The sequence below is a fragment of the Columba livia genome, chromosome 5 (assembly GCF_036013475.1).
Source record: "Columba livia isolate bColLiv1 breed racing homer chromosome 5, bColLiv1.pat.W.v2, whole genome shotgun sequence".
In the NCBI taxonomy this organism is placed as follows: Eukaryota; Metazoa; Chordata; class Aves; order Columbiformes; family Columbidae; genus Columba; species Columba livia.
The window spans coordinates 14,596,439-14,668,527 of NC_088606.1; the positions used below are offsets into that span (position 1 = coordinate 14,596,439).

At 37.2% G+C, this 72,089-nt stretch overlaps 1 long non-coding RNA gene across 1 annotated transcript; it reads right to left on the reverse strand.

Annotated features, from left to right (window-relative positions):
• Positions 1–7,970: 7,970 nt before the first annotated feature.
• Positions 7,971–58,830, reverse strand: LOC135579541 (uncharacterized). The gene is made up of 3 exons (XR_010472780.1): positions 57,479–58,830; positions 43,014–43,646; positions 7,971–39,966 (listed from the first exon to the last, which is right to left on the reverse strand). It is a non-coding gene; the product is annotated as an uncharacterized LOC135579541 (long non-coding RNA).
• Positions 58,831–72,089: the final 13,259 nt, after the last annotated feature.

Below are 72,089 nucleotides of genomic sequence, written 5' to 3' on the forward strand. Positions count from 1 at the left end.
GGAGGGGAAATTAAAGTACAAAATGTTAAAGAATAAGTATTTTGAACTGTGATTTAGTGATTGATATGTATGAACCCCAGCTCCAAATCCAAACAGATGTTTCAGATCTGTGTTTGAATATTGCAGCTTGGAACCATGCATAGTTCTAAGAGACTTATTATAATTTATTATTAATAGGAGTAGTGATTGATATTGTTGCATTATTTAATAATTGTGCTACTTTCACTATTTAATAATAATTATTATTTACACATGCAGATCAGGTAGTTAGGGTTCTTTTCCATAAGAAATGCAAATAGAGATTAATGAGTGTTTCATAGCAAGTAAAATAATTTGATAATTTTTCCCACTGCATTTAAGCATCATTTGCTTTAAGTGATCCTCTGTATTATCATTGTGTGCTCCATTGCTCAGTAGTGAAATCACTACCAAAATCACAATGAATTGTTTCTTTGTCCTGATTACTGAAGCATAGCTTTCACAATGCTATTTAGGTCTTTTTCTGCCTTGGCAGCTAAGACTGTAATCGCTTTAAATCAAGAGCTATGTTCTGGTCAACTTCTTGACATGATGCTCTGGGATCTTTAAAATTAGATTTCTTGTACAAGTCAGTAATAAAAACAAAAATTCGGGTGCAAATAATTCTGGAAAATAAATATCAATAAATGTGTTCTAGAAGCATTTGAGAAAGCCTCTGGAAAAATAATTTTTGTAAAAGAGCACTATGACTGTCAAACATAATACCTATTCTTTGAGTAAAACAGAGAGAAAACAGCTAAAGGATAGTAAATGTGGTCAACATTTCTTTATTTTTTTCATAAAATTATTTGTATAAAATATAAAATTTATATAAAGCTTTTAAAATTATATGTAATATCTTATTCTCTTGGTACTTAGCATAGTGATCTTTCCATCTCATGGCTGGCATTGTGACTCTAAGCTTTTTGTGCTCCAAAGGTAGATATAAATTAAAAAATAATGTAATGCATACAGATGTATGTAAGACATGAGTTGTTGTTTTCCCACCATCCTTACATGTAAGTACCTAACTAACATGACTTAAGAGAACTATGCTATCCGGGTACCAGTGTTAAGTACCTGCTAATATATTTGTATGATTGGAATCCTGCAGAAAACCTAAAAACAAGTTAGATCCATCCACTCTGATCTTCTTTCATGATGTAGGCATGAGTTTGAGGTGCAGAACCCATGTTATACATATGTATATATATATATATACTTTTTTTCCTACAAAGGAAACCTCTGCAACAAGTAGCAGCAATAGTATTTTGAGAAAGTTCTGCTTATGCAGAAGGTTTTCTGTCTGGGCAGACACTACTCAGTATTTAATTAGCAGTGCCCATTCTTTTTTTTATAAGCATCATTTCAGCAATTAGGAACTTTTTAATTAAGTCAACTGTGTTCTCAGCTTGAGGTTTTTTGGGTGCACTCTTCCTCAGAAAAGTGAGATAACATGCAACTGAGATCCACTATTTTTCTGCAGCAGTTCTTCCACTCCCTAACAAGTCAGTACTCCCCTTTTAAAGACTTTAGTGCAATTTTTAAAATTATTTTTTATAGCTTGTGTCACCACTGCTACCATCAAGATTCCTCTTTCAATAAGATGCTGATTGGATGAATATGGCTTCCAGTAACTCAGCCTTTGTTTTGTAAAAACATTATTACAACATTGTATAACACTTTAGAAATGTTTCAAATTTAGGCTGGCGTGGTGACTTAGCAGACTAGGGGGCTAACATATGGAGTCTGCTACACACTAGAGACTGTGGTTTTATTGCTGGCACCACTAGTCAAGTCAGGATTAGCAACCATGGTGTTTTCAGCAAGATCTGAGATCACAAGACCTCAGGTGTGGTTACCTAACCATTGCCAGAAGTAGGAGAAATATTGATGGGTGAAAAGAAAGATTGATTTAGTATAATGGAAGTGATACATTTTTGCTAGGTTTAAATAATTTCCTTTGTTTTCCATTAAAATAATAAAGCACTTCACAATTCAAAACACACCCCCAAATGGTAGCCTTGCTGTGTGCAGAGCCACCCGTCGGGACAGTGACCCTGAGCAGGATACCACTGGCACCTCTACTTGTCCTCAGCTACCACTGTGAATGTGCCAGACCTTGAAAAACAATTTGAGAAGCAAGCAAACAAACAAAAAGATTCCTTTTCATATGAACTCACAGTGTGGGCAGGATCCCAAGCAAGATGTCTCTCATCTCAGCCCTGTCTCTGCTGTTGAAAATCAAAGAAAAGAGTAAGAACTTCCTGGGGAACGACAAGCTGGCTGAGACTGGGAATGATACACTTCAGGTGTTGATTATAGTATAATAACTAATGGTGAGATTTCATTAGAAAGTAAAAGAATGCACCTGCAGAAGAAAAGGGATCCCATTAAAGAGTTGCACAGAGCCTTCTTTTTGTTTAATGCTAAAAGTACAAAGTGACAATATCAGAAGAAAAATAAAATGAGGGGGAATGCAGAATGCATTCTCTATCTTAAAAAAAAAAAAAAAAAAAAAAGAAAAAGTGGCAGTTAAAGCCAATAAAGTCCTTTATTTGAATGCCATTAGTGGGTTTGGCAGCCATCCGCGCCATCTACTTCAGAGGAGCACTGCACAGATTAAGAGAGGCTGGATGCTAATTTGCACATATGGAAATGCTTTTTCTCGCCGTTCTGATGGCTCTGTTGTGGACAGATGGAATTAGTGAGCACTCCAAAGCCGTGAAGGCAAACACATAAAAAAAAACCAGCCCCCTCTTCTCCTTCCTTCTTCTTTTTCTCTTTCTTTCTTTCGTGAGAAACTTTAGACTTGAAATAAATAACATTAGCAGACCGCTTTCCCTGGCATTAACAATCTATTTTATCATATTTCAATTGCAAATCATTTTTTAACTGGGAGTTATAGTCATCTTAGCTAGAACCAAGTGTGCCAAAAAGGATTGGCAAATTAAGGACAATCTTCAGATAAATTTGGCCTCATATGCTGTATATAGATCCCTCTCTACTTCAGACTGTGCTTTGCGATGCTCCCTTTCTTGACAGTGTTCAGTATCTATGAATTGTATTTTCTCTTTCCAGCCCTTACACTTGTTGTACAAGTGGCACTTTCACCTGTCTTACGACCAGAGTGTGTCCTGACACCTTGCGGGGAGGTGAGGCAGAGGGTGGCCTTAAGGGGGAAGACGATGATAAGAAGCGGGTCTTGACAGGGGTCGAAACTCAGACCCTGCTTTTCCAGCTATACAAAAGCCATTTCACCTGTCTTTGGACTATTGGATACTCCATGGACAAACTGCAGGAGGCTGACATAGGAGAGCAGCCTGAACTCTAGCCCAGGAAGGAAGGTGTAGGAATTCATCCTGGGGCTTTCCCCTGGGCAGCACAGTTCCCCACTGACTCCAAAATAGGGCTGTGCCTTTGACATGATTAAAACACTGGAAAAAGGATCAATCTGAGGAGACAAGAATCACTTTTATCTTGGTAATTTACAAGGGGAATTTTATATGCACCTTATCTATTGGCAGTAAAACAAAGCAGATGTGTCATTCTTTAAGGCAGCTGAAACTCAACGACCTTTGTTGCCAACTGCATGTCTAGCCATCTTTTGGTTTTTAATTTCTTTGAAATCAGGTGGCGCCAGCAATTAGCACCTGACCACCCCTCAAACTTTGGATGAAGTGAGTGCTGGAAACTGATTCAGGATTCAAATATGGTAAATAAGACCTCTCTCTGTGCACTGTGACTGGCTCGCTGCCACTAGCAAGAAGGTCTGTGCAATTTGGTCTCTCAGGAGCTGGTACTGTCTCCTTTAAGCTACATGAATCCATTGAATAAGGTCATACAGTCTCCTAACTAAAGGCAAGATCTGTGCTTTTTAACAGCACCTGACTGGAATCTCTCAGTTCCAATGGGACGAAAGGCTCGGAGAGGAATCCAGGTGTCCTAAAGCTGCTTCAGTCTGGCCTTTTTTAATCCATTCTCTTCATCCAACTTTTGAGAGTGCCTCAGTGATGTTAATGGATTCACAGCTGAACACAGTGATGAAACATACAATTTACTTGACTCTCAATGAAGAACCAGCTACAAAAATATATTTTGCTACCAAGCGATTTATTTATTTATTCATTAAGGCCAGTATTCTGAGCATGTTTCTTTGGTAGCATCAATTACAGCTATCAAGTGAATTGAAAACTTGTGCACTTCAGGCAGAGGAATAAAATATTGTTTGTGATCAGTTTCACTTGGTTATTATCTTTACTCTGATGAACTTCACTGTTACTATAGAAGCTAACAGCAAAGGAAAGGTGTAATGAATTGCTACCAAAAATGGTGCTTGTGATTCTTCTTGTCTTTTGCTTTCTGTCTTTTTATTTATTTTATTTTTTTCCATATTTTCTCTCTTCCCCCCGCCCCGCTTCGTTCCCAAGTGCTCTGATGCCAGAGGCTGGAAAGATTTTGCTTCCAAAGAGCAGCATGTGGCTTTGCAGTGACAGATTCCTGACTGCTGCTCCAAGGCATTGTTCGCAGTGAACAGGGAGGCTCTGACCTCTCTGATCATGCAGCTGAGAGAAGAGGAGACCATGTTACTGTTATAACTCTTACTCTTCTCTTTGTGCACAGTGCGTCTAATGGGGACACACATTTATACTGCTCTTTTCCTTTAGAGAACAAGGCCCAGTCTTGAATTCTTCATTCAGGCTAAACTCTCACTGAAGTCTATTGAAGACAATGTCCTTCAGGAGGCTTACTCCTCCTGTGCTTCTCGATGCACAAAGAAAGTATATCTTCCAGTTCTAGTCAGAGACATTTTAGATTCCTTCCTTTCACCTTCCTATATTCATATCTGCCCATTTTGCCATAGTAGAGCCCTAGTACTATTCTCTCGCCAACTAACTTCTGATGTTTTGGACCAAGTGTCATCGTCCTTCTCTGGTGTGATAGCTACCAGGAGGAGGAATAGCTTGCAAACTCTCCTTTCCCTATGTAAATCTGGTTGCAAATACAGCTTTTAAATAACCTTTTACATTATGGCAGTTTTATCAGACAAACTTAGACCTCATCTTATTCTGCATAAAATACAATGACAGTGATTAGATTTCAGTTCTGGAATCCTGGAAACTGGGTGGAAACCTGCACTCTTTACATTAATGCTGAGATTTCACTTAAGTTCCTTTCCAGCTTGACAGTAACCCCCCTCCCATTTCCTCACCAAATGTATTGGCATTTCCCAAATTATTTCAATGGCTTTGAAATTTAATCCCAACAGAAGAGATTTTAAATTGCTACTATTATTCACAGATAGCATACCCTTAAAAACTCTGAGCTTCAAGGAATTGCATAAAAAATAAAAAATGCATAATGATCATACAGAAACAGTTGAGACTTCTGATATAAGAGCCAATAAAGTGTTGGCAAAAATTAATGCTTTAGGGAAATACTGGTGAAGATTCTTAAAACTGGAAAGTTAATTTTTGCAGTGACTTTACAGGAAACTTAATAGAAGTGTTCAATTTATAAGAAAAGTGTATGTTTTCTGAAAGTTGAGCACAGGATATGTTCAGGGGAAAAGATCCAAGACCCTGTTTGGAAGGATGAGGGGAGCAATAAATTAAAACATGGAAACTCCAACCCTGAAATGTTTCTATTTAGTTTGATTATTTTTTTCTTCAGATTTCAGTTGTGTTTATTTCTTTATTTATTCATTTAATAAATGCTAAAGTGATAGCTTAAAATTCCCCCAAAAGTGAAACTTGTATAACAGAAGTGGTGAAAGGATTGAGCATCAAATAATATAATTTCTTGTTATTTTACCATAGACATAGGTATTATATTAATGATAAAGAAAGTAATAGAAATATTCCAGTAAACTCTGCATATCCAAAAATGGAAAAATGGAGAGTCATTCAGAAGAATTACCAGCAGTAATAATAAAAACATAAACCAAATATGATCATTTTTTGGTCAGATCTGTCTTTTCTCTACTCTGTTCTTTCTATATAATTCTGCCTAAGAAATCCAGTTAACGCTGTTTGTGATGATCACGTAGCTGGACTTCCCAGAAGATTAATAGAAGTAGGAGAAACACAGCAAACTACCCAAGGCCAGCGATGGGAGGCTGCATTTCAGCCAGCTAAAACTTTTATCACCTGTCACCTAAATTTCTAAATCTTACCAGCATGTTAGCTTGCTTTGTTAGCCCTGAGTGTCTGCAGCCTGCACCAGAACAGGGAACAACAGAGTTGTGGTAAGTTGTGATGGCTTCTCTCTGAAAAAGACAGCACTAGTCCAGGAAGCCTTCTTAAACAACACAAAGCCAGGCTTTTTGTGTGCATTTGCAAGGACATTGGCACTGAGTTTCAGAGGACTTAGTCCCCCAGAAATTCTGGACAGCCTGAAGGACTCCTGAGCCCTTATTGTCAAGAGTAACCAGTCCTTTGTGAAGCAGCAAATGTACCAGACAAATATGAAACCTTCTTGAGTTCTTTCAAGCACACACTCACTCAAACAAATATGAAAAATCCATGCTGGTTTTAGCTCTCCAAACCAATTTCAATTTTGTCTTTATTAAGGAAATGCATAGAGATAATGTTCTGATTAACAAAAATTTCCTCTAGTTGAAGTTAACAATGTATCTGAGATTCAGGGAAGCTCTTGAAATTTAAACAACCCCCAAGGCTCAAAGAGTGAGGTTTTTCCCTTGAGTAGGAAGTGAGGAGATGCACAGCTTCATTATCCTTTGGGCTTCTGATGCATTTCAGTATGAGATATTTTTGCCCTTCCTGAAAGGTGTTTTGAATTTTTCCTGGAAGGACACAGCAAATCAGCTCTACGTATGGCACACTCAGCATCCCACTCTCTGCTGAGCCACCACCAGTTTGGATGCAGCCTATCTGTTCATGCTTGATAGTATGGTCCAGCCTTCAGGGTCACACATGCCCCAGTCTGAACTTTAGCTGGTCTCTCAGGTTTGCTGCCTACATGAAAGGCAAATCTGATCTTTAGGATATCCTCAAGAAATAGGAAAACTGAACCTTTCATAACATTTGATGCATTACTTGAACGTGTTCAGATGCAACAGTGAAAAACATTCTATAAGAACCTGAAGAGTTCAACAAATACTATTCCACCTGAGTGATGCTTTACTAGACCTTGCATAGATACAGACTAACTCTGTACCCTGTAAATCCTCTCCCTATCTGTGTTTTCCTATCACTTAGCTTTGAGTTTCTTTGTTTCTGGACTCTTTGTGTGGTTCCCCAGCTCCAGGCAGCTGTTTCTTGCAGCCAGAAACATGGCCCCATGGTAAGGTCCAGAAAATAAGAGGTGTGCTGGCATGAGCTCTTTCTTGTACTCTTCTGCTACGGTATTGGTACCAGCCAGCCTTTATTTGTGTATGTGAGCTTCTCTTCTGTTAATAATTTAAACCCAGTCCCCAGAATGAAGCAGTGTCACTTTCAAAGATGAGAGTATTGTGAACATGTGGCATTCTGTCTGTCCACAGAAAGCAAACAATTAAAATGTTTTTTAAAAAGTCTAATTAGAAAGCTACTTTAAAGTAATAAAGGAAACACAAGTTGAAGAACTATTGCAGAAATAGTGAAGGATTCTTGGAACTGCACTGACCATAAGCTCCTGTAAGCTGCAATTTCAATATGCAGTTTTAAGTAAATTCCCTTTTCAGCTTCACTTGTCCCACATGAAAGAAAAGCTAACTTTAAAACAGCAGACAAGAGTCCTTAAAACGAAGCAAGAGGAATTTTTTCTTTAAGTGGAACATCATGGGGCTCATCAGAGTATTTAACAGTATTTTCCCTCCAGCTGTTTTTATTTATCTTTAAACTTCCAATAAAAGTTATGTTTTATTTCAAGAAGCAATCCATAATAAACTTTTCAGCTGATGGTAGTGGTTAGTGCCTGTGCCACCAACAGTGATGATTAATTATTTGGATAAGAAACAAAAACGACTCTTTGCTATGCAGCACCTATCACAATGAATAGGGGCATTTGGGCCCTACCACCAATTTTCAAATTAGAGAAAACAATAATCTCATTCCATTGCTGTATGATAATGCTGGGAACTTGAGATGGGGTCAGTTTCTTACTGGAAGGCAAACTCGGAGCAATTCCTGGCCTAGCACATAATTTGTATTATTCCACAATGAGATATCCCTCCCTGGGCTAGGTACTTTACAGGGATGACATGAGGGACAGCTCTTGTCCTAAGAACATATTGCCCTGAGTCCTTATGCTTTTAACTCCAGCCACTGTCAGTCAAACCTTTGAATTGAATGAGATGTGTTACATTTGCCAAGCTAAGCATATGTTGAAATCTATATGGGTTTTGAGCCTACATAAGCATGGACCAAGGTTGAAGAATTTAACTATTGTTAGTACACAGTAAGTATATAAATTCTTTTCACTTTGAGTAGAAATGACAAAAACAGCAAGACAACGCTTAAAATCCTTGTTTAAGACATTACTTCATTCAGGCCTGTAGCCACAAAAACAACTCCTCTTCTGACCTCAGGTCTCTGTCTCTTGCCTTCAGCACGTTGTCTGTTATAGCATCCTGGCTGGTCCCAAAGGTCTATCTCATGGCTTCACGGAAACTCCTCTTCCCAGTACTGAACTAGTACAGATGGGCTTAGGCATTAATTCTGCTTTTGTCCAGCTGCTGACAAGTAGAAGGAAGCTATTGAGACAAGCTCGATTAGAACCAGTGGTCTCTGGAGCTCACAGCACTGTCAGTTTCCATTGAGACAAAGCAGAATACTTACCCTGGTCAACACTCTTGATGCTAATTTTGTTGTGGGTCTTTTTGGCCATGCTCTGAGCCTATTGTTTGGTGGAGCAAAGCTGATTTATGTCCGCAATGCTGAACCTTTTCTGTGTGGAGTTGCATAGTAAAACCTCATTTCAATAACTGACAGAACATGTTTCATTACTGACTGCCATACATGTCCTTGGAAGAGAAAGGGCCTCCAAGAAGTCATTTTTTTTCAGGAAGGATACTGAGCTGGAAATTTTGACTTTACTGTGGTCAGAATTGAGCCTACTGTAGAAATGTTTGTTCATCAATATTTGGACTTTCCATTCATCCTGCCTTGGAGCAGGAGGACAGATCAGCTGACTGACCTCCTTCCACCTGATCTTCTATTACTCTCTTTTGTGCTGGCTCTCGTGTTTATTATATTACCAACTTGTATAGCAACTAATATATGCCACTTGTTTGCCTGTCTTCTTCTTGCCACATGAGTTGTTTCTGAAGTTGAGTGCATTGCTTTATATTTGTTCATCTGGCACCCACAAAACGACTTCTCTGTATGTGCCTGCATGCGTATGTTACAAGAGTTGAGGTTAGTGACAGGCTTCTTGTCTTTAGAGACAAAGATACACTGATGAACTGAGGTTTGTTTGGACCAGTTTGCACTAGTTTTGTATGAAGTTCCCTGTTGTATACAAATGATAACTGCACATTCTCCTCATGGAGAAACCTGGTCAGCCAGGGGCATGAAGCTGCCAAGGGCAGTCTGGGGACTGGTATTTCACTGATCTTTTAATAATATGATCTGAGGCTTTGTGAATAAAGGCCTTCAGATGAATGCAGAGTTCTGTAGGAAGCCAGTGGAGGGAGCAGAGGGATTAGAGGACTTGTTGGAAAGGTCTGCAGGAGTTTGTGTTTCTAAGTGAAATAAGCTGCAAGAGTCAAAGTTTCCAAATTACTGAAGCTTACTGCTCTTGGATTTGTTAAGGCCATTCAAAAATAATAGTGCTTCTTCTAAAATAAATAAATAAATATATAAATAAAGAAATAAAAATCTGTGCCAAAGAGCTATTTATTTCCAAAAAGCTAACATTCTCAAATAGGGTGAAGTTTTAAATCTTTTGAACTCTGTAAGAGTATTGCTACAGAATCAAATAGAGCCACAGTTCTGCCTACATTTTAGTCAACTGGACAGTGGCCACAGGGCCAGATATACCTGAGTTAGACTTCTGAACTTCTTAGTCATACACCACTCAGGTTTCACAATTTCTATAGAAAACTGTAACTTTTCTTGTTTTTTTTTTTTTTTTTTTTTTTTTTAATGGCTGTCCACATCCATTTTACCAAAATTAGGGATTACCAGAAACTTTAGTCTTTATCTATCTGTGATCAAAATCTTGTTTAACACAACGAGCTCACACAAGATAGTTGAAATAAATATTATTAATTTAGACTAGCTTCAACCTTGTGATCTGACCATATTCCCATAGACAGCCCACCATGCCTAGCTTTTACATGTATGAGATCACTCACTGTTGCTGATACTTAAAGATAACACTGCACATGCACACACACAAAAGAATTATCACATTTTTGCAGGAAATACTTTATGGATTCGCTGCCAAATTTATAGTTGCTTTTATTTGTTTCTTTTGGCAGTTGTGTCCCTTCAAAAAGTTTGCTTCTGTGTTTTAAAATGCTTGAGGGTATACTTTAAATTATTGTTTAGTGCACAGATCATACCATTCTTTGATTGCTTAACAGCCGTGTGTTGAGAGACAGGAACTTCCCTTCTGCACTGTGATTTTAATAAGAAAAACACATAGTTTAGCTCAAGTTTTTTCCCAAGGTTTGGCTGTGCCTCAGTTTTCTAATATCAAGGCTCTTACTTTATATCTTTAGATTACCTAATTCTAAAAAGACAGACTAATGCTCCATTAACTTAAAGGAAACAAAACTGAGCTGTGCTTCCCTCACTTCCTCAATATCCAAGGAAACTTAAACAAAAAATTTCTATCAGGTGTTTCAATTTCCTTACAAATAGGAACCTCCATTAAAAGGTAACAAAAATAACTCTTAGATTCTGGTGGATGAATTGAAGATTCTTGGAATTATTACTCTCTGGAAATCTCAGTTTCCTGGCCTCCCCTTTTCCCCTTCATCCAACACATGCACTCTTTTACCTTTGCCTTCTGCAAGTGTCAGTCAAAGAAATGCTGTCCTTTCTCACATCCTTTCTTGCTTTGAGGCGGAGTTTAAGAATATCCCAGTGTCAAGTGTGTTAAGTCATGCACACAAGCCGTTTTTTGTGCCATGACAGTACCAAGAATTTTGAATGTGCTTTAAGAAGACTATGTGAGTGTTAAGAACATCAAAGGTATTTTTGGTATTGATTGGTAAATCCAAACCAAGGTATTTCTGACAATCTGTATTTCAAAAGTAACTCGAAGCCATAACTTTCTTCATGCTGGGTATCTCCAACATAGTGCCTTCAGATTAAGCCTGACGATAATTTCAGACCAAAATAATTCTTTAACCAAAGTTAGAGAGTGTATTTGGAATGAAGGAAGACCAAATAAGACCTTAAAAGGGGATCTGGTTGTTATTTACCATGGACCATAATTATGGGTCTGCATCCCTATTATTGCATCAGTCCAAGGTATTGCTTCCTCCATTGTTTCCGTGGGAACATCCTGACATGTGGCATCACTGGCAAGTAAAAAACAACAACAACAACAACAACAACAACAACAACAACAACAACAACAACAACAACAACAACAAAAGTTACTTCTCTAACCCTAGCATGCATGCAGGCACAGGACAAGGGAACAGTTAAATTTTTTAGATTTTTAATTAAACTCTCCTTATGTACTCCTGTTTCCATGTGAAAGGTGTGTAGCCAAAGTGTTATTTACTTGCATAACTCATTCGTTCAAAGAAATTAGTCTCTGGGAGTGCATTTTCCTTTATTAATGCTTGAATTTAGTACTAACCTGAGTGCTTCAATGAATTTGCTGATTGCAGCTAAGACTCACATAGACCTTATTCAACATCGGTTACACATACCATTTGGCACCTGTAACAGTGCGGGCTTAAAGGAAGTCTAATTTAAAGCAATACACAGAGGTATTTTCTTTACTCTTTCCAGGAGAGTTTCATTTCTACCTTGAAGTTAGGTTTAAAGTAAATACACACTGAGCAGGAGACAGAGTACAAGCTTTGCCTTCCCACTCTCTGGCTCACAAACAGAGAATTTTAGTCTCCAAACTTTCATCTTTATGAACTCTTTACAGTAACAGTCTTGTGTTTGTTTAAACTATGTTCTTTTTCTACCATTTAAGTCAAAGGTTATCTCCTTATATAGTGAAGATGATTTATAATAATGGCCCCTTGTTCAAATAGGATATGATAGTCTAATACAATAGACTATAATCATCTATAGGACAAATCTGGCAGCACCACACATGTTGAGTACACCCGGAATAAGACACTGGTCAGCACAATTAAGTGGTCTCAAGTCCTTGATGACTAAAGAAAAAATACAGCTTAGTTAGGAAAAGAAAGAAAAAATAATCATATTCAGTTCTGAGCTGTGGTAACTAGAGACAGATAGAAGCTGCCAACTTTGGATTGGGAGAGCTGGTTGGAGGCATAATTAATGTTTTAGCATATGCCAATGTCGATTAAGAAAGAAAAGAAGGAAACTCTTTTGTTTTTTTTTCACTGAACTGAAGGTTTTTTTGTATAATACCATTATTTTGCACAATACTACCAGTCTGTAACAACAAATTGATCCAGGAATGCAGAAGCCAACCTTTTGAATCCTAGATTCCTTGAAGATGTTTTTCAAAATAAAGATATAACTGTTTTTCAAACTGTCATAGCTATCTTGGAGTTTACCTGGATATGTGAATACTTCTCCCTGCTGGAATATCAGCCATCTATTTCTAATTTAGCAGTGTACCTATAAGTGCTTAGATATGAACCTCTTCCCTTCACAAATAGGCCAACCAGTCCTGCATGTATGGTGCTCTGAATTTTCTGTGGACTTGATGGAGCTGGGATTTCCCTCAGAACTTGATAACTGAACCACTCCAGTTCCTACTCAGCCAGTATCTTGAATAACCAGCATGTAGTCACCAAGATGGCACTGCAAAATAAGTATATTCCCTTACAAAGGAGGAAAGAAAATTAGGTTAAAATATGTGCTGACATCAAGGGTGCAATTCCAATGGCATCAGAGGAGTTTTGTTTATTTACATCACCAGAGAATTTGGGATAATCTTGACTGCTTTGTCACAAGCATGCTAAACAAGTTTGGAGATTGTTTAAAGACCCCATTTTAGCTTTGCTGATTAATCAATCTTTGCAGTCATTTATTGCTCCAATACTACAAAGTAAGAGAGATTATCCCTTAATTAGGTGATTTTTATCCTTATAACATCTTAGACTACACTAGATCTTCATTAAGGTTTTCTTTTTCTCCCCTTGCAACTTTATTGAATTAGCTTTCATGTTTCTCTCTTTTCCCTGATGAGCTGTTGATCCAGGGACCAATGAATGTTAGTAATGCATCTATTTATGGCCTAATCATTATGAATATTTTTAAATGTATTTCAGAAAATTATTTGTAGGCTATGCACTCAAAAATGCTTAATCCCTATAAATGCTTGGAAAGAAAAGCTGGAAGTCCATCTATGTGTGGAGAAAGCACCCTAAAGCCTTCTCTCCCTAAATCTTGTGTACAAAAATGGAACAGTATTGCATCCAATTGTTATGATTTTATGAAATTAAGAGTTATAAACATTTTTAGCAGTTCTGTCTGAATACTGTGTGGTTCACAAAAAGGCCTTTATGATGTTTAAGAAGAAATGAAGCTAATGGTCCTATCTTTGTTTTAACTATAACTTGATATAAAGATTACCAAAAGTCTTTGAAGGTAATATAAAGATTATTCCAAGTCATTTTGACTAAGAGAGAACAAAATATTCGGCTATGTTTTGAATGAATAGATCTGTTTTTTTGTGACTCTTCCTTGTCTAGTATTTAAAGTACAGTATGCAAATTCTTATTGGAATATAAACATTAACTTTTTACCCTCATTGCCAGTAGAAACAATAATAATGTATAAGTAACAGCTGAAATAAAAAGCAAATAGTCTATTCTCCAATGCCAGATAACCAATGATTGACTTTAGGTCTTAATTAGGATTTATGTGAAGTTTAAAATCAGTACGAGACATGGTTTATACTACCACCAGGACAACAAATAAAAGATTTTAAATGTGTCATGGTTTCAGCTGCAAGAGAGTTAATTTTCTTTCTAGTAGATGGTATGGTGCTGTGGTTTGGATTTAGTATGAGAATAGTTTTGATAGGACATTGATGATTCAGTTGTTGCTAAGCAAAGTTTACATCAAGTCGAGAACTTATCAACTTCCCATACTCTACCACAAGAATCTGGGAGGGGACACAGCAAGGACAGGTGACCCAAACTGCCCAAAAGGATATTCCACACCATATGACATCATGCTCAGAATATAAATTTGGGGGAAGCTAAATAGGACCATGATTGTTGCTTGGGGATGGGCTGGGAACCAGTCAGCAGGTGGTGAGCGATTGCATTGTGCGCCACTTGTTTTGAATATTATTTTATCATTAATATTATTATTTTATCTTCCTTTACTGTCCTATTACTCTGCCTTTATCTCAGCCCACGAGTTTCACCTTTTTTCTGATTCTCTCTCCCATCCCACTGGGGAAAGGGGAGTGGCAAGCGAACAGCTGTGTTGTGTTTAGCTGCCTGCCAGGTTAAACCACAACAAAGGTTAAATCATTAATATCCAAAATTAACTGCACAATGCTTCCTTCTCCTGCAAGCAAATAAGCAGACTGGAATCATCAACATTGTAAGTCTTTCAGAAGAGGTTCGACAAGCACCTGTGAGAAAGACATCACTGCAGTTATCCTGCCTTGAGACATGAGGAAAGGCTACATGATCTCGGAATGTCCTTCCCACACTTCTTTTCCAAGTTTAGATGATTCGATTCATAGCCATTGCTCCTATGTCAAAAGGCGGGTGACTGGATTCTCCTGTCTTAGATGACAGAACCATGTCTAATTTGCAAGACAGGGTACACATTTATGTTCTAAATAAAGGGATGTTATTGTTATTATCAGCATTTCTCTTAGTTGGTGTAGATTTGTTAGCCTGGCTGACAGAACTATTATGTTTGAGGGACCATGTTAACATCTCTTGAAAGAGAAGCTGTGGAGAAGGGAAAAGTCTAGCCCACACGATAAGAGCAGGACAATTGAATAAGGCTCTCAGTTTCTTTTTTTTTCCAAGTGACTGAGAACTGGAAGGCTTTGAACCGGAATTCTTAGCTCTGACAGCTCCTGTTCTCCAAAATATTAGCAGTGTTGGGAGGGCATTTAACAACAAATGAAAGAATAGAAGATGTGCATACTCCTAAATTAATTGGGATTTTCAACAGAAAAACAAAACAAAACAAAACAAAAAACCCAAACCAAAATAAAAAACAACAACAAGAAAACCCCACCCTAAAACAAATCTTGGGGTGCTGAAGAAAAGCAATTGACGTGTGTAGCATAGACAGCCACGGAAGGCAGCAATATTTTGGTGACAGAATGATGTTTTGTGCCTGAGTAAGTAAACTTGTGCTTGGAGGCATAGAAATTCCCCAGTTTCCTCAGGGCATCAAAATCTTGGGAGCCAACACTAGATTTGTGGCAAAATCTGCAGATGGCTCTGGAGGAGGAATGCATACAGCTGTGTACAGCTGGTTTATAGTTCTTTGACTTTGTATTGGCAACTCAGTTGACTAGAGATCTTGTTGTTGGTGGAGACACAAAAACAATATCCACAGATGCTAACACCCTCTCCCTCAGTGGGTTTAGCACTTGAACTGATATCAGTAGGTTTTATCCTTATCTGGATAAAGATTTATTAATAGTTTATGTTTCCCTTCAAGTGGGGGTAGAAGGTGCTTTGAAAGAGGGCTGGTAGCTTTCCTTAGTTTTTAAACATGCTTTGAATTAGTTCTTTTATTTCTTTGTGAAAACACAGGAATAAGACACCAGGAAGAAATTGGGATAGCCTTATTCCTAACTCTCTTCTGTCTGCTTCTGATATCAATCATGAGAAAACGGAGCAAGATAAAATCTAAAGTTAATATGGAAGAATGTCTAACCCAGATAAATTGATAAAGTTCTGATCTATGGAAAAATAACAATATTTAAAATGTTATTATTTAAAAAAATCATTTCTTCTGAAGAAAAAAGCAACTTTTGAAACTTTGTTTTAGAAAGTGTAGAAATTTTTTCAAAGTTAATTTTATATTCTTGTAATCTTTTTATATTATATCAACACATGCCAAAATTAGCCATGTATAATCTGCTGACAGATTATAATATGGCATTGGTTAAAATGTTCTATTGCTTTTCATTTGTTCATTGTTTTTCTAACAAAACACAAACTCACAAACTTGTAAAGTTTGGGATCAAGCACAATGTTTCAATCATTACTAAATAGCATCTGTCCTACAGTCTAAAAATACATATATATATATATATATATATATAAACCAGGAAAATCATATCCATATAGTTTTGGGAAAAAAAAAAAAAAAAAAAAAAGGTTACTTGCCTTGACTTGAAACCATTTTTTGAATAAGATGTCCTGTACTCAATCTTCCATATAGATGTAATCAGCATAACTCTATAGCTGATGGAGTGAATGTCCTCAAACAGGCTGGCAGAAGTTTATAGTCTGGTAACATTTGTTGCTGGAGATCCTCAGCGTCTTTGGCCACTTTAATTCAGAGATTCCAGGTTACTGACAAAAGACTTAACAACGTACAATCTTCAAACAGAGTTCTTAAAGAAAAAATATTTCAGTCCCTGGGAACCTTTCCAGTTATAGTTACAGACATTAAGTTTGCCCATGATAAAGGGTAGGTTTAAGAAAACACCATAAATTGATTTTATTAGAGATGGATGATGGCGTTGTGACTCCCATGACAACTGCTAATTCATGTTAAAAATAATAAAAAAAAACAATAAAGAACCTGATTTTTGATAATTCAGAATGCATTTATTATTGCCAAACCATGAACATTCTCCAAAGCCCATTGGGACTGTAGAAATTTTACTAGTGATTCAACAAAACCAGGACAACTGCAGCTCCTCTGCAATGTTATGTGGTTAATCACAATTCTGTGGAACAACTTTTCAAAAAGCAGATAAACAGAGGTAATAGGGTTTTAGTTCCATCTCAGACCAACTTATCCCTGCTTAGACACCTGCAGATAATTGCTCAGGAAATGATACTTAACTGTAAGAGTGTGCAAGAGCATGTGTATGCACATGTGTTAGTGGAGAAAGAGACGCACATGTCCAATGCAACAAAAATTTACTGGTGAAAAAGGATGCTTGGATATAGTATATGGAACATAATAAAAATACACAAAAATAATTTCTCAGGATTATAACATAAATTTAACAATCCGTCTGTGAATAATTTAATTTGCAGTTTTAAGCCTTTAGAGTTATGGTCTATTTATAATTGGAGCCACAGTCTGCATGTATTTTAAATGCAAAGAGAGGTTCCAACAGTAAAGTTATTATATTACTTGAGACTTTAATTAATAACACACTAATTGTAGAAGCCAACATCAAGTGCCACACCATATTGTTTCTATTACATTTTGAAACTGTTTGAAGTGATTTCATAATTAAAAAAAAAAAAAAGGAACTTCTGAGTAAAGTGTTATCTTCTCATGGAAACATCACTTATTCCATGAGTTCTCTTACTTTGCAGGCTGTAGGATTCTTCATCAGGTTCTATACTACAGTGTGCTTTTATATCTGAATAGTAGTGCATACTCTCACATTTTCAGGGAAAGAAAAACATCTCTAGACCAAAGCCTTTTGTTAAAGTTCACCTAATATCCCCCAGAATATAAATTTTTAGTGGCCTGAGATTACTAAAAATATGAGTGAGTGGTAAAAAATTCCTGTAACAATAAGCATAAACGATATGTCTTGAGAAAATGAGTATCATAAATAGTATGTTAAACGTGATTTAAAGACAACATATAACTTCAGAATTTCAGAATTTGTTCAAAATGCTATAAAATCACTAAGACAAATATCTTATGCCATTTTTGATAAAAAACCTCCACTCCTTTGTAGTGTCATGTACATCTGGTTGTTGGGACATGAGGCAGGGAAGGCTGTCCTCCTAGCCTCAGACTGCTGTCTCCTCCAAAACCTTCTATGTCCCACCCAGTACCTATGAGACCAATAGCAGCTATGGTCTGCTGGACACTGACTAGCACACAGGATACACAGCACAAGGAACCTTCTCTGAACATTTTCTCTCTCTAGCTGCCTTGCTCTACCCAGTTTTGCACAAGTAGGCTGATTCTCCTGCCATCACCCCTCTACTTCCCCCTCCTCAACAACCATATTGCATAACAGCAGGATTTTGCCCTAAGCTGTTGTTCTGGCTCCAGAATTTCCAGTCTTATAAACTCTCTGTAAATTGATAAAATATTCCTCCCCCTCTCCCTGCATTTCAAAACAAACATCCTACTAACTTAGTGAGATCTTAGGGGCAATTAAAATTAATAAATACTATGGGAACCTTATTTTGCAGTGCAAAATATTTAAAATGCTTAAATATACATAATACTTAAAATAATACATATGTCTTACTGCTGGTTTTGATAAAATAGGAGCATGCTTTAAGGATTTAAAATTGCAGATATTGTTGGAAAAATTGAGACCATAACAATTTCTCATATCAGATTAGCAAACAACAAATTCAATAACACTACACATGCACATTCACTAATAAGATTCAAAAATCTAGTAATATAATATTTGCAAACCTACAAATCCAATAGGATGTGTCAGTAGTACTACAAAAATTAGCTCTAAGTCTGTTGCAATAAATGTTGGTATTTTATTCTAATCTTAAATACCCACTCTTTATATCACCACTTCCATAGGCGTGTAATTTCATGAGAAAAGAGACAGAAAAATGTGTGAACTACCTGTTTACAAATGGCTATGATTTTAGGTTTCTTCTTGTTGGAGGATCCAGCTGAACTTATGTTTTGTTTAAACAGTAACACAAGTCATTTAAAAAACAAGTACATTTTGGTTGGTTTCTCCCTTTAGCAAATTATACCTCATCATCAAATACTTATTAAGCCCTTTCATCTTTAAAGTCTCCACTGTTCCTCAAAGGCCACATGAAGGCTTCTGCAGTACCTGTGCCAAAGGACTTTGTCTCTCCAGCAGGTTGCAAAACAGGTCCATGTCTCCTTTAAGAATTTTTTCCTTCCCCACAGCTGGTGAAGGACATATTGAATAGGTCAAGATGTTAAGTTCAAATTATCATAATTTACCAGGAGTTTGATGCAAATATCCATTTAATAGAAGGTTTAGTTCATTAATAAACCAGAGGTGGATTGAACATAAGAAAAGGCCGCTGGAGAGTCTAGAGAAAAGAGGGACTTGGTACGATGAGAGAAATCATGTTCCTTCTTATCAGCTGTCTTAATCCTTTCACTAAGGGAAGCCACAGAGGTCTCAGCAACAGTTTGGGTCCAGGTTGGAAACTGAGTGTGATCAAGGAGAGAAGGATTTCTTATGTGGTAAGAAGGATACACTTTTTCCAGAAAATTTGGTGGAGTTGGAGCCTAATTAGATAATTTGAACATATTTAATTTATCTTCCAGCGTGAACAGAACAATAGGCATCACGTATCTTCACAACAGAAATCAGAACTCCTGTTGACTGGGTCATCATGGCCTTCCATGTCCTAGAGCCAAAATCTGTCACCAACAAGCTTCCCTCTCTTGGTATCATGAAATGCCGTGCAAAAATATCACTGCTTGTTACATCCTGGGTCAGGATCTCCTAATAAATCCAGCTTCAGGCTGCCTGGGTATCCTTTATCTGATGCAGGATTACCCTAATTCTAATCTCAGGTTTAGGTACCAAAGAAAGCCTTCAAGGTACCAGATGTATTTCCATGATTCAGACTATTCTGTGGGGGCTGTGTGTTTCCAACAAAAAAGGAAGACAGAGTACAGGGAGGAGTGGGCAGGGACTGGGGAGAAGGAGCAGCCACGGCCTGTGGGGAAGAGAAGAGGAGCTTCCACAGTGTGCCTGATTTCCCAGCTACGCCATCCCTTCCTGAGACATCCCACAACAGCAAAGGCTTGATTCTGACAGGCTCTTCAAAAGTCTGGAAAGAAACACTACTCACTAAAAATCCCCCTGGAGAATGTTCTGGGCACAGTAAAGAAACACATAGCTGAGAAAAATCTCATGTATGGTACAGTAGAGAGCAGCCATATGTGAAATGGAAGCAAATTAAAAATGGATGGAATAAAGACCTTGCTGTGCATCAGATTATTATTTTTTTTTTTAAAGCTTTGGAGGTTTCATTTTTGTGCACCTAATATGAGCTTTTTTTTATTATTGTTGAACTGAGCTATGTATTTCAGGCAGGACGAGGAAAGTAGATAACAACGTTCTTCTCCAGTCCCATTTTGATGCGGATATAAAGAGGTACAGTATGTGACACTGAATGCTGGCAGAAAAAATTAAAGGTGAGACGTGGGAATATTAACTCCCATGGCAGGAGGAGTCAGACAGTAAATGGGTCAGCCTTAGTAATTTGCAGGGAGAACTTCCACTCAAGAGTGTGTAACGAGGATGGCTATTTCTCCAGCCTAGGTTCAGTTAACAAAATCCATTATTTATCAGTTTTGCCAAGTTTGAATGCAAGTTTGAATTTCCATGTCCATGTTTTATTTACCTATATGGCTGTATACTTCTGAATGATTGCAAGTCTCCTTTCAGATGAGCATGGGCCCAGTTACTCACTTTGAAATAATTTGTACACTAATATATCAGTTAATAGCTCTGTCCTCTGGTGATTCATGTACTGAATTGCTTGTTTTGATGTTCGTAACCCTCATTTATATGAACATGGTCTGAATATATCCAATCAGTATTCTTCTTAAATTGCGACTGACCTGTTTTTTGCTTTTAATAAGTAGTAATAAGATTTGACTTTAATTTGTTCCATGGCCTAGACTCCTCTGTTTTCTCTCTCTGATTAGCTAGAACAGTAACTTCTTGGAGGTTTTTATGTAAAATTCCAACTTCCACTAAAACTTCAAAAGCATCCAAGAGCTTTCTAAAAACATGGTGTCTAGCTAACAAACTGACCTTACAAAATATCCATTCAGTCTTATATATAAAGTAAATTCATTTTATTCTCCTTGGCCACCGATTGTATCTTCCATGCAATTTTTTCACATTAGCAGTATTTAAAACTATGTTTAATATCATTGACCCCATACTTCAGCAGTATGTGACAATTAATAGTAGAAAGCCATGAAAACTGAGTGGATGATTAGGGAAGATAACTAGTTTAGTGAACAAGTTCATGTCTCAGTCCCGAAAGAAACAGATTCAAAAAGTTTTCTAAGTTCATGTCTCAGTCCCGAAAGAAACAGATTCAAAAAGTTTTCTCACCTCAGCTAAGAGCTGGCAATATCATAACTCGTAAATGTGACTCCTGCCACTTCTACAAGAATCCACTTAATCGTGCTAATAAATGCAAAGGCATTTCTTATTGATGTTTTCACGCAATGTACCATTTATGTTCTTGTGAACTATGCTTTCAGATTACAAGTTTTTTGGGACTACAGTCCCTTTTCTTCCTCTATGTGTTCAGCATCAAGCAGAATTTATGCAATCAGCAAAGGCACAAAGTTAAGAAAGAACAGGTATACTCAGTACACTGAGTAAGATGGGGTCAGTATTTCTTTTACAGGTCAGCAAAAGCACTGCTTTGGTTTTGCAAAGCAACTGCACGGTCATTTATTCTTTAATGGAGACGTCAATTTCTATTACTACTTGATCACTTCAACTGTCTCTCATAGAAAAATTCAATATTACTGGACAGAGAATGATAACTTCTCTATAGCATTTTTAAGCGAACCCAAAGGAATACACAGCAGAGATAAAATGTTCTATTAAAAACACATATGTTGGTTTTAAAATGTTATAAGAAGACAACCATTGCTATTAAACTCTATAGGTGTTGGGGTTATTTTTAAAGCATTTTCTGTGAAACTATATTATATTTCAGTATAATCCAACTGGCTTCAACCCTATTAAATTCTGTAGGACTTTGCCATAATGATGCAGCTGCAAAGCAGTGTCTTATCTCTTAAAATCATCTGGCGCTCCTGCCTAACAGGCCATTAAAAGGACAGACACACACACAACCCCCACACAGACCAGAGCTCCAATTCCCCCCCTTCTCTGCCCAAAACCAGCATGTGTGACCTCTGCAGCACACCCTGAATCTCTGGCTCAGGGCAAGGAACCTGAGTCCACCGCCAGCCCGGGCGGCAGCAGGAGCTGCTGTCGCTGCTGCTTGGCTGGGCAGCTAGCAAGCACGGCTCCGTCCTGTGCCGCCCTCACAAATCCTCCTTCTGGTTGGGTTTTTTCTTTCAGTGATTTGATCTCCTCAGTACCTCTGCCTCTGACAAAAACATTTGAAACATCTACCTTGAGCCTGCAGAATGAAAAGACCATTCGGCTGAGCATGGTGTGAACTCTGTGGACGGGCTCAGCACTAAGTGTGCTTTTTTAGGCAGAGAGTTCTTGTAAGAGTATCAGGCACCCTGCAGTTCTGCAGCACTCTGCAGAAAACTGTCCAGACCTCAGGAATGTCTTTATTCACTTGAAGTGGACTAATATAGCATGTTTATTATTCTGTGTGTATATAAGTCAATAATTGCTTATAACATCACTTCAAGCACACCATTGATACAAAGTTCTTCTGTGTGCTTTACAGGAGTCTGCCACAGTTTGCCAGAGGAGTTGGTAATTTACCTGAAATATTTCTTTACAGTTGTGGGTGAGGGCTTCTTTGAATAGAACAATTTACGAACTGTCTTGACTGAAGTTCCTATAAGGAAAAATATTTCAAAAGGAAAAAAAAAAAAAAAAAAGAGGGCATGTTATTTCAGATTTCAGAAGGAAGGCTGATTTAAGGCTGATTTTTAAAAATAAAAAAAAAAAATTGACTATGTTTTTGAAAAAGGAAAAATCTAATTTTGAAAGTCTTCACTTCAGACACAAAAACCTGTGCATTTTACAAGACCAAATCAACAGCTTGATCATTCAGGACACTTGATTCTTCCAAAGCCATTCCCAATGTTCTTGTGGGAGGATGGGAAGAGGATATATATTTTATTTTTCCTAGAATAACGGAAAGGGGGAAATATTTCCTTACTGACTTCCAAATATGTTAAACATTAAATAATATACCATCATTTACAATTCCAGTTCAATATAGTCAGGTGCTTCTAGTCAGAATTTAAAAGCTTTAACAGAACTGTGAGAATCCTAAAAAAACTGTTCCCTTTGTGGCCTTCCATCCCTAGTGAACCCACTGAAAGGATATTCACTTGCTGTCCTCAGATTACAGTTAGTCTGGTTCATACAATCTATTTGTGTAGATTATAGAGAAGTCACTGCATTAGTGAACAATGTCATATGCAAACGACAGCCTTAAAAGTGTCCTAGTGTTTCATATTCTGAAATGTGGTGAAAACAGGGTAAGACAGTGGAAACTATGTGTGACAGTATTTTAGAGTTTTAATGAATCCTGAATTTCCAAAAGTACAGAATTGAAAGCTAGATTATTCTTAAAGCACATATCAGATTGGACACTCCTGTTTTTCTCTGTGGATTGGTACGTTTGTATCTTCTTCCTTAATATCAATACTTGAGTATTAACAGGCTTTACTGTAAAGGCTTGATATACCAGAATGGATAAGGGTGCTGTAACCTTTCCAATAGCTCTGCTTGATTTGCCTCACCCTGGAGTGTGTCACAGCAAGTAACTCCACAGAGACCCTCAATGCCCCATTCCACCCAGCCCTGCTTCCATAAATGTATATCTTTTTTTTCTGGGGGTCACTCTGCACCTGCAGTGTCTCTGGTAGCTCTGCCCAGGTAGACCAGTAGCTTGAGAAACTTTTCCCTGTATCACCTTCAGGACCAGAGTTCACAAAATCCGGGCTGATGGACCCTTGGTCTGTTGTTCCTCAGCAACAGGCAGATTTTTGGGCTATTATAGCACAAGCTGAAACTAAAGACTAGGGTTGTCTGTTTCTCCTGTTGGAGATGACCTGTCTGTACTCATGGCTTAGTTGTGCTCTGCAACTTAGTAATGGTACACAGGCTCCCATGACTATGATTCCTTTGTGGGTTCCAGACTTCTTGTATTTCCATTTGCTATTGCATTTCAGGAAGTAGCCATGTAGTAAATGAGTCAGCTAGAGTTTTGTCAGACTCTTTTCAATAAAAAGCAAGTGATTTCAAGAATTTTGGATTTGCTTTCCAATCCATGTAAGTCCTGAAAGTGAGTGTCAGTGATGATTCTCTTCTGTCTAATAAGATTTGAGAGGCATGTAAGATTTTCTCTGAGAAAGGACACAAAGAGGATCTCTGTCCTCTGCCAGCTGTCTATTTTGACAACACTCGGAGAAACTCAATATTTTTGAAACACTATCTTTATCAAATTTAGTTGAAATTCACCACTCAGTTCAAAGCTGAGAAGGACAGCCAGAAAAAGATTAGAAGACTCCAATAAAAGGTTAATTTAAATTACCAAATAGCATAAAAGTTTTGTTTTATAAAAGATAGCTTAAAAAATATAAAAATGATATTTTTTCTTAAAAAGTGGACCAGAGCAGGACCATAAAACCTGAAGAGTGGGCAATGATTGTGCTGCCCAACATCACACCGGAGTTGGTGTATCACAGGGACAGCCAATTTTAAGAGTCACTTTAGCAGTGCTGCAGGAAGGAGTAAACTGGAACTGAAGTCTACCTAGTATAGCTCATAGCCCGCTTTTATGATACCTCTGTAATACCGCATGGTTTCTGTCTAAGTAATGATATGGTTGCTCTTACACAGGGCAGAAAAGAGACTTATTCTCCCTGTATTGCCAAATGATAACTTTACATAATTTGACAGAAGGGATGTAGTATGTATCTACGATTTCAAGAACTACTAAGTGAAATTCTATGTTTATGGATCTCTAGTAGGTTCTTCATCCTAGTTGTCATATTCTGAATTGTTAACAAATCATTTTTTTCCAAGAGAAGTACAACTTTTGCTATTCATAATGACTACAAATATTTGTTGATTGTTGACAGCAACATTTTATCCAAAGTAGAAAGCTGTAGATTTTAAAAAGAGACTGACATATTCTTATACTTTTGAGTCTTTATTTTTTTTTTTTTTTAATAGAATTTACCAGAGAGTGCCTTGAGTTTCCCTGTTGCACCATTTTTCATAAAGCCAAGTTTCCCAGTGGATACGTTAATCATGTGTTTTACATTCTGTCATATCACATAACATTTTGAGTTCGACTTAACCTGGTGTGATATGTCACAATCCTACAGTATGTGTGCCCCAGGGAACTTTAAATCAGTTTGCTGAAAAACACAATTAAAGACCCACACTGAATTAAGTTTTAAAACTGTACACATGCACAAAACCACATATCTTTTTCTGGGAAATAGCACACATTATCTGTAAAAATATTAGTATCACATATAGTTTTTAGAATCTGCAGAGGAAATTACAAATAATATTTTCTAATTGCTAGATTGTCTAATAAAATTACTTGTGTAATTTAATACCTGCAACCACTCTTCCCGTATATAAAAGTTATACAGATTTTCTTGTGCACCTGCAAAACAATCTTAAAAGTGACACTTGGATACCTATGTAGAGTACTTTATTGTACCCTGATGCTTTGAATTTGGTCTAGTTGAGAAACCTGTGGGCAAATGCTCAAAACATAAATCTGCAAGTCAGGAAGGCTCTGAGAAGAGCTGAAGGAAGAATTTATAAAAAAATAACTTCTTCCAACTCTTATATTAAAGAATGTGCTTTTCTGCCTATTTGTTAGCTGTCCAGAAAGTGCCCCACAATGCTTTCTTGCAGTCAGACTTCAATGGCCTGATACTGGTTTGTGGATTGGTTGACTGATCTTCATGGGTTGCTTTGGCCTGTGTCCAAAATGAATGTTTTCTCAACAAACTATTTGAAACTCATAAGTCTGAACTCTATTTCGACAAATAGATTGGGCTACAGTAGTATGTCAATTAAATAATATGATAATGATGAACATTAACATCTATTTTACAGGTTATTCACAAATTGTTCTTTGATACTATTTATTCAGTTGTGGTCTTGAGTTCTAATGGTGGTTCTCACATTTTTATTTTCTATACTTTTAGACATGTGAGTGGCAAAATACTTCAATGGGTTAAGTGCATTTCTTACAAAACCATTGTCTAAGGAAAGTGTAGTTTTGAACATAAGGTACTGCTCCAAGCAGGAAGAAACAGATCTTTTTCTTCTAATTTATTTTGTTGTGGTTCTTATTTTTTGTATGAAATGGGATGTATGATCATGTGCAGCAGTAATAATGAAAAAAGACTAACAAGACAACATACTGTCTAAGCATGTGGCCAGGTTTAACAGTCCGTATTTTGACACATGTGTAAATACAGACAGAAGAAAACAAACATGCATTTTTCACTGTATATGATAGGCAAATTCTAAAGGGAAATGACACATTTTGTTATTCATTAACATCCAGTGATCCTTTCATGCAACACCCTGGAGGCTGAATGCAGTGACAGCAATAAAAGGTATACACCCACAAGTACTTGACACCAAGGATCAACCAGTTTGCTGGAAAAGAGCTGGCATATATTCCTTGATAATATGTCACATAGGTTTGTTGGATGGCAATACACTAAGTGTCTGACCATTAAATGACATACCAAAATGCTGACATTCAACCATGTGTGCCTGTTGCAAATCACTCACGCTTTCTCCAGTTTCTATTCATTTTCTGCTTTGAATGGTTGATGTCCATGCTGGCAATGGGGAGAGACTAAGCAAAGTGTAAATATGTTTCATATATGTTATAAAAGACAAAAATGGAAATTTACAAGGTAAGTGTGGAGCAAAGAATTCCGTTACACTGTTACAAATTAGGTTAGACATTGCTGAAAATGATAGGCATAACATCTACTCTTTACTTGAGAGAGAGATGTGTAAAATAGTCAGTCCTCAATTGTAGAACCAGACAGTTGCCTGCAAACAAAACATAGATACCTGGTTTATGCAATGCAAAAGTACAAGAGGGTGAAACATCTTTGCTCATATTTCTTTGTAAGACTTTGTAGCCCTGATTGTAAAAAAAGAGATGTATGTAAAGAAAATGTACAAGAGAATTATTGATTGCATAGGTGTGCAAAAGTTGCTGAAATAGAGCTTTTAGATCCTATTTTAGCTAAAAAGTGCACTAGAGTTAGGAATGAAGAAGCTTTTTCCATCTTCCTTTCTTCAGAGGATTAAGATTTCATAGTCTTTGTAAATAAACAGGTGACAAAACCCATCTTCCATAAATAAGTATCTGTAGGGCAAATTATTAGGATGGCAACAGCAAAAAATGGATAGGAAAGTCCTACAGCGAGCCTTGCAATGGAGCATAGAGAATTTGGGAAATTCATGTTAGACTAAAATGAAGAAACATACTGTGACTGGCAGAAAGGAGGAAGCCTGAGATGCATCATTTCTATAGACCACTGATACATTAACTGGTTCCTGATGGAAATATTAGACCATTTGTTGAGTGTGTGACTTTCTAAAAATCCAGGAATGGCACCAACTCACATCCAAATTGTTAGATACTCTCTGAGGTTTGGATCGAGAGAGATTTATGATAATGAAAAAAATCACTATGTTCTTGTCATAAAAATTAAATCTTGCTTATACATTGATGTCTAATTTATTTCAGGATTACTACTAGCAGACATTTAATTTCTGTGCCATTTATGGTCAAAATGTTCAGTGCTACCCTTCATTTTTGTTTACTCACTACTGTAAGTGCCATCGACTGAAAAGCAACTGTGGAACTGACATTGGCTTTGTATACAGAAGCACCTAGTGCATTAATGTGCAAACCTGTAAAAAAGTCTTTTGTACATGTAAAATAAAGTAGTCTTTGTTTATTGCACGGCACAGCTAGGCACTTTGAGCTAAAAACCTCAACCTGTCACAATGCAGCCAGACTCTGAAATGGTTGTTCTGAAAGTTTCCCTGAATGTCCTATTAGCAGACAAACTTTTCCTTCTGGCCTGTAACACATACATACATACCCCTGCAGGAGCTGACATTCTACTCAACAATTTAACAGTAATATAAAGTGATCTGTCCTTTCAGAAACATACTTGGTGAGAAATATTTGGTTTTCCTTAAATGTTACATGCAAAAGAACATTGGAAAGGACTGATGAGCCTAACTGTTGTCAGTCACAAGTGACATTATTTGGGGGTAATATTTAGGAAATTAGTAACATCTGCTTTTTAAAATATGGTTAGTAGCAACCCCTCCAGCCTACTTCAACCATATGGGATGCTTTGTACGCATAGATAGGCACTGTATACCACAAACTCAACACTGGAGAAGAAACATTTACTTCAAAGAACACAGCTGAAAAGATGGAATGTAAACCAGTATAATCTTTCTAGTTTGATCAGAAAGACCCAATGCAAAACCATACTGCTGAATAATGTTTATTGTTAAATGATACTTTTACTGCCTGACTATTATTAGTAACAATCATTATTACTGGTGTTAGTATTGTGTGTGAAAAGTCTCGTTGCACAACAAAACCATCAAATGAGGAAAAAGGCATTTTGATTTTAAGCACAGAATTCAGATGCTTTGTTTTTTGGTGACAGGCAAAGTATTGTTAATAAATATGAAGAAAAAAGTCTAAGTATGTGCTTCAGAAATCCAGACATTCTAGTCTGTAAAATACCCAGCACTGCATTTTGTTCTTGTTTCCTGGAGTGCAAGCTCACTATAATTCCACTCATCCTCACAGGAAAAAAAAAAAAAAAAAAAATGTTTATTCCTTTGGGACAGGGGAAATGAAATGAAATCTCTGCACTTCAAAATGATAACGGAAAAGACTGCTTTTATATATCTATGCTAGGAAGAGGTACTTATTTTAAAAAAATATGGTGTTAGAAAACTGGTGGGCTATTGGCAGGCCATAAAGTAGGTGAAGGAGGAGGAAGGAAAGCAGAATATTTGTTTTTCATGAGTGCTTCTTCCTTTGACAAACCTCATTTCAGCAATTTGAAGGGATATTAATAAAAGAACATGGACACAGTTTCCTCTTGTTTGTGGAACATGGATTCCTTCATTTCAAAGCTCAAAGCAGAAGTTTTAAGGTTTCCAGATGAGCCTTAATATTTGTAACCCACTTGCATTCACTGCAGCATGAGTTTTTTATATTAGGTGTCTTGCGCTTTTTCTAACATCTAGTCTCTACAGATTCTTGAACAATTTTGGCATAGGCTAATCAAAAGTGATCTATTTTTTCTGCATTCATGTCTGAATCAGTCATATCATATCTATTACACAGAGCAGAATAACTTGGAAATTTTCTTAAACTACTGTTGAATATGACCCTGTACATTCAAACATAACCTCTTCTATATCCCCAATTTCTACTTTTGCATTTTATTACCAGGTTGTAAATAGAGAGTCTGTGTTAGTCATTGCTATTACACTTTTGATAGATTAACAGTTATTATATCTGCTAAAAACGGACATATTTCCAAAACATCTGGTCAGAACAGGTCAGGACTGGCCTCTTCCTATTCTTGCAGGAACAGTTGGGGCTGATGCAGTTGTAAGCATTAGCGTTCCCAGGGGGACGTTACTTTACCTAATGTACTGACCGAATGGCACGCTTCACTTCCACAACACCTGCTTACAGATTCCTCGCTGCCACTCAAACTCAAGCCAGCAGAGCATGGGAAATTTGGAACAGTGATAAAAACACACACAGAATAACTTGGGAGAGGATGACATGGTGAATGGGAATAGGGCATACTGAAAAGCATAGGCATACAATGAGGCAAGAAAGAGAAAAATGTCCAGCATTAAGACATAAATGTCGTCTAGCTAATTGTGATTGACAATTTCCCTTTCTTTCTACAGGAGCTAGTTGTGGTATTGATTTCTTTTATGTCCATGATTACACCAGGGCACTGCATCTTTAACCCACAATGAACACTTTTCCATTCTTGACAAATTTTTTAGCATTTCCCTTTGCTATTTTGTCAGAATGTATGATTTCATACTTTGCAAGCCTTAGGGAGACTTGAGAAAGGTCAGGCAGTTTTGGATTCAGGGTTTCAGCATCTAGCCTAGCAATGTGATAGTCACCTTTGCAGCCTGCTAGTTCTGCCTATTTGAGGTGGTGATGTAGTTTGCAGAAACTCATTAAGTTGCTATAGAGTGGCAGCTCTCAAATTCTTATCTCAAATAATATGATCTGTTGGTTAGAGCAAGTGGTCAAATGGCAATAATTCTCCTTATTTAATATATAGGAAAAAAAATCATCAAATGTGAAGGAGACTTAGACCCACACTGACTTCTTCTGTGAAGCTTTGGTGAGGTAGAAAGCTTGTGATTGGCATTTCTTGTTGGACAGGAAGAAAAAAACAGTATAGAACTACATGTATGTTTCTACTGTATCACTGACACTCATTAATATCTTTTTTTTTTACTAACTTCCTGGAGTCTCTATGAGCAGGAAAACACACTGTGAACATCAAGAAAGTAAAGTGTCATTTTCAAGTTCTTTGACTTCAGATGGTTTTGGGGAGTGTGAGGTACTTTTGACTGGGTTTTTTGTTTTATTATTCCTCATTAGGAACTCCAGGGTAATTGAGTCTGGTACTTTTCATTGTCAAATGATAGCAAGCAGACAGATAACATTAAAAGTTCCTTTCAGGTGCTTTAATCATGCTGTATTTTCACTTAATCAACTACTTTTCTCAGAGGGCAAAACTGATGTGGAACAGAAATAATGGCAACAGGTTGGGAAACAACATAGGTGTATGGTGGCTAGAAGCAACCATTTTATATTGTGTCACTCTTTCCTTATCTTTGAGGAACAGGATTTGCCTCTTGCTATTCCTCTGATCTCCTCTTTGCATACCAGACTGGGAGAAAAAGGGCTTTAATGCTACAAAGAGTTGGAAGCTCTGGGATGTACCCATGTCAAGTCTATAGATACTGGTGTGAGGTTGTGCACATGATTGCTTGTGCAATTCAATTCCACTTTCTGTTTTTCAAAAAAGACTTCAAGGGGAGTGAAAAGATTTTTAACAGCTTAAATTGACAATGCACTATGAGGACTTTTTGACCATCTCTTCACTTTCCAGTCTCAATTTGAGTGGATTGGTATGCAGTTACTGTTACTGCAGTAGGTTTTTGTGTTCTGATCCTTTAGCTCACCTTCAGACATGTACATTGCACATTGTTGTGCATTGGGAGTCACTAGTGACAGCGAACAACTCCACTGAAACAACTACAGCAGGCAATGTGAGAGGCTTATCTCTGTTGAACTTCGTTATGGTATTTACGTCTCATTGTTTTTCATTGCCATGTAAAAGTTGTAGTTGCGGGGTAACTTTTGCCAAACTAATGGTGAAGAAACAACTCTTCAGATTATTATCTCCATGAAGATAAAGGTGTTATCTATACGAGGTAAATATGGACTCCTGGTATGATTAATATTTAAGCAGTGTTACAAATAACAAATAAGCCTTGTCTGCTTCTCCAGACCAAAGTGGATACATATATTATTAATCCATAAAATCTAGGTCCAGTATCAAATTCATTCTACTCTCAGATTGTCTTCTTGATTACTGAAAGTAAACAGGATCAAGCCGCAATGCTCAGATCTGGATTTAGGCATTCCCAGAATTTGCATTGCAGATTCATATATTTAGGATGGATCCACACTAACATCAACCACAGGAGTTGCTGGACTGTGGGATAGGTAGAAACACCATTTCTTGTGAGTGAACAAAAGGAATTCTGACAGCATTTAATACTGGTGTGACCAATGTACCCTTTCTATTTTTGGTCTTTTCAGATGTTATTTATGAAATGAATGAATTAATATGGACCAACAGTTATTCAGCAGTGCCTTGCATGTTTCTGATAAACATAAGGTTTTCTTAATGTTTTAAAAGCCAATACTTCTGAGTGAAGCTTAGTTTTTGGAAGTATACATCACTACTAGACAACTTTTGGATTGTACTGTTAATTGCTTTATAAACTTATTGCCCATACAGATTTAAAGCTATTTCATAAAAGTCAAATAAGGTTATAAATTAAATATTAGAAGGTCTGAATATGACATAACTATCTATGCAGAACAGCTTTTGTTCTCTGTTCAATCTTGGTTGCTTAATTTTGCCAACACCTTCTGTTGGCAGTTTGATTTATGGCTTTTGAAGTCAACAGCACCAATCTTACAGTATATCATTGAGGCTTGTAAGTTGTTAGGCCCAGAGAGATTGGGCAGTTTATTTTCCACATACCACTGATGTGTCAACCATGTGTATCAATACAATTTATAGACTGAGCACCCATGGACTAATAACACTGCCAAAACTTGCCTTTTACCAGCTAGTGTTATGTATGTTATAGAGAAAATGTCCATGTGAAAAATCCACCCAGCCACAGTTTGCTTCCACTTCTGGCTTCTTTTACACTGTTTATATGAATTGGCTTTCCTAGAGTCTAACATCTCACTTAGGCTAAGGATTTAGATTTGACGAAGAATTCTACATTTAGGGGTCTAGGGGTTTGGACCACCTTTCTTACGAGGAGAAACTGAGACAGCTGGGTCTGTTCAGCCTGGAAAAGAGAAGGATGAGAGGGGATCTCATAAATGTTTATAAATATCTCAAGGGTGGATGTGAAGAGGATGGGATCAGTGGTACTGAATGATAGGGTGGGGGCATTGGGCACAAACTGAAGGACAGGAGATGCCATCTGAATATGAGGAAAAATTTCTTTACTTTGAGGGTGAGAGAGCACTGGAACAGGCTGCCCAAAGAAGCTGTGGAGTCTCCTTCTCCGGAGACATTCAAAACCCACCTGGACAAATTCCTGTGCGATCTACTCTAGATGAACCTGCTTTAGCAGGTGGGTTGGACTAGATCTCCAGAGGTCCCCTCCAGCCCTAACCATTCTGTGATTCTGTGATAGCAAACAAACAAACAAACAAACAAATGCCACAAAAAACATCCAAACAAAAAAACCTCCACCCTCAACAACAAAACTAAATAAATTAAAAATATAACAATTTATGAGACTGCTAAGAGAGGAGCAGCAGAGACTAAACCTACAGGCACATGAACTGCTTCAGGAGTTATGTGCAGTTGGTCAGCTGCTATACAGTAACTGCTCATATCCATGTTACTACCACAGTGTAATACTACCAGAAGTTTGCTGGGGAGTAAGTGGACAAATGCTAGTGACACTTGTGATGCAAGTTCTCCCCCTAGCTTGCCTCATGGAAATGTGTCAGGTGCAAATAAAACGATAGAAGGGGTAATTTTCCCCTGAATTCTGCTGCAGAAACTCTACTCAGCCTGCATTCGTCAAAGGCTTCTCACTGTGTAATTCAGGATGTTAGTAAAAGCAACTGGAAAGGCCATCAGGCTCACAAAAAGCTGAGGTACTGGATGGCCTCATGTAATTCCCATGACTTTAATGATGAACCTGTAATCTTTGTAATATATCTTTGATAGACATTTAGTAGTAACTGAAGTTGAATATAAAACCATTTCTGTGCCAACATAACAAAAAAGTAGCAAATAGACATGAATGGATGGAAAACTTTAAATAAGGTTTAAAAAAAGCAATGTAAAGAAACCAAAACAGATGTATTACATGTAGTCTACTACAAACTTTGTTGTACTTCTTTATTTTTTCACTTTTCACTCCAGCCATGTGTCTCTCTCTCAAACATATTATCTTCTAGAAAAAGTCCTTTATTTTTTCACATCCACCTTTTTCTCATCAGTACCTAACTGGTTCAAAGTCAGAGTTCCAAAAAACATGATGGATGAAGAACTTGCAGTTGAGATATGTCTTCAAAAAAAGAACATTTTCCTCAAAAGAAATTTGTCTCCTAACTCTGCCTCCATCACAAACCAACGGAATTACCAGAAAGTTTGCAAATCTTTGACACTGTTCAAGTCAAAATCTGAGTTTTAAGCCAATTGCAGGGTAACTGAATGCAAGTCCAGTTGCAGTAACTACTTTCTCCTCCTCTAACTGTCACTAGCTACTGTTTTGTAGTATCTAAGCCATACAGTTTCTGAATTAATTATGTGTGTTCTGTGTATTTTATTTTTCTGTAGAACAGTGAAAATAACATTTCTCATTTCACATCTGCCAGTACCACTGTGTGCACATCCTTCATTCATTTCCAATTAGATTAGAGCCTCGCTGTACTTTTCTAAATCTAGATTTTCTATTTAGTCAGTGAAATAGTCTCTGGTCATGTACAGAGCAAAATCACTGATCTTTCTGGATTTTTAAAAAATAATCTAATTTTAAGTGCTTTAGACACTACTTACTTACACAGCAATGGCAGCTATTGTCTACTAGATCGGCTTAAAAGCCTCATGTAAAATGCTGATTTGCAAATTAACTTGCCTTGGCAACTAAGAGGGATGCCAATTTGGAAATAAGTGGCAGTGTATCATTTCACCTCAAAAGGCCAGGGTTTGTTGAAAAGTGATATACACATTCTCACGATGAAGGATTTGTTATGCTGTTGACCATTGACGTAAGTAAGTAAGAAACGATTATATGAGGTTAGGGTCAGAGATATACAAATCGCCCCACAAAACTGAGAGTTCATATTGGTTGTATTAACACTGAATGGCATGATCATTATTTGGATGGGGCTATGCAGGGACTTTCAACAGCTAGCAGTACTATTTGCATCACAGTATTATCTCACTGTGAGGCCACAGTGAAGAAGCTCTTTGTTCTGGGAACCCAGCCCAGACAGAGGAAATTGTGGGGAGATGAAACTTCTCTTGCTTTGTCTGTCCTTGAAGCTTGTCAGCCTCCAGATTCACCCTGAGGTTGATGTGTGCAAGCCCTGATTCCTACAGGGAAGGGAGTTACATCTGGAATACTGTGTCCAGTTCTGGGCCTCTCAGTTCAAGAAGGACAGGGAACTGCTGGAGAGAGTCCAGTGCAGGGCAACAAAGATGATGAAGGGAGTGGAGCATCTCCCTTATGAGGAAAGGCTGAGGGAGCTGGGTCTCTTTAGTTTGGAGGAGACTGAGGAGTGACCTTATTATTAATGTTTATAAATATATAAAGGGTGAGTGTCACAAGGATAAAGCCAGGCTCTTCTCAGTGACAACCAATGCTAAGACAAGGGGAAATGGGTTTAAACTAGAACACAAGAGATTCCACTTAAATTTGAGAAGAAACTTCTTCTCAGTGAAGGTAATAGAATACTAGAACAGGCTGCCTAGGGAGACAATCAAAACCTGCCCGGACACATTCCTGTGTAGCCTCATCTAGGTGTTCCTGCTCTGGCACGGGGATTGGACTTTTGAGGTCCCTTCCAATCCCTAGCATTCTGTGATTCTGTGAGTTGGACAACAGCAACATGGAGCCAGTTGCCAGTCCACTTTTCCTGTAGAGTTTAGTTCCTATTTCTTGTCTCAGTTTCTTTCTTCTAGACCAAAGAAGAAATATTCCAACAAGAAAAGGCATCCTTGGCCCTTGGGGATGATTGTCTAAGTAACTGCATGAGTGTCATGCCCTGGTGTGACCAGGAGGCCACAGGGCTATTCAGGGACATTGGTGACTCACAGCGCAGCTGTGCTGGCAGCAATGGCGTGGCTGATGGGGGTGAACCAGGGATTTCCTCCACAAATTTGTGAGGGGAGATGAACCCAGCCTTGCCATGCGAACTGTGGTTATTTAATACTCACAGGTTGGACAGGAATCTTTTTGCTCAGCCCCTTCAATTCTGAAAATCATGTTCATACTTCATATGAATGGAAATTTTTTTTGGGAAAATGAGTGGTGAAACAGACTTTTTGGTTTTGCTGGCAACCATGTGATTTAACAGTGACCTTGGAAGGAGGAAGCCCAGCAGCAGGTTCATCCTCCAGCTAACTCTGAGTAATCACAGATAAAAATCGGTGATGAAAATGAGTAAAATGTGATTCAGGCTGAGAAAGGACTTCAGCCTTGTTCTATTAGTATCGTTGCCTGTGGTACACAGACATGCACTCACATATGTGGGCATATTCACAAAACAGTCCAAAAAGTTACTGTTATCTCCAGAAAAAGAAACAAAAGCAAACCAAGCAAAACTAGACATGAAGACATGAAGTCTTGAAAATTAATGTAGCATAGAATTATTGTCCTCCAGTCAGCTTTAATTGCTTGTGCAACAATTGATGATTAGAATTCAAAAATTCATATATCACCTGTATTCTTCAATTTTTGTTTGTCATTTGTCCTCCCAGCAGATCCTCCTTACAGTAAGTTTATTTATCAAGTATTCATGGAAAGTAGAGCCCAAAGGGGATGTAAATCCAAAGTAAGTGAATTCGTTTAAATATTTAAATCAACATTTGTGTGATATATTATTCCAGCTCCAGTAAGCATTCTGGACTAGACTGGGATGGAAAATTATTTTCATAATAAATTTTTTAAATGGAAATTAATTATAATTCTAATAACTAAACTGTACTATGTAAAGAGTAATTCTTGTTTCTTTTTTGAAACAGGAAATTTGTTAACTATAACAAAGCAGTATTCACATCATTAAAAAAATATGGTTAGAGTTCAGTGTTTAAATTAAGTGGCAAAAATTTGAGCATAAAGTAAAACTTGAAGGATATCTCTAGGTTTTTATTTTTTAATTTAAAAAGTATTTAATCCAATTCAGCTAGTTCTATTTTGGACTTTTCTGTTTTTTAGAAACATGTTAGATTAACTTGAACGTTTTCCAAATATATTGAATCATGATAATACTCTAATACAGTGAAACTTTGATTTTATACACTGTGCAAGTGCAGTATATGGCCGTTTGTTCATCCAGAAGAGAAAGAATATATGCTTCTGTAAGTGGACTAGCACTGTTGCGTGGCGTTGTAATGTTGCCTTTTGGCTTTGGAAAGGAAATATTTTGAACTGTACTGAAAATTTGTGAGGTAGGTGGGGGATTTTGGGAGAGTGACTGTAAAACTCCATCCTCCCCCGAATATATTTCTGTTTACCTGCTGCAACCACAGCAGAGACCAAAGTCATCTGTGTCTACTGCAGTTGTTTCAATTCTTTTCTTATTAAATGTGTATTTCAAATGACTGACACCATAGATTATGTTCCCAGCAGACTCTTAGACTTTTGCTTAAATTTATGTAGACTGAGAGTTATGCTAAAATCAGCAAGACATTCTCATTATATAAAGTTAAGCATATGTTCAAATGTTTGTGTTATTGGGGCTAATCCATAAAATTTGGAAGAAAATAGAATACACAAGATGTATAAGATTTCTATAGGAACCTATATCTGTATAAATTTAAACTGAATGGGTAGTTTATACATTAATTATGTATGTGTATGTATGCATATATATATATATATATAAGTATTAACATGTTGAACTCAAGCACTCAAATTTTTATATTGGCATCGTCACTGCTAAATACATACGAGGATTAAATATATGACTTCTTTTTCTTCCCAAAAGTGGGTTGCAGTAATACCTGTTGCAAGGAGATGTGATTAATATTATTTGGGCCCTCTGCTATTATATTTTTTATTTATTTATTTCTGAGAGAATCCCTAATCCCTGCTTAATTTTATGAACTGTCAAAGTGATTCTAAATATCTCTCTGTCTTGCATTTTCACCTCAGGACAGGAGTCCAGAGGTACAGATTTGTTGTACAACAGTGGACTTTAGGCAATTTTCATCTTTTAATGCCTGCAGCATCTGAGGTTGAACTTGCAATAATCACTTGATTATCTCTAAAGGATCTTTCTGCAAAAGATGAAAAGATATAGAAGAAAAGTAATTGATTAGATGCAGGTGATAATTTTGTTACATAATCCCAGGTGGAAAACAAAAGGACAGTTGAAAGATATTACGGGAAAGATACTTGCTATTCTGGTAAAGTCACATGCTGGTCTGCTGGCCTCAGTTCCCTGGTTAAACCTTAAAATGCAGTAAGAAAGTATGCAAAAATAACACTAGCTAGAATTTTATTTTATAGTGGACCTACACTGCTACTGATATGGCAGGTATATAATGAAAAGAGGTGTAGATATAAACCAGCTATAGCTGAAATTTGTATTATTTTTGTGAGAATATGAGCATACTTACAGGATATTTTTGGAAACTACAAACAAATTGGGCAATATTTAGAGTCAGAAAAGGAAACAGAATACGACAACAGATTCCACATAGTAATTGTGTGTATAAAAGCTGGGTGATGGGACTCATTAACTTTTAAAAATGTTGATAAATAATTTATATTTATTTTTGGTGTTACAAGTGAGACCTGATTCAGGTATAATTTGTGGGCTGTTATAATTTTCTGAAGTTTGCATTTTAGAGAGAAATTGAACCTCATTTATTTTCCAGAATTGGGATGCAATTCTGATTTTGCTTATGTTGTAAAAATTCATTTGAAATCCACTAATTACATCAATACAAATTTACACCAAAATAACTGACCAAATTGAAGAAGACAGACTGACAAAAAGTGTTGGATTTGCCTTTGAGTTGAAACATTCCATCATTCATGCATGGATTAATCTCACATAGATCTTAGGATTTAAAAAAGTATTTCGTGAGGAATCATTTGGTGGTCCTGGACAGAGGATGGATGGAGGTTAGCATGCTGGCACAGAAACTTTAAAAGATGTAAAAGAGGGCCATGGGCAGCCATACATATTTGTCATTAAGGGCACCAAAAAGGAGTGGCCCCATGGGCATGACAAAAGGCAAAAAGAACTGGTCAGAGATCCTGTGGCTGGACAATCTGCATGTTGATTGGACAGTCAGTGCCTGGTGCAGAAGGAAGTTGAGAATTGAATTACATGGATAAAAGATAAGTATGCAGGAATGACTGAAGAGAAACAGATAAACAAGGGTTTCCTATTGTTCCCACAAGAGTCAAGCTTCAGTTGGAATAACAGAAAATATTCCAGAGGGATAGTACTTTTCTATTGCACAGAAAAAAAACCATCTGTTTTTATTGTAAACTAATATATGACACTGAAGTCACCCTGGATAGCCTGTATCCTGGGTCAGGCCCCCCAGAAGCAAATTGGTCTGTCTCCAGCAGAGTTTTTCTTGTTGCTTAGAAATGCAGTCTCTCCCACACACCTTCATCTTTACTTGAAGAGGAAAGAAAGAGCAATGCTTCTTTTCTCTGAGCTCCACCCAAAGCAGCATGTAAGAGACCAAACCTATGAAACTGAGAGATAATTAAAACAGAGCCAGCAGCGGAAGGATAGAACATGAAATTTTTCTGAAGTGGCATATATTCTATTCTCATCCTGCTGCTGAGCATAAAATGTCATAAACTGAGGAAATTCTAGCTCTTCTTTGTTGCTGAAGACTGAAATATCATTTTTTTCACTTCTGAGTAGTTAGTACTGTTAAAGTGAAAGTCAGAAAAAGAAACGAGGATATTAAGCTCTGTTTCTACTTTCTAGTTGCATGTTTTGTCAAAAGGCAAGGCAGGGAAGTTTAAAGTTGGGAAGCTAGATGATCAAAATTTCATCTATGGCCAGATATATAGAGACATTAGCTAGACATCAAATATTGATAGTGCATTGAAGGTATAAGACTGAGGAAGAGCAATCTATTTGTTTGTTTTGTTTGGCCAATGTGTTAAGTAGAATAACTTATGAGAAATGTTAGTATCCATCTCTTCTACTCCTTTTGTTAACAGGTTAGCACTCGACCAGTTCACATATCTAAGACTTCATGTATTATTAATCAAAAGAGTTAAAAAGTCAATCCAATCTGGTTATATACAGTAGTTCTTGTGGCTTTCAAACCTTTAAATAATTTATGGTGTCATCACTTTCCCAGTGGATGTCAGGCTGGTAGAATGTCTAGAATCAGAATCCCACTGGGAAAAAAAGAAACGTAGTCAGAAAAAGTAGTACATATATATATATATATTTTTTTTTTTTTTTTTTTAATAATAGCAACTCCAGCTTATTGTATCATCCCTATCAGTCTCTAGAGAGATCATTTATCTGAAAGAGAAAGTTTTCTTATACCAATCCTTTTGGAATCAAACAATTCTGAACAAATATATACCTACACAGTATTCTAACTGGCTAAGGGTATGTGTGTGTGTTAAACACATGTATGGATGTGTCTTTATTAAAAGAAGAAAAAAATCCTAGATCTTTATGCAGTTAATTCTAATAAATCTATCCAGTATACAATATTTAAATTTGACTTAACCTTCTGAAACCAATCATAATACATTCTAGGTTGTTGCGTTTTGTTGTTGTTGTTTTCTTCCTTTTTTAGAAATTATCTTACTGTAATTATCACTATGATGTTGAGATCTATTTGGCCCTTTTTATTTCAGACACATCTGTCCTGTGTCTTTCGAAGCAGTAAGCCCCCACTGTTGATTATTGTAATTTTTTTTTTTTCCTTGGCGTGTCCCAAATTTGTTAAACTATTTTTTATTATGTGAATATTAGGGAATCTTCTTTTGAGGTTTTTTAATCTTTCTAGGTATTCAAGAATATCATAAAAAGGTGATTTAAAAATAATACATTCAATTTAAAAGTATGTTAAGAAATAACGGCATTATTTTATGTGATAGAATACAAGATTCTGCCTTCACAAGAGACTTGACTTCTATTATTGAATAGACTGCTACCATATATTTAACACCTAACCTCATTTCAGAATTAAAAACCTCCTCTCAACCCAGAATATCATATATTCTCTCTCCATGCAAAACAAGGTCATTGAAGGCCAGCTATACCTGACAGATACTCTGTTAGTTCCACAGCAGATTATGAGTTTTTATACCTCTTTGTTTTGTGCTGTAGATTTGTATCTTTCCATCAGGATCCCATGCAAAGCTATTTTTTTTTCCTTGAACCTCCCAATAACAAATGCAGGAGGCATCAGTTAAGAAAATTGTCCTGCGATCTTTTAATACAGCTGATTTTCCTTGCAGCTGCCAAGTCTCAATACTCACTTCAGCCAGGTACACAACCTTTCTTGTTGCATCCAAATCCTGCTCTCCTACAGGTCTAAGAAACTTGGCTTCCCAAACCTTCATTACAACCTGTACAATTGCTAACGGAACTGAGTGAACATCAAGGATGCATTTCTACGTGCAGGCAGCCAGCCAGCCTAGCAACGTCCTGCCTGAGATTCAGAATTAGGCATTTATGTAAATTAAGACTGGCCTTAAATGTAGGTAGGGAAAGTAAGATTTCTGCAGCTATGAGATAATTGTCAGGTATTTATGAACTGAGGTTGAGGAAGTTTGGTACATAAGGGAGGTGGATGTTTCACTTATAGAATCAGGATTTGAGTCTCTCATTTCTTTAAAAACAGAGACAAAAATAGAAACATAAAATCTCATATTATAAAAAATGAAAAAAAAAAAAAAAAGTGAAGGATTTAGATGCATGCCTATCATAAAACTCCCTCAGTACCACTAACTCAGCTGTATTGATGACACATATTGACTCATATTCAGCTTTCAGCAACACTTGTGTAAATTCACAATACTGCAACTTCAGTCACTTTGGTGCAATTGTTCTTGATTTACACTTGTGTAACTGACAGCATTTGACCCTTAGACTATACATGTATCTTAAATTATGCATTTAGCTTCCTGAGCTGCAACTGAACAATAAGGAAGAATATATATCATCTGGTATGTACCATGTATCAGCTTAATGTGGACATTTTAGTTTTGCAATTCTACTCTTGTGCTGCTGCTCTTATAGTGGAAAGGGTATTAAATTGTGTATACGTATAAACACACACATACACATACACACATGCATACCCTTTTAAGAAATTTGTGTGATTCTTAGATCGTGTATGGCTCCAGAAAACTGTTTACCTCCGTCATGTTGCCTTAATATTGTGTGCAAATAAATGGTTGAGAAGTTCATTGATCTTAACCAGCACTCTCCAGATGATCAGAGCCTATCTCACTATTCACAAGGATATTCCTCTCCTAGTTCCCTATCTACAAACAGGGACAATATTCCTCACTCATTATGTGAACATGTCTCAATGCAGGATTACTGAGATAAGGGAGAAGAATGGGGGTGCCCTGGGTCCTGTGTTGGTTTTGGCCATATTTATAAAATTATAGAATCATAGAAAAATTTTGTTTGGAAGAGACCCTCAGGATGATAGAGTCCAACCATAACCTAAGTCTAGCACTAAACCATGACCCTAAGAACTTCATCTATGTCTTTTAAACACCTCCAGGGATGGTGACTCAACCATTTCCCTGGGCAGCCTTTTCCACTGCTTCACAATCCTCTCCATGAATCCTAACATCAAGTCTGAACCTTTCTTGGCACAATTTAAGGCCATTTCCTCTCACCCTATCACTTGGAGAAGAGACCAACCATGCTGCAGCCTCCTTTCAAGTAGTTGTAGAGAGCGATAAGGTCTCTCCTGAGCCTCCTTTTCTCCAAGCTAAACAACCCCAGCTCCCTCAACTGCTCCTCATAAGACTTGTTCTCTAGACCCCTCACCCTCCTCTGAACTCTCTCCAGCACCTCAGTGTCAGATCAACACTTCCACCTAACTTGGTGTCATCTGCAAAGTTACTGAGGGTGCACTCAATACCCTCATCTAGATAATTGACAAAGATATTAAACAGAACTGGCCCCAATACTGAGCCCTGTGGAACAGCACTCATGACTGGCCACCAGCTGGATTTGACTCCATTCACCACGATTCTTTGGGCCCAACCATCCAGCCAGTTCTTTATTCAGCAAAAAGTATGCCTGTCCAGGCCATGAGCTGATAGTTTCGCCAGGAGAATGCTGTGCGATATGGTGACAAAGGCTTTACTGAAGTCTAAGTAGACAACATCCGCAGCCTTTCCCTCATCAACTAAGCAGGTCACCTTGTCATAGAAGATCAGGTTGGTCAAGCAGGACCTACCTTTCATAAATCCATGCTGACATGGCCTGTATGCTTGGTTGTCTTGTATGTGCCACATGACAGCACTCAGGATGATCTGTTGCGTGAAGCACAATTCCCCTCTTCATGTGATGGGGCCACACCTGTGGAGCTTTTCTTTTCCCAGGGTAAATCTGGCTGAATATTACATTAGTTTGCTGAGGCTCTGCTGAGTTCTGGCTTGTGCAATGCTTGTCCTGCAACCAGATTCCCAGAAGCTTCTGCTGAAGACAGAAGGTGCTTCCAGAAATAGTTCAGGAGAAAAAGAACAGACAAACCTAGGCAGTCTGTTTTAACTTCCTCTGAAGACAACCGCCCCTGAACAACTCCAAAATATAGGGTTCCAAGATAAGTAATCTGCCCTGCACTTACCCTTTATACAACAGGCACACTGTAGCCACAGTGAAGATGTGGCCAAAAGAAGCAAAGTGGTATGCATCCTTGGAAACTCAGGAATGCTCTTAAACATTTGCCCCTATTTTTCTCTAAGTTATATTGAGCACTGCATTATAGTAACACTTAATATTTCCTCAGATTCTTTTTTTCCAGGGAGCCTAAACTTTCAGGGCTTGTATTATTTTTGTGGTTCCTGCAGGTTTCCAAAATGCAGATACTCTGGAAAAAAATAAAATAAAATAAAATAAAATAAATAAATAAATAAATAAAGATTAAAAGTATCAGCCATCTTTGAAGTTATATTACTAAGAAGTGAAAATAAAAATTAATTTTAATTATAGAAAAAGACAAAGGGAAAAGACAAGAAAGTTTACCAGAAAAGCAATAAAGATTTGGACAGTTCACAAGGTCTAGCAGCCTGTGTGCCAAACAATAGGCAATTTGTTGAGGAAGAGAGAATAAAGACATTCTTTCAGGATGGCTGGCTGGCATGGTGAGCTGCCCATTGTGCTGCTGACTGCAAGACCTGGGATTAGAGAGTAAATCAGGTTCCCAGGCTTGGCACCAATGGAAACTCAAGTTTATGTATTTAGTCTTTGAACAGAAGAAGAGGTCACAGTTCAGTACCATTTGAGAGTGGATCTACCAAACAGCACTAGTACTGACTCCAGAGGATGGATGTTCATCTGCCCATATGGTCAAAGGTGAACTGCCCTAATAATGCCTCTAGCAAGGTAGAAAAGATAAAAAAGCTTGAAAAGCAAAGCAGAGGTGGGGGAGGGACACTCTTTCAAGTGAGAGACTCCAGTGAAACAGCAAAGTACAGTCATAATGACAATCTGTCACCTGAAAGTAGCACAGCAGGTTAGAATCAAATAATGCAAAATACCCAAAAAATACATTTAAAAATATTTTTCTTAAGTTATTCATATGAATTTTTTAATCAGATCTGTTTCTGCTTTAAGAAACACAAAGGAGGAAGAAAGAGTGCTTCTTTGCTGTACTAGAACTCCAAATTTTTCACAAAACCCAGATATTTCAGTCTGTACTTCAAAAAAAAAAAAAAAAAAGGCAGAAAAGCAGGACCACAAAGTAATAAAATCAATATAGTTATCAATCAAGCATATACCACAGGATTAATCACACAGAATGCATTACACAACTGTCAGATTCTCTAGGAGTTCATAGATGGGAATAACAAAGCTACATTATCAGCTGTAATGTGCAGAATTTATTACAACCTGATGACCATTAGGGGTGCTAATTTAGGAACTGGCATCCTCTGTGGGTAGGTGGTTGTCATAGATATTCCAAAAGAGGAAGCCCGCATTCTCCAAAATGGTACCTTTTTCTGACCAACTCAAATGATCGGACCTTTTTTGACTCCTTCCAAATAATTAAATTATTTACTGTATATGCAGAATGAATTGCATGGTAATAGCAGAAACTATATATTAATAGCAGACACATTAGTAGAAGAATGTTCCTTGCTGATCCTGTTCAGGTTTTGATATTTTTACCTAGATGTAGGTGAATTTTAAGAAAATGATGCCCTGATTTAATACTCATACTTAAAAATTAAGCTCCTTGGGTCACATACACTGGAACTCTGCACTTTATGCTTTTTCACTTCCTGCAAGTACTCACAAGAATGAGTTTTTCCAGGATTCGTGTCTCAGAAAGCAATGCTGATACTTGTATGTGTGAATGTAAAAGAAGCAGAATGAAAGGGACATGCAAGGGTCTAGGAAAAACAACCAAACAAGTAACCAACAACTAACAGCTGCATCACTCAAATGTTCACGTTTACTCTGTGTAGAATAATGAAGACAAAAGTGAAGTTAAACAGAAAGCCTTATTGCACTATTTTCTGTAATGAATACATTGGAGATAAATGCATTCTGTTTATGAGCATCCAGTGGACAGAAGAAGTATTTGAATTCATCACTCTCAGTGGGATGTGAACTGAGTCAGGATAGCAGAATCTGGCCTCAGGTGAATTGCTCATTAAAGACATTAACTCCAACTATAACTTCTTCAGATAAACAGAAAATTTCAAACTTATTTTTTTCTGAAAAGCAGCTTTCAGGAGTAGTGATTAAACAAAAATAAAAATGTCCAAAGCAATGTCCATGGTTGCATGAGGATTTGAGATGCACTCCAGGCTTTGGTTTTACAATAAGTTCTTTAGTTTTATATTTCTATCTTCTTCCCAGACAGAGAAAATAAACTTCCTTTTTTTTTTTTTTTTTTTTTTTTTTTTCCTACAGAATGAGAGCATGGGTTAACCAGGCTGAAGAATTATTATAACATAATTATGAAAACTCATAAGTATTGATTTGAGATTCCAAGACAAGATAGGATGACACTTAGGTGCTTTAATGTTCTTCAGCTTCTGTTAATGTAAATCAAGACCCAAGTATATCCCATAAGCAGAAGACAGCACATCATGCAGGCCAGAGGGCTTGCTCTCAGAAGGGCATTCCTGCTGTTCACTTCTGGCCATTGATCTATGCAAACTGCTTGGCCTTGATTTATTGCTCTGAGTTTTCCAAAGAGTTTCTTAAATTGGGGGAATTTCTTAAGTCAAATGAGTGGTAGGCTGGAGGGACTAAGGATGCTCCCTCAGTTGGTGGGACTCTGAACCCCTGGCATCAGAGGAGAACAAAAAAATTTTCCTCACAAGGAACTGAGGGGCAAATGACATGAGATGCCAGTGACATTGCCAGTGACGGTCAGAGGTGATACTTTACCTTCAGAAAACTTATATTAGACGGGACTGTGGAGCTTGCTATGTAGTGTAGTTTTGCTTCAAGTCCTACCTAAATTAAGCAGGGTCAATCCTTGGCTTGAAAGTTATTTGGAGTAGATACCACATCCTCCTTTAGGCTTTATCTGCACTTGGCATCAAGGGGAAGAGGAATATTACTTCCACTGTGTCTGAGCATCGCTGTGATAGTAATATGAAAGAGCAAAAAGTAATCATCTAATTTGGGGAGTATAGTTCTGATTAAGTTTGTTAGTGAGGAACTTAAATGAGAGTTTGAAATTCTGAGAAGCCCTCCAAGCTTCCAAATCTTAGAGAATAAATCATCCACCATTTTTTTTTTTTTTTAATTTCAGCATAGATTAACTGTAAATTTATGCATAGAGCTTAAAGAAGGTTGTTCCATCTCTCTCTCTTTCTTGGTCATGTTGTGCCTTTCATCTTTGCTGTAATTCTGCTCCCCTCCAGTGTCAGTTCTCACACGTCTCCCAGCTTTGCATCTCGATGTGCCTCTGTCCTGCAGCTTCTGTCACCTGCATGTGCCTGGTATAGGCCCCACATGCCTCCCCTCCCTTTTTCTCTTGCCGCCTCTCTGTCTTTCTCAGACCACAGGGGCCACATGATCTCCACTTTCTCAGTGTGGCATTTCCTTCTGCACGTTGCTCTTGCACGTTGTTTATCTCTCGGAAGGATTGTACCTATAGATAGCATCAGTGGAACTGTATCTGTCTAGGAGCAGATGTCTACCTCTGCCATATCATCTTAATTGCCCTGCTGTGGCTCACCTACAAGAAGCTTTTTTTTTTCCTGTCTTTGCTTTTTTTTTCTCTCCAATTTTGCAAATGATTAGTTGAAAAACAGCAGGACTCAGCTTGTAGGCATAGGAATCATTTGGGCATATTTAAACTTGTAAGGAAGAAGAATCCCTTCAGTCCCTAACAAACTGGACAGTATTTTCTAAGCTCTTTAAGGTTTTGTCTTATATCTCCATTTTGTAGCAAATTAGGTAAACATTGTTGAAAGAGAAACTAGAGAAGTAGGAAATCATTATGAAAATATCAGTCTAAAACAAGGTGCTACAGTCTGGACTAGGAGGATAAGCAAGACATATAAATAACATTACTGTTTATGACAGAGACATACTCTTACCTGTTCCTAGAACATTGATAATTTTGAGTTTGTGGAGTTTTTTTTTGAGAGAAAATTGAATCACATAGTGCTTCAGAAGATTTTTCTATGTAAAAAACTTGAGAGATACTAATTTGGTAGTGTTAAATACAAGTGGTCCAATCTCTACCTTTCAATCATTCTGAATTCACACTGTTCAAGAGTAAAATATGGATTTGTGTTAGTTTGGGCTTAAAATTTAGCCTATTAAAAAAAAAAAAAAAAAGAAGAAGAAGGCTGGCAAATTATTTATCTATATTCTATTACAATTACTTTAGGTATTTTGTGGAGGTCTGAAAAAAGCATTTGTATCAGAACGTTACTCCTGAATTATCTGTGTTTGCATGAGAAAGATAGGTTTGAAAGACATCACAGCCTTCGGCTCAGATTTAACCTTAAGTTTACAATAACGTTTGAATTAAGTTTCACTTAGCTTCTTGAAATAATGCTGTGGAAGTGGCTATGACTGGCCTAAATTATATTAATCCAAGAAATGTTTGATCCTTTTGGTGAAGTAACAGAAGCATAGGGTTTTTAACAGGTGTATATATACCAATATAGACATTTACTGTCAGTGATAGATTAATCAGACATTACCATGTTAGTGTATAAAATATTATGTTTACTTGCAATCACGGACATTACAAATTGACAGATAAATAGCCATCTGATGTACTGAGATAGAATAACTTTTATTTTCAGTACTTATATACATATAATCACATAAACCATAATTTCCGTCTCCCAACTCTTCTTTTTCTTTAATAAGAAGGATCTTCAAATGCAGGATGAGAACATCCCTTGCCCATTATCAGGTACGTGCCTGTCATATGAAAACTGACTTCTACTAGAGATGTTGACAGAAATTTTGGTAAAGTTAATTTAATTTTTTACCTCCTTCCCCGAGCCTCCACAAGTACTATGGTCTGGTTTGTTGCATTTAAGGTCCTCTTAAGCTGTCTCCTGACTGCTGCGATACCTTGAGAAAAGTGAAAGGTCTTTCTGCTCTGTTTCAGGCACTACAGTAATAGTTTCAAAGTAAGTTCAGTTTGGTGTAGAGTCTCCATTGGTATTTTCTTTTTCTTTGTTGTTTTGCTTCAGCTCTTTAATGTGGATTAAATTTAGTCCAAAATTGCCCTTGCAAAGACCGTATCTTTTTACTTGTCAAAACTATTTCTGAGGTGCCAGCAAAAATGTGGGTTTTTTTGTTTTGTTTTGTGCTGGGTTTTTTGTTGTTGTTGTTTGGTTGGTTTTTTTTTTGTTTTGTTTTTGTTTGTTTGTTTGTTTGGTTTGTTTTGTTTTGTTTTCTTGGCTTATGTTGTTGGTAGTGGTTGTTTTGTGTTGTTTTCTTTGCTGTTGTCAGTTTGGTTTGGTTTGTTTTTTCCAACAGCAACAGAAATAACAAACTAATACAGTTTTGAGAAGTGAGCTTCAATCTTTTTTTGTATCTCATCAGAGTTGTTATTTAAATTTCATTTGATAATATTTACTGCAGGTCATGTTGAATCCTCTCGCCTTCCCCTATACAAACATACACGTGTGTACAGACAAAAAAACTTAAACCCATCACTCTGGAAAGAAAGCAATATTTTAAAATCTATTTAAAATTGTGACAATTCTATTTTCAGATTCTTCATCTGATTTTGAGAATTCTTAATGACAAAACAACACAACAAATAGTAAGCTTCAAGCAATATGGTTTTACTACTGGGTAAATTTTTTATATAAATATAAGTGATTGATATTTAGAGTTTAAAAATTAACACACAAATTCAACAAAAAAACCCTAAGAGTGAGCCCCAGGAATTCTGTTTCAAAATATAGGTAAAATTACAAACTTCAGCTAAAAATGTGGCTAAGATAGATACCTCTCAGAGGCTCCCTAATCCTGGGGACAAATGTAACTCTACCGGCCTTTCTCTTTACCTTAAAAGATCTCCGAACATCTAAACTTGATTTCAAGCAAGTGTCCCTATTTCTGTACTGAGGTCCCTTTTATCTGACCGCTACAACAGTACCAGGAGGTACCTACATTTTTGTACATTCCTTGAGATCTAAGTTAACCCTGTCGGTGTCCATCATTTACAGAGAATTTATTTATTTCTATACTGGAGCTCTAAAAGCTCCAGAAAGTCTAAAAATTATTTCATTTAACTGCAATGAGAAATAACATTTCGAAAAATGTATTGCTGCAAAATATTTAGAGTAAGGTGAACTAGTGAGTAAGCCTCCTGTTGCCTTGGGAGATAATAGTTTTGAAGCCCTTCCTCATCTTTGTAATTGATGTTCTGTGGCTTTTTGGGCAAATGACTAGATTTTCTCTATGCTTCTTTTGTCCTTTTCCTACCTCCTTATGTATATACATGTGTGTGTGTGTTGATTAGATTTGAAGTTTTTGAAAGACTTTGAAAGTTTCTTACTTAGAATTTCTAGCCATTCTGTAATACTAATGATAAGAATAGCAAATATCTGAATGATGAATTGATATGAAGAAGAATTTGGAGCTAATCTTAAATCTCAAATGAATCCAAATTTTTTAGATGGCAGTAGTCCAGACATTCAGAGTCACATCTGAATTTCTTTCAAGTATGAAATGTTTGGGTAATGCAAGCCCAAAGGACTTAATTATCTTCATGACTAAACTTGTAGTATCTCCATAGAATTGGAAATTCCTCCCTATTTATGCAGGCAAAATAGGGCTACATGTAAGGACAATGTGAATCAGGAGAGTGGGACCAGGCTGCCATGTATTCACTATCATGTGTCATGACTTAGAGAATGTGAGCTGCAGAAGTACCATTCAGAGAAGTGCAAGGCCGCCTCATGACCCTTTCTGGTCATTTCTGCCTCTGCAGCAGTCCAAAGCAGCTCCATTTAGTCTTTTATTGTTATTCCCAACTAATAAAAGCATTATTGTGATTTGAATTTGGCCAGAAGGTTCCTTCTTCATACTTCTTCCTATTTTTTCTTTTTCTGGTGTGACAATGAATTTTGGCAACATACAGTGTCAGCTGAGCCAATATCAATCTCCAGTATTATTATATTGAATACAGTTATCGGGAACCATTGTTACTGTATGCACATTATAAGCTGCTCAAGCCTGCGTTTCTGATGCTCATGATTCGCTGTGACAAGAAGGAAGAATGTGAGAAAACTTCATCTATGCATCTGAAAGAGGGTGGAAGAAGCTGAGGAGCTGAGGAAGTATTTTATGATGCATAGAAAATATGAACTGACTCAGCACTGATGAATACCAACTATTATCCCACACTGAAAGGAAGAAGTGAACACAAACTGCTAAGAAGTGTCTCAGACCTTGCTCTTGTGTGTTGCACTGGTTGGCCACCTTGCAAAACAGGACATTGTGGATTTAGAGATGAGCCAGCTTTCTCACTTCCAGAGTTTGCCTGCCAGACCAAAGCTTAAAATTTTCCATCAGTCATAATGATTTCTGTAGATAATATCTTTCCATTTGCTGATTCTCAGTGGGAGAAAAGTTTAACATAATAACCTTTACCTTTGACTTATGCTAGGGAGTTATTTCTTTATTTCTTTTCACACTTCTTCTCTTTTTTCTTTTTTTTTTTTTTTTTTTCCATTTAATCTTGGTTTGCCTATGTAATATTTACAACATGTTAACACCAGACCATCCTTACAATCCTTGCAGGTTGCACTTAGAAATAAAAGAAATGGGTTACATAGTTCTTTGCCTAAATACAGGAGCTGGAATTTGAACTATTTGCTGGTCCAGTTTTAAAACACCTCCCCATATAGAAGTGCACTTTGAAGATGGCTACAGAATATCATAGGAAAAAAGAAATGCAAGTTCTGTTGTCTTGTCTTAGACACCTCACCTGCCTTTGATGATTTACTGCACCGTTCAACTTTGTCCCTTCAGTACTAGTCCTGCTCCTAGTTTTTCATGTTTTTCATAGTTCTATGCTACCCTTCTGTCTTTCTGTAAATATAGCCTAGCCATAACAGAGCTATTAAGAGATATTCAAAGATTGTTTGTCCACTAACTAAGACTTTCGGCAAAACAAACCACAGGCTTTTAAGGTAGGTCCTTCTATATGAGAGATGAGACAAAAAGTGAAACCTACTCTACTGACTGAGTAATGAAGTCATTGGCCATCAGCATCGCACAGAAACATTCCTAAATTGTATCAGTAAGAGTATCTCAACTTTAGGGAAAGAAAAAATAAATTACTTGGCCTGTCATTAGTGAAGCTACAGCAATAGCAGCAGGGGACAGGTTAAAGAACCCTAAAATAAAAGACACAGAAAAAGATAAAATCTAATTAATGGAGTCTGTAGATTGGAAAGCCTATCTGTGTTTCATCTAAACAGGAATATCTAATGCAAGGCTAGGCAATCCCTTATAGCACTGACTTCTAGAAACTGAAAAAAAAGATCGTGCTTTACTCCTGCTATTACTTTACCTTGATGATAGGAGGTTAGAATATGAATGCAGTTTGAAAGATAGTACCATTTCTTTGATACATCAAAAAGCACTCTGCAGTAGACTACTACTTTAGTAGGACACTTATAGTCAAAGCTAGTATTTGACTATGCTCCTAATGTCATATTACAATGACAGAAGCTCAAGATATATCAATTTAATCTTAGTTCAAAAAAATCTTTTAGTTCTGCTATAGAGAAGTCAAAATGGACTTTTATAGTTTTTCAGCTTGAAATTGGACAACGAACAACTTTTATAGTAAAAATGAAATGCAGAATATGGTTGAAAGAGTAATTGTATTCAGAGCTAAAAAATAAAGCACTTGCTACTTACTTGGCACTAAAGTTTCCAAATAGGAAGTTATGCTAACAAGAATGAGATTGCATAATTAAAAATCAGTTCTTCTGACTAGTATAAGTTAGTGGCTCTGCATTTCTTGACATTTCTTGTTCACTTGTTTTATACTGTTTAAGGATAATGATGTCTTTGAAAAGACTCCTGATGAAAATGAGAACTAGATCCACTTCATAAATGTTAGGTTGAACAGTTTGTTATATAGCTCAGTATGATGTGAATGAATTTTGAGTCATCTTGTAGGTTTTTTAACTTAATCAGTATAATCTTTTGTGTAAAAAAAAAAAAAAAAAACACTATTCATTTGTAGAACCATAAAATGTAAAAAGGTTCTTACAAATGATAGGTGCTACCAGCTACTGTTTTCACCAGACTGCAAAATGAATCCATGGAGTGAGTCATGCAGTTCAGTCACAATACCCGGCAGATAATTCATTACTCACAAAGACATGCGGAAGTGGTGTGTACACAAACTCATCAACAATAAAATGTTTAACAGGTTTGCCCAACTCTAAAAAATTTCCAATTCTAGATATAATCTGAGGATTCAATTACGTAATTTAAATGACTGGCCTTAAAGATCACAAAATGCATACTATAGATGAAGTAGGCAGCTCTTCCTCTGCATGTGTATAGCATTTTCTGGGTAGCATTTAACTGTATGCAAAGACAAAACTTACGAAAGCTAACTGCAGAGAGCAGGTTGGTTTGTTTGCTTGTTTTTTGGTCAAAAGCTGCACTAGGAGGTTTTATGTTGCTCAGTTCTTACTGTATTTGCTATGTTTGATTGGGAATCTTCATTCCAGGAAAAAAAACTGCCTTCCAGCTTCCTCCTTCTCAGATCTATTGGGCTCCCTTAATGGTGGCAACAGTGACCAAAAAAACTCCAAGCCCCAACTATTCACAAATCTGTATAAGTTCTCCTTTTTCCTTTCCTGCCATGGCTGCAATAATAAAATTCTGTTGAGTATTGTGGAAGTAAACTATCAAACTCTTTGGTTTGCTTAAGAGGTAGTTTGTGGTCGGGTACCAAACAGACGTGTCAAATTACCTAACTTTAATTTCAAGTAATTGGTGAACAAAATTACCCTTGGGGTTGAGGGAATTATAAACAATGCAGCTCTTGGTACTTTTCTCCCCTCTGGGTAGAGCTAAGTGGAAATTGCTGCTAGTGGGTATGTTGCAGCTGCTCATGACAGTCTGAGAAGGTGGATATTTGGAAATAATACAGTTCACTTGACCCTCGCTGCTTGACAATGAAAAAAAAACTATCTGAAGTACTTTCTTGGGGTTTTGGTAAGCACTATCCTTCTTTCCTGTGATTTCTGCAAGGACCATTTAAGTGTTGATAATAATTAAAAACAATTTCTTTTGAATTAGTTTTGATATGCACAGAATTAGCCTAATAAAAAGGACAGTCCAATCTTGACCTCAAATGGTGTTCTTTAACTAATGTTATGTGTGTAAAAGAAACATAAAGCTTATATTGACTAAGGAGAAAAAGAAGGGATAATATGTCTGATATTCCCTGTATGCATTTTGTTGATCTTAATTGCTATGAAGTGGGCCATGCAGAGGAATTCATGAGTTTTTCATTTCCCAAAAGATTTTCTGAGAACACACAGCTCTATTTCTGTTGTCAAATTCAAAGGGCCTGATTCTCATAACATTTATACTTTGTATTTCCTTGACTTGAATGGGTTTAATTTTGTTTTATGTAGGAAATGTCAACACACTGTCTTCATGGTATTCTATTCTGGACTCTCCAAATCAAGTGAGGATAATTCAGATCAGTTTGAGATAAATACCTGAGCTCAAGTGGTCCCTTTCAGGCTTGATTGGCATTAAGTAGGAACCCAGCAGGTCTGTCAAATCCTTTCTTAATATAAACTAGTCAGATTACTTCGTATATCTCCATCCCTACATTTAATGTATTGCTGTTTCCTCTGTTATTCTGATCACTACTGAGACTGATGGGATTTTACTGCTTTTAAACGAAACTGAACATCCACTGTACCACCTGTCCCCTTAAGGGACTTTATGAAACTGTCTCTTGACCACAAAACTAACCACCAGTTACTAAGAGTCAGGTGCATATGCAGAGGAATGATGACCATGCAGTTTTAAAAGTAAATGTATAGAAAGTTAATTTATCTGTATTGGTATCACTTTAACACTTAACCACACACATACATTATATTCAAATCCTTAAGCTGAAAACCTTGAAAAACACTATGCAGACATACAAACCTTGATAATTAAGAAGCCAGCCAGTGCTACTTAGAACTTTGTGACTATCAGGACACACAGCCTATGGTAAAACTCAGTAAGGCTCAGGATCCCTGTGGTCCGATACTGCACTCCTGAGGAAGGCAGAAGAAGAAGTGATATAGTCCACTGTGTGCGAGTTAAGAAAGGCTCTCAGGATATTCATATATTATTGACAAAGGCATCAGTTGGCAAAATCTTGTAGACCCCAGGTTCTGTGGAACAGCCAACTATGTCAGTGCTCAAAAGAAAAAAATAAAAACTTCTAGGAAGAGCACACTATTCAATAGACTCTACTTACTACTACAGTGTGTTTTAGATGGTGAATTGCTATTGTTTGTAAGAAGAAACAAACTACTGGGGGGAAAAAGAGGGTTTTATTTTTATATTCTCTATCTCTTTTCAAGGCTATTGTTAATGGATGGAGGCAACCAAGAACCATACTGTGAGCTATTGTATGGCTGTGCTGTAAAATAAAAATCGAATTTGAATTCTTATAATACAAGAGATGAAAGGCATTACTGTCTTGATTTCTACATCAACTCCTGTAGTAATGAACAGCGGCAGTCCAGGCCCACTTACCAAACAAAGAATTGGGTTTGCATGATCAAGTGCTTCTTTCAAGAGAAAGAAAAATCAAATATGAGATTTTTTACTTTCCAGTGCCACAGGACATTTGGTGTCTTACTAGTTCAACAGGTTTTACTCTCAGCTGCTTGTCAGGGCCTGTACATGGCCTCCATTTTGTTTGGTAACTGTTTATAATTTAACTTGGGATTGGTCTCTTTTATTTGCAAATGGTCTCTGCTTTCTTCAGTTTAGAGTACCATCCGTAATTATATGTCTGTGAGTGTGTGTGCTAATGATTTATATACCCATAGAGTTATATCTTGCAAACACAGAACTGTTTGTCCATAATGACAGTGATCTTTGTGGGGTTTTTGTGGGGATGTCTCTAAGGAAAGCCAAAAATACCCCATGGTCAACTCCTACGGGTTTCAGAATGCACATGAGAGGCCAGGAGTCAGATCCTGGGCTTGCACATATTGTTTTATTCCAGTTGAGATCAACGGCAGATAGAGGTTTGGCCCCAGGTGTTTAAAGCCTTTCCTTCCTTTTTAACTACAGCTTGCCTTATCGGCCCCAAACTGTTTCAAGCTCATCATCTTTTAACTGTGGGAAACTGAGTGAGCAACCAACTGAAGCCCTGCCTGCTTGTGGGATGCTGCTGCTGCTGCTTTGAAAGTCTCTCCATACCACTTGCAACACCTCTCGGCAGCACACGTCCACCAGCAAACTTACCCCATCTTTAGTCCACCAAAACCACTTGGTAACTGCACTGCAGCATTTGAGCTGAAGCACCTGGGTTTTGGCATTTCTTTCTCAGCTGTTAAAAACCCTCTTTGGAGCCTTCGTTTATTTGATTTGTTCATTTATTTAATTATTTCTGAGCTGTCTATGAGTGAATGGAGGACACAAATCTCATTCTCTGAGATTTTCAAACTTTTGGAAATTTATAGGGCAGGAGGCTCTGCAAGTGAAGTCTTTCCTTTTTATGTCTCTTCTAATTTATTTCTCATTTAGAATTTAATAATAAAAATTCTCCTTTATAAAACCATAGTTCCAGTGGCAAGTTTGCTTCAAGCACTAGTTCATTCATGTTTGCAGTACAACTTCAGACTAAGTAGGGCATTTACAGTTTTCTCTGTTATTTCTTCCACTTGCTTGATAATATTGAAGTAACGTCACTAGCATGCTTTGGTCCTTCTTTTCATACTCCCTGCACTGACAAAATCAAGCACTTTAAAAAAGTGTAAGGCCTCTGAAACATAGGACTGGCTTAAAAAAAGTAAGATATGCTTCTTTATTTACAATGTTGGGTTCTGTGATTTTAGAGTTTATTCTCACTAAACTTCCAAATCATATTTGTGCAATGTATGCTAGAAATATTTTAGTTTATACAAAGAGCTGAAATTGTTGTGAAATTGCTTGGCTCCAGTAGATATGAATGTAACACAATAAAAAAACTCGAAGTGAAATTATGACAACTATCAGTGGGTCTCCCAGGTTAAGAAGGAGAATTTTTCCATCCAGACACATTAAAAAAAAAAAAAAAAGACAATACATTTTATAACTATATTCAGCATTGACATTTTAATAAAAAAAACTATGTCTCTTTGTAGCCTAGTAATTCTAATTGTTAATGAACTTTACAAAGTTCATTTTAGTTTAATCCGGTCCTCTGGTTTGCCTCAGTCTCTTAGTTTATAGAGAAGTTTTAGCAGTGGCTATGATTTCTGCCTTTCCCAGATCTGGTCATTCTGATTTGACATGTAATGTCTGTATTTTTGTATGAGTCATTTCTCCTGAGGATTACAGTGCTATTATTTCAGTGAAAAAACATTTTTTTATCCTCCTTTACTGCGTCCATTTTAAGGTTAGTAAGGAAAGTTGGAGTGTTAAATGAAACTTCTAGTGGCCATACGTTTTATGTTTGCAATGTCACGCTGAACCAATGGGGTTCAGAGAGGTAATAACATACAAAGACATCCACTGTGGTTTATTTAGTTTGCCACCACTGGCAGAGGTGTTCAGGTAGTGTAAACATAAACATGTCCTCTGCCTGAGCCCCACCAAGCTAATGCAGGATATGAGGGGTAATGAAGAGCATACATTTTGATCTGACTGAGAATGAAACCATAATATTATTTCTTTGCAGAGTCATAACACAATGTCTTTTTCTGTGCTTTCAGTCAGGAAGACAGCATTATGGCCCAGTTGAGCCATGTTTAGTCATGCACATTTTAGAAAAGGTTTTATTTTCTTTTTTTAAGGGCCTTTTCTGATTACCAGAGAACACGAACTCTGCTCTGCCTTAGGAATGTTTATTGTTCCAGCTTGGAAAGCAAACTAAAGAAGAGCTCCAAAGGTATAAAAGTCACATTGGATAACAACAAAGAAAACAGGTTTTTATAACACACAATGAAACCAGATCATGAAGAAAGATAGAAACACAGAAATATTGAGACTCACGTGATGCCAAATTAGCAGCTACTCTCTTCTGTCTCTTTAACCAGATACCCAATATCATGGTTCTTCATGGAAAGGTCCTGAATTAATATACATACAACTCAACCCTCTGAAATACAGCAGTTGAAATAAATATGACTAGGCATAGTCATAAGCAAGTTGAGGTATAAAAAGAAAAAAAAAAGCTAAAAAGACCCCCAAATTTGACATATCACTGAGTGAGAAATTCTCTACGATATAGGAAAAAACCTTACCTTCAACAATCTTTATAGTATGTATGGTATATATTATTTACATCTGATCATTCAGTTTAGTAAAACAAAAAAGCACCATCTGCCCAACCGCACTTTCCTTCCAGGAAATCAAAATGAGAACGGATGTTGTCTTTCGTGCTTATTTTCATTTTTCATGTTTAACTCATAGTACAGTCGGTATATGCTCAAAAAGAAATGTAAAGCAACATATTCCTTAGCAACTCTTTCCCAGTGCACACAGCAAAGGAAAAAAAAAAAAAAAAAACAAACAAAAAAGACAGGCATAGAAACATCAAAAAAATCCAACCTGAAATAGACTTCCGTGCACAACTATCACAATTAGAACATTGGGACACCGACTGCCTATGCTCCTTGGCAGCTGTTTTTTCATATAAGGGACATAGTCAAGCAGATAGAAGACAATAGTGCCAGAGAACAGTCACTTAATCAGGGAGTTATCACTCCTTAAAACAAGATACATGCTCTACCTTTCAGATTTCTGAAGTGTTAGACATAACATAAAGGCCCAACTTTTCCTGCCATCCCCCAAATAAGCAGGTTTGTGTCCTTATGTACTTAAGCATATATGTCAAAAAGGCAAAAAAGAAAGAATTTCAGTTATATTTTGTTGCATAGGCAGTACGGTTACACAGACTGAGTTGGTGTGGTACCTAGCGTTTTTATTATTGTTCTCAGAAAATTCTTCAACATTTTACTGTCCATTTAAAAAAACAAAAAAAATGTAGTTATTTCTTGTGTAGTTAAAATTAAGGAGTAATGTTCCTATCAGGCATAAATAGTCAGTCTACAGTCATATTCTTCAGGGAATGTTGTTCTTCCCATACTCATTTTGTAGAAAGTGTCTGTATATATGCAGTTTAATCCTCATGTTTGATCATTTGTGAGCGTCTATGAAGTGAGGAGGAAGGATGATGAATCGTCTCTGTAATCCTCACCACCTCGGAGTAGCCAGAAACCGTTTTTGGCACCCAATTTAAATAAGGATAGCCACAGAACTGCGCAAACCTATGCAATAACTACAGCAGCTTAGTCACTGAGCTGCTCCACTGACTCACTGGCTGACATGCTTTGTCTTTGAGGCTTCCCCTGTGTTGGACATGACTAGTTCTTCACTAGATGTTGAGTTTTCCACCTCTGTTCTGCCTCTATTCCACCTCTACGTGCCTATGTATTAAGTACACCTCCTAGTGGCTGTGAAACAGGAAGCTTAAAATGACTCAAAAAACAGCACAGAACATACACTAATTACAGCTGTAAACTGATGGACGTCTCCTTCCCCTCATCCTTCTAGATTGTCCCCTTTTTCCTTGGCAGAATTGTTAACATGTGATAGATAGCTAACGTCCAAGTTACCATTCACAAAGTTTTCGGGGGTTGGTTTCAACACCAAAAATGACCAACTACTAATTTGGGGTTTCTATGATAATTCTAATTGCAATCCCAAAAGCTTTTGCACCAAAACAAACAAAAAAAAATATTCTGGTAGTCGGAAAAGAGGACATTTTTGAGAAGATGGTTGGTTGGATAGTCTAGCCTGTGGAAATGTGGTTTCAGTGTCTGATTTTTCACGGTCATCCTGTATGACTCCAGACATTCCATTGAGGGTTTTTTGCCTAAGTGGTGTGACACAGGTCCTGAAGAAATATCTCAACAAACCAGAAAGTAAAATATATTAGCACAGATACAAGACTATACACTGTAGCCTTACTACTCAGAATACCCATGCCAGATATATACCCATGCCTCAGTGTCTCTGGCCCCCATCCTAAAAAGTACTTGAAACAAATTAGGTGCCTAAGTACTTTTGAGATGTAAGCTTCTAGGCTTTCATTTCCCATGTATAAAATACACCTAATAGATGTTCTTCCTTACCCAGATGACCTAATTCATTAATCACATTAAGATTTTGAGGTGCTCCGCTACTATAAATATTGGAGTTGCATGAGCTCCAACATGGTGGTTGCCTAGGAGTCATATGGATCAACACATCCCTACTTTGCCCAAGTGTTCCTTGGGGGTAGCATGGCCATTGATTTGACTGATCAGCAACTCCAAGTTTTCACTGCTGCTCTGGGCAGCACCAAAACCACAAATAGAACATGGCTACAGAAGAGGTAAAAGCTGTGTCTTCAGATTTGATGACTTTCTCCGTTCTCTCTTCACCATCAGTGTAATACGTCTCAACTCTCTGCATTATCAATTAATAGGCTTTAAAATGCCCTTTTGGAAATTATAACATTTTTACTTTTAATTAGAGTAGTGCAAACAAAAAAGCCTGCAAAACTACCTGCTTCTATGCTGCTCTTTAGCACAATGATAACTCTGCTCATTTAAATCATTTTTATGTAAAAACAACAGCAAAAGCTGAGTGCTTTGCACATGGAGAACTCTCTTGATGTAGAAAGAGTGCAGCAGAGAAGAGCAGAGAATGGAACTGCCTATCTAATAGGGATGTACCAACATACTGAGAATTGCTCAGCTCTATGGTATAGACCCTGAGCTGCTAACAGATATCCTTCTTTAGCTACAAGACTGTGCTTTTGGAGTAAAGAAGATCACAACTCCATCTGTACTGTTGCTGTGATGTACTGAGTGGGAGTTGTGTACAGGACAGTGAGAACTGTGAAGTTCGAAAGTGTCCATGGATTTATTATAAAGAGAACTCTCGAGCTGTTTGGTGGTTATTATTTTGTTTTGGTTTTGTTTGGTTTTTTTTGTTTGTTTGTTTGTTTGTTTGTTGAAAGCTTTAATTGAATGAAGCTTTTAAGGTTTTTTATATACTCAGTTAACTATTTTCACCACCTTTTTTACTTTTAGATGCTAAGCAGAATCCCAGGAGCAAATATACCACGAAATGTGTTTTGAGGATAGTTCTTTCTCAAAGGGGGAAAAATCTGGTAAGATAGACTAATGATATGGCAGTTCTATATAGTATCCCAAACTCAGTTGGTACCTTTGCTCATTCTAATGTCAAACAATTCAGTTTGAAGGTTGACTAGCACTGACTCTAAAAACAAGGCTAGATCCAAAAGGAATTCATAGAAAGGGTCTGAAACTCCCTATCTGAATTTTATGGATTTTTCTAATGGAGGGATTAAGATATTGAAAGCCATTCTGAATGCTGATAGGGATGTGGATCTGGTTCCAACGTGACTTGCAGCTCCTTATGGAAGAATGTAAGAAAGCACACCTGGGCAACCCCAGCAGCCTGCCCAGCCCAGTGCTCTTTCCCCAGGTACAGCAATCAGCATTGCTGTTTAGGAAAATCCTAGAAACCTGGCTGCATTCTGCAATCTGGTCCCATCCACAATGACTGGATTAGAGGGTACACCTTCCCTTAATCCTTTTAGCATCCCCCTTATGGACCTGTTGTCCATGATAAAACAACCAGATTTAAAGCCCCTTAAAAAAAGAAGTCCTCTAGGGGAAACACTGACAAGCTCCTTTAGTCTGTTAGCACTGTTGGGTGCTGCTTTAATAAAAGAAATCCAGTCACACTGTGAAGCAAGAGCAATGCATGGCTGCGATATCACTGTCATGTGAATGAGCTGTCCCAGTACTGCAGAGTCTGCTCTTTACTGTACGCAGAGACACATCAATACTGAATATAGTGTGTTAGCAAAACAGAATGGAAATCTTTTAGGTGAAGAATGGCTTCACTGATTGCTTTGCTCTACCAGAATGGGGTGTGTTTTCAGGCATTCTGATAAATGTGTGCTATTTTTCAGCCATTCAGTGTGAAGTGCTGTAGGTTTCATATAAACTTTTATTGCTCACCACAGGCATGGAAGGATTGATTACATTGTTTGGGGTTTTCCTAACTTCTGAGACTGCCTCTTTAGCCATCCTTAACAGAGTGTAAGGAGGGAACAAAACGCTACAGTGCTGTTCAGCAGCCTATTTTCTACCTTTGTGTCTTTAGGATCAGCCCATCTGGTTTGGAATAGGGCAGCCAAAAGTCAACCTCATCCACATGCCTTCTGAACATCTCTGATTCCTGAGGGCAGCTGGATTGTTAGTGATGAGTGTGATGGTGTCCTGCCACAACTACAGGGAATAAGGGACAGAATTTAAGACTTATTTTGTGTTGCTACTAATGCTTTTGTCTAGCTGTGATCATTGCTGAAAACGAAAGAGAAAGCTTGACTTTGGAATTAGGGTGTTACCAACATTTGAGGCATGCAAGAAAATTTTGGTGCATCTATGCTGAAAACTGCTTGATGTAGGAGGAGTCAATAGTAGGTAATAATTTTTTTGAGGACAGCAGCATAACATGATTGGGTGGGGACCCTTTCTGATTGGGGAAAATTGATGCTGAACCCTAATAGTTAGCTCTTGATGAATTTGTAAAATAATTTAGCAGAGATATCGCCTTTCTCCAATTTTGACTAGTCTGGTTTCACCCATTCCTGAGTAGGCCTTTCACATTTTCAGACCTCAGACTTACTAGTTACCAGTTCTCAGGTCACATATTGAGCTGAACATTTTGCTTTTCTGTATGATAATTTTTACTTTATCTGTGGGGAAAAATATAAAAAAGAAAAAAAAAAAAAAGCTTATATCATGATCTAAACTTCTTGTAATTTCTACTAGCACTGCCTGTAACCCTCATTGACCTGGATTTCAACTACATTACAACTTCTATGCACTCAAATTGTATTGTAGCTTCATGCAGGACTCTTGTCATCAGTATTTTTTAGCTATGTGGTACTCTATTCTATTCTTGATTATTGGGAAAATGTCAGGAGTATCTCCCTTAAAATGCATGTTGTTTTCATCAGTAAAAATCTAGCAAAGGCAGCTGGTGCCCTAGGCATTATGAACAATACAGGCTTTCAATAAATAATTCAATTCAATTCAAAGAAATGTCTGCCCTGATGTACTATAGTTTCTAATTTCTTTAATAAGCATTCCTGGGAAACATTTATGGAAAGTGATCCTCAATTAAAGCTTCAAGTAAGGTTCTGTAAGAAAGTAGAAGTTGTGGTGGTACCTTACTTTCCTGCCAGGAGTGAATGGTGTAAAGCTTCAAGAGAACAGTATTCATGTTGCGTATGGAAGCATAGGCTTGGACTATAAGTTTATATGTGACCCTCCTTCCTGAAAAGACTCTGCTCAAAAAGGCAGTGGGCAAAAAAATGAGATAAGGAGCTAGGGAATTATGTAAATCTGTACTACCATGTCTACTGGTTGCCTTAGCCACGAGAGAAGATGTAGATGCACTGAAGTTGTTCGTAGCAGTCTTGGCTAGTTCTGTGTACTCCTGGACTCCTGTCAGGGAAGCTGCAGATGAAAACACAGCCTGGTAGGCATCAACACACTGAGACAACTGGCTCCGCAGCGAAGTTCCTGAGCCTAATGTTTCCTACTGGCCAGTTGCCTCTGGAGGTTTAGAGACAGCCTCTGTGCAGACAGGGGGATAGAGTTTATACTCAGTCTACTGACCCAGGAAAAGGACTTCCTGGCATCTTTACCACCTTCAAACCAAATCATGTACACCTAACTAAAACCAAAAAGCAGGAGGAGCATATGACTCAACAGACTTGAATTAAAAACCCCTGGGGGAGGTTCACCATTCTGTTTTTCTGCCTGAACAGATATGTGGGAGGGTAACAATGTGTTGAAAAGTGAGAACATTTATGGACAGAATCTTCCAAGAGTGAATACTTATACTGCCTACCAAAAAGGCTTGAGGGAAGAATCAGACCCTTAAGTTTTGTCAGACATCTGGGCAAACAAAAACAGTTTATCTTAAACTGCCTCCATTTTTCCTGCTCATAAAGTGCTCAGTCTAGGATGCTAATTTTTGAAAGTAAAACCTGAGTGAGTGATCAGATCTTTACCCTCCCTTCCCTTTGAGGAAAGATTTATGGTCTTGCTTGAAACCAGACATCAACTCAAACTGAGATACACATGATGCAAACTAGACCTGAGCTGAAGCCTCAAAACTCAGATCTAGATCTAGATTTGAAATGGTGAGACTGGGGAGGGGGTAACAACCAGTCTAATTCAAACCCACATAAATCCATATCTCTCCAATATTTTTTAAAACCTTGCCAACATACCACATTGATTTCAGGTTACAGAAATTCCTTTGGGCATTTTTCATGAGAGATTAATTTAACCTTGTCCCATCACTATTTACTCATCACATGCTGTCTCACACAGGTGTGTGATCCTCTCCACAGAAAGTCTTCACAAAACGCTAGAGGAAATAGTTCATCTGTACAAAGTTCGCTATGCTACAGCCAACAAAAGAAATTAAATAAAGCAAGCAGAGATGCAGAGAAACCAGTGCTATTTCTTGCCATACAAAGGGTTGCCAAGTACTTTTCTTTTACATAGATGACTTAATGATGATTGTATGATATTTAAAATTACTGCCACCCACCAGAGATGCATTAAAACTTTTATCAAAATGTCTTTTTTACTACTTATTTGACTGTAAAAATGCAGAGATCATTGGGAAAGCAATAGCTTTTTTGCCAGTCACCAAAAAAACCAACTCTGTGACCTTTTTAGATTAAAAAAAAGGCAAAAAATCAAAGAAGAAAAAAAGCCCCTTCTACTCATGTCAACATGATTTAAATTTACAGGAACAAATAAGCTGTTTTACACAATGGAAACAAGTAATAGACAAGGATGAGAACTGTGACCAGCCTGGGACCTCTTCAAGACTCCTCTGGACCTGGCAGGAGCATACTTTTTCTATCTCAGGGACAACACCTGACACTGGTCTAATTACCTTTTTAAATTCATAACTAGAGCTACAGGCTGCCTCATGGGATTAAGCACAGTATGCTTTGCAAATTGAAAATAAGATAGTTGTTAGGAATATATACATGCATCTATGATTACAGTAACAAACAATGGCAAAACATTCATTTACATCTATTAGAGAAACAAAATCTAGGATTTTCTTCATGTTATAGGCAAGAGGTACACTTGCAAAGGTGAGATTCTGAAAGGCGTAGGTTCTAATGAGGGAGATTCTCTTGCAGAACAGGTAACTGGCAGGATCACATCAACTCAAAATTATGAGAATTCAGCATATCATTAAATTTATTTACAATAAAATGGACTGATTTTTTTTTTTTTTTTTTAATTGTAAAACTGTTCATAGGGAGACAGTTTCTACAGATCTGTGGAGAGGAAGGCATTTGTGTGGGGTGAAACAGTGCAGAGCAGATGCAACAGCAATCCAGTCATGCTTGGGTCTAGGAATTTTAAAGGTGTTTTATCTGGCAGAAATGAATACAGCATTTACAAATTGAAAATAACTCTGTAAACCCAGATAAGATTGTCTTGGTAATATTTTACCAAGGAAGCAGCTCACCACTGCTTACTTTCAATTAGCCCTCTAAATTATAGCCTATACAAAAAGCAATCCCTGCTGCCTTGCAATAAAAAAAAAAAAAAAAAAAAAAAAAAAAAAGAAAAAGGAAAAAAAAGAAGTTAGACTAGTTCCTGAGAGTTTTGATTCATGTAGCTGAATATGGAAGATCTGTAATCTTCTCCTTGGAGTCTATAGTCTAATGTAACTGCTTGAAAGTACTTTCCTTCTGCTACTGGCAAAGATATTTTTCTCTGAAATGAATGGTGATTCATTATAGATAACCCTTCCTGATTAATTTTGTTTTGACTTTAACTTCGGAATAAAAATATAAGCAATAAAGTAGCTTCTCTCCAGATAGTAACTATATTGTTATTTTTGGACCATGCTGTAGTAAAGCTGAGAGAAACCTAAATTTTGAAGAAAAAAATAGAAGCTGATTGGCATCAAAAGTTTTAGCTTAAAGATAAAAAGTGGCATTTTATTATTATTATTACTTGTCTGTGATGAATAATATATAAGCATGTTCCTTGGAATCAGTATTCAACTTCACTGGCTTCTGTCTGTATAATTCACAGAACTAACAGTCTTGGAGGGCTGATTGGCCAAAGTGAAGAAATCTAATTTGTGTCTACACATTTCCAGTGATCTACAGGCAATATGCTGGCAAATTTGGGGAGACCAGGTATGATGGCATAGAACCCCTTGCTGTGACTGACTTCGTGGGGGTCCAGTGTTGCACGAGAATGAGAATTTTGACAATTTCAGTAATATGAAGAGATAGTTAAGAGCCTGAAAAATAGAAATAGCTGTTGTAAATTAATGTATGCAGCATTTTTTCAGCAACTAAATCTAGTTCATGACTTCATGTGTAAATCAGTTCTCCTTCCATCTCTCCACCTGTTTCCAATGTGGACTTTTTCTCATTTCTGTTGAGAAGCATTTAACCTGACCTTACTTGACTGAATACTGACTGCAACCTGTCACCTGTTGTTGTGGGACTTTTATTGTTTCTCTCTCTCATTTATTTATCTATCTATCTATCTATCTGTCTATATGTTTATTTATTTTAAAGAACATCTGATTTGTCTGAGTTACCAGCAAAGATCCACAAGCTTCACCAACAAGGAGGAATTTTCTTTCAAAGAAATATTAAAATTAAAAATTAACTGTGCACCATTACAAAGTATTTATAACAGTGTATATAAAGCCTTTTGGAAATCTGGATGCTATCAAATACACCTGAATGATTTTACTTGCCTTCACAAAAGGATGAATGGTGCCTGCACCTCCCTGAAAGCAGTTAGCCCCAGGCAGGAAAGGAGTTTTCCACTCTTCACCATTCTCTTCTCTTTAATCGTGATTTACTACTAGCTAAGCACATGCCCAGCATTTTAAAGCTGGTGGAGAGTTCCAGTGAAGTCGACGGGGTTGATGTACACTGGGATTACTCCATCCTAAAAAATCAGGCTGACGTTTCACTGCCTTGTTGAAGAAAGATCAAATTACTGAAGCATAATTTGATGAGTAATTTGGCCAGTTAGGACAAGGATGTGCCTACCTTTCTTTTCTATGCTTAAAGGCAACTTTTTTTTTTTGAGGTTTTTTTTTGCCTCAAATATTCATAGTTTACAGTAATTAACTGGATATTTTAGCCTTAAACATAAATAAATTTTTTGTCTTCAGACAAAACTGAAAAAGAAGATCAAGTCCACAAAACCAATAAGTCTACTCCATCTGTGGATTCCCTATGATTTTGGCCTACCTTCTTAATTTTGTTGCATGCCTTCATTGAAGCTCCATCTACAGATGCAGGTGAACCCATTGCTCAGCCTATCTTAGTAGTTTCTCCTCCTGCAAAAAAAGAATTGAAATATCTGAAAGTGGCTGGGAATGATACCTGCAGTGCAGCTTGCAAAGTTTTACTCACTGGCACTGGCCATTTTCAGTCACAGTCATTCATCACAACCAGCATCAGTAAAGGGCCAGGTATGCGGTGCAGTCAGGCTTCATCTTCATCTGATCCTAACACATACGAACTGCTGTTTGCTGACTGTATTGCTTGTATAGTGCACAGGAACATTTAATGAAATCAGAGACAGGCAGAAGGAGAACCTATAAAAATGCAGTAACAACTTATTTTATAAAGAAATTTTTTAGGTCTCATGAAAAACAGCATCCCATGTGCTGGTCTAAGTATTATGCTACAGATATTTGGGAAAACAAACGAAAAACCTGTTCACTTTTAGGGAACACAGAGCTAATTCCTGAAGAAAAGTTGGTTAAAAAGTGGGAGGAACTAGGACTGACGAGTTGAACCAGGCTATTGTATTGATAATAGTCTTACATGTTCACTGCTATCTGACTTCAGCTGTCCTTTTTTTTTTTTTTTTTGTTTAAAGAACAGCTATTAACATTATACTGAAATAGAAGTGGAATATTCTACATATGCAATAAGCTGAGCTATAGCACAGCCATCCAGCTGTGATCTTTGCTGTACCTGAGAAATGCCTCAACAAAATCCCATGTGTGTGTGTCTGTGTATGTATATGTATATATGTGGACAGATTTGTACCAACCCTGCGTTGTTACACTTGACTTACTCTTTTTTTTAATTATGTAAAAAAATCACATTAAGCTGAATCTAATTACTGCAATGTATATTAGAAGCAGGGCACCATCAAAAATTTATTTAAATTAATCAGGTTTTGATTTAAGATATTAAATTCAAATTAATCATGTAAAAATGGAAATGATCCTTGACGTGCTTCCAGCTGTGACTTCAGTCTGTTTTCTCGTGTGAGTCACTTTCGGGATGTCTTGGGGGGAACATTACGAAAATTCACGCCGGTGCTATTTCAATTAGAGTTATTTAGCAGGACAGATGTAAAGAATACGGTATAATTAAGAAGGAGCTGATGACACGGCTAGAGATTTTCAGGATCAAAAAAAAACCTGTTAGTGAAAATTGACTACTGGTCATGTAGTCCAAGTTCAAATATGCTGGGGTTAAGCACTCATTAATGATGGAATGAGGTCTTTAGATAGATGGTTGGACTCTTTCTCTGGAGCAATTTCCAGAATTCTGCCCTGGAAGTATCTTTGAAGCTTCATTAACAAGGAGATGATACCTGATAATATAATTTTAAAATTCTTAAAATAATTTTACTCCCCCTGGTGCTTAATGTTTTCTGGGCAGCTAACTTCAAAGGCCATCAGAAAAACCTGGAAATGTCATCTAAATACCCATATATGAGCACACACACACTGAGATATGTATATGCACACACTCAAAGCATTGTTAAACTCGTGATGAATACTGGCTGCCAGGAATACCGTTATTTCTTCTTGTGCTGTTTGAGCAGAATTAGAGTCAGTGCTACCTGCATGTTTCCTGACTGAAACCAGTAAAAAGGACAGGGGCTTTCCCACATAGAGGCCTGACTTAGTGTTTATTTATAACTCTTTACACCATCAGTGTTTCCACTGTGAAATGTGAACCACACATTGTTTCTTTATTCAAGACTAGGGTGACAGAAACATTTGTTTTTTTCTTCTGTGCCGCAATGCTATGCAGCATAAACTTTGGAAGTTATTTTACAAATTCTTTTACCTGAAATTAAATCTCCCAGGTAAAGCTCTCAGATTTTCCAACATGAAAAAAGATCAGAGAGACTGTAATCCATTCCTTCTTGTACTCATAGATCTCCTGAAAATATGTATACTTAAACATGCTTCTTATGGTTGGTATCCAGGGCTCTCAGTATCTGTTCCCCTCCTACTGAGTAATAGTAAAAGCCAAGTTAAATTTAAAAAATGCACGGTACATACCGTACACTCATATTTATAGATTAAATATTGATCTCCATGGTATTTTTCCATGGTGTTTTTTCCATATCTCTCACAATCTTTGTCTTCCCTCAGTAATTTCCCATTGTCACTTCTCTCTGCAAAGCAGCATACAACTGAAAATATTTTCTGCGACCAAAACCATTGTTTTTTAACTTAAACAAACCTGCAGCGGATGGCAATCAAATAATTTAAACATCAAGTTCTGTGTATCTGGCAACATTTTCAGGAGCAGATCCTGGAATCTGTAGAATCTTTATTTGCTTATTCAGGAATGTCCTAGATTTAAACAGGGAGCTGTACCTAAAGGAGGAACAATGCACCAGACGAAACACGCCTAGCCATACATAGTGGATGGGAAGTAAATAGCTTATTATACTTGCCACAGCTTACCTATTATGCAGATTTCAAGGCAGGAAATTGTCTGCAAAACAGATCTACAGTGAGCATAAACTTTTTTGTTATTGTGGTAGTTGATCATGTTGTTGTTACAGTTGGAGGTATAATATGATTCATTGATGGTTTCTGCTTCCCACTCATAAGATATAAACCTACATAATGATTGTGCTTTAATAGTATTTAAAGATATTTTTAAAACAAACTAGGTGGGAGTTTAACATAATAATGTTCTCAGTTTTTCAGGAAACACATTTTGGAGAAGTGTGTGATTGTTTAAATATTAAAAATGGCTTCTCACAAGGAACATGAATGTAGCAAGTAATTTGTGAGAAAGGATGTGATAAAAACATGCTTGATTTATGGATTTATGTGTTTGTCCTTTTTTTTTTTTTTTTTTCTGTGGGCTAGGATGTTGCCTGGATGACTGAAAGGCATTTTCCCCTGAGAGATGTACAGGTTCATTTCCCATCTGGGTTTTTTTTCCCTCCTGTTTTCCCTCTCTCTCCACGTCCTCCCCTCCAGGACCAGAGCTTATTTGTAACAAACCATACATTTCTATTGATGTAACTCTATATACACCTAAGCTATTATACTGAACACAACAGTGCTCTGTGTGAAGTACAGATTAGCCCAAAGATGTGTGCTCACCTATTTCTCAGTTGTTCATCTGGGCCTGTGTGGGTGGATTCCAGTAACCACAGGGACTCATTTGTAGGATGAAGGCACGTGGAGTTCAGACTGGCTTCTCTGGTCATTTAGGAACTGGGGTTGATGATTTCAGGAGAGAAAGCTCAGACTCCTCTGGAGTCCCTGAGGGGAAGATAGTTGGGAAGGAGAGCACAGGAGTGGTATGAGACAAGCACAGGGGAAGTTCTCAGAGCAGTGGACTCTCAGTCTTTACCAGGGGAATTTTGCCTTGTCCATGTGGTAGAAACCACATCCTCACTGGTACCCCTGCAGTCACTGGGCTATTAAATCTGTGGCATTTGTCGGTGAGACATTATGCATTGTCAGCATAGGTGTGAGGAGTAAAAGCCCAGATTGTGGCAAGCTGTGTTGTAATGAAGTAGAGGCTGAAACACTGCACTGGGACTTTGCTTGACAATGCTCAATCTACAGATCTTTCACACATTTCTGATGCTATATCATGGCATTTGCATAGCATTTCTCAGTCTAGGAGGAATATGTCTTCTTTTTCTTGTCTCTTTCCAGTCTGGTTAGACTGTAAACTCTTTGTGGCAATGTAAGACTGTGCATTTCTCAGTGCATTGTGTACCAAGGCTCAGTTAAGCCTAGAGCCAGTAATGTATGCAAATAGTATCAGTAATAAACAGCAATAGATCTGTATTGTCTCAAAATTATAATGACTAATATCTTTATGAAACCTCTGGAAATATTTAGCACATGAAGACTTTCTAAATCAGAGAGAAATTCAGTGGCTTGTCCATGACCTTAACATGAGTCTATGAGAGAGCATGGCGCAGACCTCTTGACTTCTAGCATTTCCTCTTAAATTTGAAACAATTACTATATAAAAAAAATATTTTATTTTAGTACATTTTTAGTTAATTTATTTGCCTTAGACAAAATGGATGAGCTGTTGGATATTTCTCATTGGTTTATAACTACAGTGTGACAGATAAACTGTAAACCGTAAGGTGTCATGGGTCTCTGGAACTGATATGAAGCCTGGTTAGTATATTATAAAATTATATATGAAAGTTCTGACTTTTGCAGCTGGAGCCTTCATTCAGTGAATGTGTTGAGGTGTTTCTCTCTAGAGGCCATTATCAGGGGCTCATGGGCTGATTTAACAGGAAAAACTGGTACTTTGGGATAATCCTCTTGAGAAAAAGAGGTGCCGCAAAGGTGAAACCTATATTTTTACCAGTCCTGCTCTGCTGGAGACAATTTGTGTCTTTGTGTACTAGAAGCACTTCTACTACTAAGGCTGTAGTAGCCTCTAATCTCTGGACAGCTGTGTTTACTGCCTCTTTTTGTGTAGCACAGTAAGATTTGGCCCTTATAGTCTATGCTTTCATTCTTTCTAAGGCAAGAATAAACCACACAAAATATCTTATGGAGCAGACATGCTAATTTTTAAAGTGATTTTCCAGGCAACTGAACATATCCCATGGCTTCCACCTGGGATGCATCGTTTAGTTTTCCTGCAAAGCTTCTCCTATGAAATCATTAAATAAATTTTCAGAGGAAAGGTCTTCACTTACCAGCTCTGACCACACAGTATGCAGAGCCAGTGGAAGAGCCTGGGTGTGCCAGCAAAAAGAAATCAGTGGGCTAATTACACTGAAAGCAACCTTAACATTCAACACACATTGGCCAGCCCCGTACAGAAAAATGCACAGCACCTAAACATCCCAAAATATTTAGCCTGACTGCTAAGTATAAAGCAGGTTCCTAATTTCAGCCCACTCTGCTCTAAGGAGCAATAAATATTAACACAGAGTAAAGTTAGTGCTGCAAGCCTTTCCACTGTGGACAGCTAAACAGGCAGTGCAGTCAGTTTTCCGGGTTTCATCAGGAATCATGCCATCTTTGATGTTGCTATTTACACTTGTAGGATTAAAATGAAAAAACCTTCTTTATTTTATTTTAACAATATGAGCAATTCTAGTTCTTCTGTTTGCCAATAAGAGTTTAAAGAAAACAAACAAACAAACAAACAAAAATACTAAAAACAGGGGCTTTAAAAATATTGTTGTTTCTACACCAGATTCATGTTCTTTTCAGAGCTGTT